The following is a 72,089-nucleotide window of genomic DNA, read 5'->3' as shown; positions in this document are numbered from 1 at the left end:
TAGTAGTAGCAGTAGAAGTAGTAGTAGTGGTAGTAGTGGCAGTAGTAGTAGTAGTAGTAGCAGCAGTAGTATATACAGGGAAGCCATAACAACCTTGTTCATGATAATGAGAGCACGCAAATGGTCCTTCCTCCTGCAAATTGCAACTGACAACTCGACAACATTAAGATTGTTGGAATTTGTTCGATAGATTAAGGTTCATAAATGTTGAATTACGTACAGGAAAATGAGGACGGCCGCAAGCAATAGTCCTTTGCACAGCGAATTAGAATCTGTCATAAAAATGTCAAAATGCCAGGTCAAATTTGTAACAGTCATAACCTTGAAGGATAACATCAATTTGAGGCCAATCTGATTTTGCAAGAAGAGTTGAACGCTCTCATTAGACCTTGATCTGACCTAAGCAATCCATTAGCACCAGCGGGAGTTGATCTCTGACATTGCTAGATAACATTTAGGACCTTCTACCTCTTAATAAAAGATGTGATTTACGATCTATTAATGGCTGTACATATTTCTATCCGTAAGAACAGTTTGATGTTTGATTCTGTGATGTAAAAAGAAGTAAGTGCAGAACAGTTTTCTTTTAATGGTTTGTCATGGAATGAAACTTCCACGTAGATGAAATTACTTGAAGAACAGGAGGAAAGCCATCATCTCGTGAACAGAACGAGGGGGGAGGGGTAAGAATCGAAAATATCCTCATCTCAATTAATTCTCCTATGTGTCAGCAACAAATAACAAAATTCTGTCAAAATAGATGAAACTTGACAATCCCGTACTTTCCGGTCCTGTCTTATGAAGACAGCACCGGAAATAGTAGTTGTAGGCCCATTGTAACAGTAGCCCCACAACTTCTGACTTTAACTTGTGACTTTACTGCATGTACTTTTTAATTCCATTTTGATGCTGTAATAATTTAAGCTACGTACGTTCTTGAATATCTAACATTTTACTTAAACTTTTCAGAACACAGCTTTCCTGACCTTTTTTTTTTCAAAAGCGCAAAGTAGACATAAACTTTGAACCCGCCTTTCGTCGAGATATTTCTGTGTTTCTTTTTGAACCGCATCTGATCTGACTAAAAGGGAAAAAGGTTATTTTCACATTTTCGCTTATCACGTCTCTCACATTGACAAAACAGATGGCCGCGACGCAGAATGACCGTGCGAGATATGGATTATTCGATGCATAAGTGTAAATGAAATCACAAATTTGAAAGAAATAGCGTTGTAAATGATGTAAAAATCTCCGCAATATCAATATCACTAATGATCTATTAACATGTTTGTATTAATGCTCCGACATTAAATTGCAACATTTTCAACCGAAATGCATCGATAACCTCTGCTTGATTTGTCGTCTAATAGTCCAACAATCAGAGAAAATTTAGCGTTAACAAAGTTGGTCATGCAAAGAAAAAAAAAACTCTGTTAAAGATCCTTCAAACCTATTTCCCAAATATTCGTGATGCTGATGTGCACCGCTTTTTCCCCCCTTCTACCTTACCTCTCTTGGTGCTATCCACACATGAAATTTCTTAATCTAGCTGGGTATTCAGTGTGAAAAGTGTATGAAATCCTAGTCTCAGAAACGTAGAATTCAAATGTTGCTCAGTAAGAGAAGGCTTGCTCGGTGTAACATTTTGTTCATCTTTTATTGTATTTCAAAAAGGAGAAGAAGATGAATTTCCGGCTAGATAAGTCATGTTACTTTTTTTTTCTTGTCTTCCTGGTAACAGAATATGTCGCGGAGTTATTCCCAACCAGTCTACAGTGTAGATTCAGTCTCCGATAAAACGCCATCCGGTCGAAATTAAAATGCTAATCCTCGAAGAGACGCGTGGAAACAAGTGGCAATCTTCAACCGCACTGCATTCCGCAACCACCGGGTTTTGCATGTCCCCGAATGAGTCACTTCGGTATCAAGGCAGGCAGCCCAGGTTTGAAAGCCAACCTAATTTTCTGTTTTATTTCGACTGCGCAGTCTTCGTGATATTGGGAATATTGCGTTTCAAATTTCCTCTCAATCTACAAGTGACAAATGCGAAGTTTACTAATGAAGATCCCTTCAACAACCCCGTGCAGATAAGGATGTGTCTAGTAGGTTACAGGGGAAACACGTTATACTTTACCAGGAAAATACATTGATGCACTTTTGCTTTGAATGTGGCATTAATGTCTACCAAAAACGATATCGTCCATATTCAGAATGTACTACCAGCAAAACTTAAAGATATCGTGTACATTATGTACCCAATATTTGCATTGTATTTTCTTAGATAAGGACCATGATATCCAGCTATCTATTTCAGCACTTTCGTTTTTCGTAAACGACCAAACATCAAGAAATTCTCACAGGTATAAAGTTTCCATATCTTTCAAATCTGTGTCTTGAGTAGACAATGGCGATTTTTTAATTTTGGTGTTTTCTAGCAGTAGAATCATTTCTTTTATCTCATTGAATGAAAAGTTTAGAATCATAATATGAAAGGGTATACAGTTTTTCGTAGTCCCCCTTTTTTTTCAGTCTGACATTCGTGTTTCGTCTTTGTCATTCTCCGATCATTAAATGGACATTGAACCTCCCCCCCCCCCCAAAAAAAAGAAATACTGTTCCAAGTATTCAGCACACTAAAACTGAACATTTTTTTTATAATCGTTTCAAAGTGGTTACTGAGGAGTCATAAAACAATTTCTGCGTGGGCACATCGGTAAGTAAATCAGCGCGTTTCTTTCGAACTTTAACTTTAAAGCCCCAATTATTTAAAACAATACCACATTGCCAGTCTTGTTAAAGCAGCGTGAAGTCATTCTAATGCTGTAAATTTCAAATATTCCAAAACGTGATCTAACATGGAACAAAGAAAAAAACATCTTTGTTTGTTATATCAAAAACCAACAAAATAAATATCAAGTAGGTTCACACTCCCTATACAATTTTGGTTGTTTTGGATGCGTTCCAATTTTCCGTAAGTAAGGCGGTAATGCTTTCAACATCCTCAGTGATAATCTTTCGAAATAATAAACTAGTGAATATGAATGTATTTTTTCTGCTATTTATTGCTGGACTTTAAATTTGCTCAAGGACAGTCATCCCTCATCTTTTATTTCCTTCTTTTGTGTTCTACTTAACACAGTGTTGGTTATATTATGCGACACTTACACCAAGTAATGAGGTATCACTCTACGGTAATTTGACCGTAACACCTCAACCTGTATCACATATGCGTAATCACTCATTCATTGCTGGAATACGGTCAAGATTTATTTAGAATGACCCTTTGCTTGGTGTTGACCTTTCGGTGCCCGAGTGCGCAACTACACGTGGCTATCTAACGTAGATGTGAAATACCCTCTACTTCACCACGCCTTGCTTCGAAGGGGAAAGTGAACTTTAAGTGCTGACCCAGACTATGATATGGTATGTGATGAATATGTATATATGCAAATTAACATATTCATACATTCGTGGATGAAAAGCTTCTGGAGAGCTGGATATCCCCCACATGGCGTTCGAGAAGAAGAAAAACAAAATCGGCTCCTGTACGTTCGGTGGTATATTGCAGCTTTATCATTGTTCGGGCGTCGCGGAGATGGCGCTTGTGCTGTTGGCTACCACCTTCTCCTATATTATAACAGGTATAGTTGATTAGATGTTTGAATATTAAAGATTTAAAAAGTAACCTCTTGGCAAAATCTTTAGTGCCCTTCTTACAAACAGGAACTGATCATACAAGTTAACAAAAGCCGGACATGTAATCGTGATTATAATGGTGAAAAAAAATGTCTTTACATGAAGAGAATACTCACACTTCACAAGGCTTGTCTTGAAAACGCATGACTGAAGTCGATCATCTACAGCTTGGAGAGATTTCTTTAAAATGTTTGTCATTGGATGTTTATTATCAGATTTGTGTGTATATGTGTGTTTTATATTCGTAATACGTATTTATTCAACCGTTTATAAACATATTTTGAAAGAGTTTCTCATGAGCTACTGCACATTATTGAAACCAGATTAAAGGACTGACTTATAAGATCTACGATCACAAACCTTTGGCATATAAGAACTGAGTGTAGCAGGAAAAACGATGTGCTGTAAAGGGGATATTATGAAGTATAGCAGTGAGCATGCGGAAAGAGAAGGAAAAAATACCGGAATGAGTTTCACAACAACACTTATATGATATGACCTCATCCATACGTCAGTTTCACAAGAAAGAAAAAAAAAGTGGTACTCTTGAAAATACACACACAAAAAAGATCTTTACGATATTTACTCATCATATATAAATCGAGATCTCGAATCGACTGTTGTTGACAAAGATGCATTCATTCTCATTCACTAAGATAGAAAGTCATTTCTTGTATTGCCCCCATAGTGATGCTCGTAGCAGTGCGGAGTAACTAGTTGTTGACAGTTTGTGGGTCGCCTTTTCAGGAGCGGACTCTAGAACCTACTTTTCTGTGAAGTGATATTAAATTTGAAACTCACAACCATCATTGGGAAAAGTCAATCTGAAGTGTCTCATCTTTCATTGAGGGTTAGAAAGAAGGAATGACTTCATCTTCGTATTCGTTTAGTTTTTTTTTAATACTTTTGCTCTTCTCTTTGTTATTTCTGTGTCGTTTTTTATGTTTCTTTGAGATATCTAAAGTAGTGCCATCTGTTGCAGGATGCTCTTTAGTATAAAATGTCAAGTGGGTGTTTAAAAGATCAAACAAAACAAGCCCCAACTCGCATCGAGAAATATTGAACTGGACTAGGGAGGGAATGGGCATTTATTCGACGAAGTGAAAGTCTTGATTCACCAACAAAACAGCATTTTATTTGTATTTACATATGCAATAAAAACATCATACATACCGTTTGCTGCATGCAAGTAGCATGTATTGCACCAATTCGATGTTTCAAATACTCCTTGTTTCATTTGTTTCTCTGGATATAATAACATCTTTTGCATAAAGACAGTGTATAGTCGGAACCGTATTTTGCATACCATAGAGACTTGTACCCGTTATGCACTGCTGGTGATAACCTGGCGAGTTATGTAGAAGGTAAATAGAGGGATTGTACTGATGGTAGCATCTCGCATGTAACGGGTTAAAAGATAAATTTTGTGCATCTTTGACAAGTCGATTCCCCCGTGCTAGAGGGACTTTTAACTTTTCCTCCATGTCTTCAATATTGACTGCACGGATTCACTTCCCTTTTCAGCTCTGTAGCATCGGAAGCTGGCACTCCTCGGAAACTCTATCTTTCGGCACTTGACATTGTCATCCCCAACATCCGATTTAATTTGCCCGGACACTGGAGTTAAAAACGTGAGGCGCGCGTTCATTGGACATCTAGTCTCCATAATGTCTTTTGTTGCTTTTCTTTTATAGACGAAATATTTTCCTTTTCTTTTTCCTTTGTGATTATTAATTCGCTAAAATTAGAATGATATCTTTTGAAGATTATCTTCAGTGCTTCTTCCATTAATTATTAATACTTCATTCCAACTCACGTAATCAACTTTGCCACATGTTTTGCTGCTTCTGCTGCAATTGTTTTACACAAGGGAAGAATTTCAAAATCATTGCACTCTATAGTAGGCCTATCTTTTCAAGAGAGTAACTGACGATCAAATATCAATTTTCTCTAAAATTAGCTTAATTACATTTCTGTGGAGATGGCACCTGCTAGTTAATTACAACTGTCGAGATTATAGTTTGTGGACTGTGCTGAAAAGAATCAAAGTAACAGCATCAAAAATAAAAGCATGAAATGCAAAGCTGTTGCTGCTGTTTCTTCATGACACGTGATTGTGTGATCTGTATTGGATGTTGGATATGAAGAGAATAGTTATTTGAACGTCTCAAGATAAACAGCAAACAGATCCTTATGTTTGTAAAAGCACCAGCGATAAGAAGGAAGCTATCAAACAGAAATCGTTTTCTTTCACCAGTATGCGCTGCACGACGTTCTCCACAGGTATAACCAAACTCTTGATATCAGATTACACGTAGGAGAGTACACACAAGTGATATCACCTTATAACACCTTTGATATCATCTGAAGTACATTGCATATTATAGTGACGAATTTGCTAATTTGACATACGAAACTTCGCAAATGTTTGCACTTTTGCACAGAAGAGTTACACAACATTTGTCTAACTGCTTTTATTTCATCATCGCCATTGTACAAAATTTGTATGTAACAACGGATTGTACTGCGGGAAAACACCATTCCACTTGACGGCGTCATGTGGTTTACAGTAAGACTATCAGTTTCCACATAACTGCTTTAGAATCGTACATGAATAGTGAGCCTATATGCTTTGTTGTTTTCTTTTATAATGGCACTTTCCCACGTTTGTCTTGTGTCAGAGATGAGAAGAAATATATTTTATTGAATTCTTTTGAAGTCCTACCTCGCGAGAGAAGATGCGAGTGAGATAGTCTGCATTTTTCTCCTGTGCTGACCGGTTGACTGTCCAGTCTTGTTGACCGCTGCAAATCATCCGGTCATTTTAGGATGCGTCTCTTCAGGTCCTTCTCCTCAATAACTCACTTGTGCCTTCCTTTGTTTTTTTATTAACACCGAGAGAATGATTAAATTGCTGTACTCTCGTCTTCCGCTCCGGCCAAGTGGTATTAGAGTGCGAGAGGCGCTTATTGTATCCTCCCTGGCGTTAGTATGTTGACCTGTCAAATGGCTGCTTGCATATCCTTGATGCTCTGGATAAGTTTTGTCCTTTCTTTCTCCTCTATGGGTAAGCGAGCAGAAAGACTTACGCCACGAGTCCATCTTTCCGACACCTCGTGAGAATATTTTCTGCCCTTGGGGATATTTGAAATAGAATAGAACCGATGTCAACATGAAATATGTCTTTAAGCTCTGTTTTCCAAATGGCTTCATATAACATTTTGAAAAAAAAGAGTTTGTAGAAAGGAAGGACGGCATCTCCGAACTGAGTAATTTCAGTATGAAATAATTTTTCATGCATTTTTATAATCTCCAAAGGATGGTTTCCACCTCTTGTAATTTTTCCCCTTAATCTGCATTCTGGATTAGGCACTTCCCTCACCACGTGGTTAAACAATGCTCCGATGCTGCGATGGAGTTATTTACATAGGTGCTTGTCATTCTAGTGAATCGCTCCGTATCATTTCCATGTAAACGGACGCTTTATGACAGCCGAACATGTGGAAGGCATCGCGCCACCCCAATTATTGGCACAGAACCCTGTCATCGACTGACGATGTCTTTCGATACCGTCAAATCAGCACAGGCAAATTACACCGCTGGATGGGGTCATTCACTCTATACACGACATGAAGCTTAGTGTCCACCACTATACGTAGTGCCGACTCTTGTCACATCAATCATTATTCCATGTTTTCCCGCGCTGGGGTATAATTTCCACATTACGTTGCCTGTTGAGGCGAGTATTATACCAGAGTCTAACGGATGCTACGGACCGCATACAACCTCGATGTTTCATGTTTCAAATGGCGATTTTTAATCTGATAGGATTCGAGTTGCATAAGTAGAATCACGTGGAAACGAAATGTGGATCCTTCTCTACCCCTCCCCCCCCCCTCCTTTCTGCTACAGGTTCAACGACCTAGATGCTATAGCGGTACACATTCATTCATTCATTCATTCATTCATTCATTCATTCGTTCGTTCGTTCGTTCGTTCGTTCATTCATTTATTCATTCGTTCTTTCATTCATTCATTCCTGTTTTATTTTAATTTCCAAACAATATACATGGATAACACAACCGTCAAAGCTATGATCTTGTCACATAGTATCACATTGGCAGTAGAATTACATTTTGTTTCATTTAGGACTTGATAAAACTGAAAATGGAGGGTCTGCTAAAAAGCGAACTTGTATAGTGCAGTCCCCTCAATTACTTACGTTATATGGCTACAATACATTTATGCAAACCTTACAAAACTACAATACATGTACCGAACAAATCAAAGGTATTACGACTCGGAAGAGTATGTAATAAAAAAAATACTAATAAGCTGTTATTGAGAGTAAAGTGATCATGGTTGTAATTGGTATTTCTTGCATTTGCACATCAAACAAACGAATGACGGTGACCTTCGTAAAAATTGCGGACCAGCGGCGATATCATCCCGAATGACAAAGGTCTTTTCATTCAAATGTTGTGACTTTAATGCGGATAGAGGTCCGACTTGACACCTTAAAGGGGAAATCCAGTCCAAATTTAAGTTAGTCTGATAAGAAAGAGTAAAATATTGCGAGTTCAACGGTATCATTTTGATTAAAATCGGATGAAAAACAAGGATATTATGACATTTTGAGGTTTCGCTTTTTTCTCAGGTAACAGTTCTTGAACGGTCAATATGAATATGCAAATGGGAAAGTGAGTATGTCATCCCCTCACAACTTGTCACACTTATAGTTTAATTTTGAAATGTCCAGTTTTTCATTCAAACGCAATTATGCCCGACGGGCTCAAATCCTCGTATAACAAACTGATCACTATTCTGAAGTTATTCAACCAGGAATAACATCATGTTTTAGACTTCAATGACAGAAACATTCAATTTTCGTCATTTTTGGTACACGATGAATGGAAAATTGTGAGGTTATGACATGGTTAGCTCACTCATTTGCATATCATATACATTTCATATCCACTGCACAAGAACTGTTTTTGAAAATTAGCAGAAACTTCAAAATGTCAAATATTCCTTATTTTTCCTCCGATTTCAGTCAAATTTTTACCACTGAACTCGTAAGATTTTACTCTTTTTATCAGACTAACCTATATATGGACAGGATATCCCTTTAATAGTGCATGGTTAAGGGTGTGTACCTGTCATTATGCACAATTCCTAAGCTTTAAGGCACCAAGATGTTCACTAAGATAATATTGTGAGAGCTATTTCACATACATTTACACGAAACATGGTTTATCAATGTCGTTATAGTGGTGGGGAGTGTACATGTGATTATACTTAATTAATATTTGAAGAGGAAGAAGTAGCTAACAATCACTCCAAACATCGACTTGCTGCTGACAAAGATTCGGAGTAATGTCAGTTGAAGAACAAAATCTGTGTGCATTTTAAAGTTAAATGTTAAATACAGGGCCAGAGAGCGTTTTCAAAAGTGGGGGTGCACTTCCGGGTTTCATGAGCTAACAAGAAGAAGAAGAAAAAAAAAAAGGCCTTCAGCGCAACTTCTGGTGCCACTTCCGGGTTTCTTCAACTGACAAGCAAAAAACAACAACAACAACAACAACAACAATTTCATTCCACTTCCCGGTTGCTTCAGCGCAAAAACATAACCTATACCGCGCTCACGCTTTCAGGTCTCTATCTATTTTTTCTAGTGCCACTTACTTACGCACTTCCGGGGTAAAAAAAAAGTGTGGGAGGGGGGCAAAGTGGTGACACCTTATGTATTCCTTTGTATGGCCCACCCCCACCCCCCTCCCCCCCCCCCCTCACCGGTTCCGCCGGCCATCACTGACTTGGTAAAATATATACAGTTATTTTGAAAGGAGCAACTACATATCAGTCTTTAACTTTGGAGAATAATTAATTTGACAGGACAAAAATAGGGTACTCTGTTCAATGCCCAAACTGTATTTTAAACATAAACACACACATACACAGCCCCGTACACTATGATAATGTGCACGTACGCACATACACGCATATTGCATGCATAAAGGCCCACAATAACCGAAAGTCAGATGTAAATATTTTAAAGTATTTGTGGGAGCAAAGGTAAAAGATATAAGAAAAGGCGCAGTTTACCTCAATAAAATGAAAATCCCAGTTTTCCCCACAATGATGTAAACATCCATTTTTGTTGAATGAAAATGGAAAAAGAGAGTAACAAAAACAGCAACAAATGATTTCAAGCAAAACAAAAACAACAAACAAACAAACAAACAAACAAACAAAAAGGTAAACCACGCAGTATTTTGTCGACTGATGAAGAGTTTCTTTTTCAATGAAAGTACAATCGAGATAAAAAATAAAGGCACGGAAAAGTCACAAATGATTATTTTGCAGGGTTTTTTGCCTGTCTTTTATGAGATGTTGGTTTTATTTTAGGATGCCTGATAGCAGAAAAACCGTATTCAGCTTCCAGGAAAAAATCCCTCGATAAATGCTATTTTTCTTCTTATGCATGATTTTGTGTTCTTCCCACGACGCATTTCAAGTGTCTGCAAGTTGGTGCATGATGAGGTCTTGTCTAGGGCAGTCGTGAATATCTTTAAAGGGGCATTCCATACGATTTTTATAATTTCACATCATGTAGCACGTAAATCAACAGTTCCATGCATAGATATGTGGAATTTTATTGCAGTCCCTGAGCAGAGAAACCAATTCTCTTCAATCTTAAACAAATTACACTGAACAGTGTTGATGACATAGGAGCCTCACATATTGCAGGAATGTAGCAGTGTAATTCCATTACAAATACCGCTTGCTTAACAAGTTCACCTGTGTAGAATCTGTGTATCCCTTCTCCTTTTCTTCTGCTTCCTTGAGCCCCAACTCATGCATTCTTATGGTGAGGCTGCCATGTCATCATTCTTGTTCATTGCAATTTGTTATACATTTTGAAAACATTCTTATTCCTCTTCCCAATCACTATGAATTCTGAAACTCTGTACTCAGTGTAACTAATCTATTTTTTTTTCACACGTAAAAGTCTGAAAATCATCCGGAGGTCTCCTTTAATACGTGTGTGGATCCCAATGGCCAGGGAGTTTCGCGTACTCCTCCGCGAGGCTTTTGTTCCCGATTTTGCCACGGCAGTGTGGGGCACTGTGGTATAGTGGATAACCCTTGACTTTGAAAAGGATGTCCCGAGTTCGAGTCTTGCCGAGTGCTTACTTCCTTGGGGGAGATGTTTTTACACCCACAATGTCCCTCTTGACCCACCGCGTGTAAAATATGGGTTGGTCTACCTGTCAGTGCCGGAATAATGATAATGACAAGGCTCTCTGGAAGAACAGTGAATATCAACACTAAAAAGGCTACTCTGGTCAAACAAAATCATGCTATATTATCATCATTATTTATTCATGTCTTCTAATAAAGAAATATATACATGGTAGATACATTCAGTTTTCTAACCGCTTAACAATGGCACCACCCTGTATATAAAGAAAAATGGTATGGCAAATAATAATATGATTCACACAAATACAAAACAGCCTAAATAAGAGAAACAAAGTTAACTACATTTCTGTTACATATTGTACTATTTTCACTCTAATTATCATCATAGTTATTATGATTATTGTTATTATAATCATCATCATTATTTACACTTTTGTTATCATTATTATTGTTATTTTCATCATCATTATCATTATCATGAATATTCAAAGTGACCTTCCCATTAGCTTTGCGGATCGCTTCTTGAGAGACGTATGTCTCTGTGACGTATATTGATTCATATTCATGAGGACGCTGTGCACAGTTTTGCGTGGTCTGGTTCTATTTTGTTGATGGCATCTGGGTTATGGAGTTATGTTGGAGGTGGGTGACCCAAAGGTTGATTATTTCCAGCTCAGGCACGTGTAAGGTCAAACAGACCCACACTCGATCACTGATACGGAATAGCAATTAGCACGTGGATATGACATTTCGCCATCCCGTTTTATCGTTGTTGTTGTTGGTAGTCTGTTTTTTTTATGTGTGTGTGACCAAAGCTTTAAGAGTAATGCCCGTAGTCTGTTTTCAAGTCTCAGGGTACATGTCGTTTGTCTTGTTTGTGTTTCCTTGTACCCTATTCTCTTCTCGGTGTGCGTCATAAGAAGCAAGTTCAAAGACGACATTCTATGCTGGAGGAGTTGACCTATTATTTTGTGACATCTATTAAGTGTGACCAGGGAAATAGTATTCATCAGTGAAACAAGATGAAACATGTCCATCACAGCGGAAAGGTCGCGACCTTTCCTATCACAGACTTAACTTACACGGACCTTTGCTCCAATTTGATGTAAAGAAGGCTGTTGCCTTTAACACCGTTTACGGCATGGGGAGTTCTCTGGTGGACTGAGTAATTTCTAGTTCAACTCTTGCATGGAGAAACTCATCACCTTCACTTTAAACTGTTCCTCCGGATTGTTCTTTATTTCTTTCGTTTCCTCCCCCCCCCCCGAGCGCGTACAAACATGGATTATCATGTGGTACATAATCAATGTACAATCAATGTTCATAGTCATTATGATTATGATGAGATATAATTTGCATTATTACATTTATGGCTGTTGATGGTATTGTTATTATAATCATAATATTCATCATCGTCTTAGTATAATTGTAAATACTAGTAGTAGCAGTTGTAGGCCAGGTTGTAATTTGCTCATTTGCACATTTCCGAAACGACTTTTCCTATTTTTTGAATCGATCAGGCGCTTCAATTGTCTTTTAAGCAAGATAATGCATAAGCTTGCCCAATGTACTCCAGTCTATGGAATTCAGGCTCGAACAAAAAATTGATTTGGGCACAGTTTTATGAAAGTCGTCAGCCCTGACAAGTTGTCACTCTCTGACAATTTCAGTAAAATCCTTGGTTTTTATTTGGTGAGAAACTCTTGTTTCCGACTATTACGTACTATGGTAATTGTCAAAGACTGCCAACTTGTCAGGGTTTTCAAATCTCATGAACCGGCGCCCAGGTGACCGAATGGCTCGTCAATTAACAGTTGGGGAAGCATCATTTCACGGCTTCGCATGTATTGTAATCTTCAATGTACTTTTAATTTTCTTTTTTTTTTAGTATCGTAAAGAACGGTAAAGCTTTAGTTTCAAGAACACTTCCTGCTCAGAAGATGATACCATGTAGGCCCTACATAATATTCTGAGCTGTTAACATGTTTACCCGACCAATTTTCCAATTTGATTAAATGTTCAAAGCGCTCCCCTCGTCCTTTAAAGAAGGATGCATTCAGATTTTACCAGCGCAGCGCACACTTTTATTGTAAATAGAGATCATCACTGTGGCACCTCCCAATGAGACAGATGTGTAGTTCATCCCATATAGCTTCTTGGAGAGGGATTACAGTATCACGTATCAAGTGACAAAACAGAAATGATAATAACAATATTATTATTATCCTTATTATTACTATTACGTATATCGTGGTTATCATTATCTTCATTACCATCAATATATTAAACCTTTTTTTGTTATACGTTAATAACCTTTTTTCTTCCTTTTTTTTTGCTGTCAGGTGGTTACAATGGGTAACATCATTTATCAGATATTACTCAAATTATTATTACATCGCCGTTCATTTCTTAGGGAATTTAAAAACCAACATGCATGCTATCACAACAAGCTTTTTTTTTTCATCTGCTAGTAGTCAATGGAAACTACAAACTGGCCTATTGTCCTTTACTTTGTCAAATATTCTCTTATGTTTCTCTTCAGCAGCTTTAAATACCGGGTATCGGAAGAAAAGTATACATAGTTATCTTTAATCCTGAGAAACACCGGGTCATTGGCTGCCCGAAAATTTGCCCAGCTTTCTTTTTAATCTCTTATGACCACACACATTGGTGAACAGCAGACTTCAAAAAGCCTTTCCGCCTCACCCACTATTCGGCTTGTTCTTTAATTAACAACGCGCGCTCTGGCTGCAGGCGCACGCAGCAAGTACATTAATCGCTGGAGCAACCCAACGTGACAATAGTAATTCCTTTAAAATTGCATCTTTTCTTTATTCCTGTCTCCTTCTTCTTCCTCCTTCTCTATTCCTTGACTTCTTGGTTTTTTTTTTCATTTTTAAGATGCATAGCCAGTCGTAAACTTCATATGAATGCAACAAAATAGGAAACATCAATTAAGAATAACATTTTATAATGAAAAAGATCTATTTCTATAATGTGACAGGGAGAGCTACATCAAAATAAGTGCCCTGACACAAACATTTTGATCACTGACTGGAGAGAGTCATGTTTATAAAGCCACAGCATCATTAAACACTTACAAGAAGGAAACTAATGAAAAAAAAAATATATGTTATTTCGGTTCATCAATTTTTTTTAACTCGCTTGAATGAATTACATAAAAATAAACTTTTGTAATTTAAGTCAGTTCAATTTATGGTTTATCAAATTATCTTCGTAGCTCATGGGCTGAATTGTGATAATTGTGCACTACTTTATCTACAGTTGATTAACACATAACCTAATATTGTGAAATATACCGTTTGATTGCTTCTTTATAGATATACATGATATGAATAGAACCTGATATTATGTATATCTATGAAGCAGCAATAAACAGTCGATTAAAACACAAAATATACTGCTTGATTGCTACTTTACATTCCAACATATTTGTTACAGTATTAAGTAATGTAATGGGTTCATCATAAAACTAAAAGTGAGTAGACAAACATGTACTTATTAAACATTTTATCTAAACATCTAATTTAAAAGTACAATTTACCATTGGGAGCAGAGATTATTTCTAAGGCTCGAAATATCACATTTGATGCAAATGTGTTGGTCAGTACTGTTGTATCACAAAAAGTCCTACTATTTGAAAATTTTGCAGTACAGACTAAAATAAAAGGAGATATTACTATTTTAGTCTAGAAACATTTTTATTATAACTTTTGTTTCCATTGTGTATAGTTAGGAACATGTAACATTAATTATACTGATTCGATTTTTTACATTGGTTATTTCTATCCCTAACTCACATTTTAGAATAAATTACTATTTTGAAGCACTAAAGCTGGGTTTTTGTTTTATCTGCAAATGGTAAACTATGCCTTTAATCAACAGTACGTAATATCGTATAACATATGCAAAACTAAATTCACAATTGAAATATGACACAATTAAACTTAAAAAAGATTTTAGGTGTTAATATAATTATAAGATACTGCTCATGTATTTTGTTTCTTATTTCAAATTCAAATGAAATGAAAGCCTAATATGAAAAATTTATATTTCTCGAAAATGATAATAACACTAATGCGCATACACTGTATGTTACTGCCATTCAATTTACATAATTACAAAAAAAAATCCATGTACGTTAAGAAATTATATGCGCTGCGTAAATATAGCACTAAATGACAATTATTTCGAAATGATTATTAAATTTTAATATTCGGTGCACTTTTTTTTTCTGCCGGATCCATTAAAAAAAAATCCTATTAAGTATATACAGTTTTTTTTTTTACAAGCAATATGAATGATATCTATGTACATTCCATTTTACATCATTTATTGTCAGGTGTATTGTACTGATTTGTATAGTATCAATATTTTGTGTTATCATTAATTTGATTTGCATGTTACGCTCTATGTCACAAGCGTCTTTTACCTTTGTCGAATGATGGAGATAAATAAAATGTAATGACATAAATGAAATGAAATAACAAAGCTTAATCATATTCATGTTCTTAACATCAGGAATCATCGTTCAGTCACTAAAAATTACACAATGTCATTACAGCAGTCATTTAACAACTTTTAAAAATTACCGATCCTCTTGATTTGTTTGTGGATCTTTCTGCAGGAAACGAATTGACTCAAGAAACACACATATTGCGTGGTAACACAGGGAGAAAAATAAGGACATATGAATAGAGAGAGAGAGAGAGAGAGAGAGAGCTGAGGTGGGACAAAAAAATAAATAAAAAAAAAAACACAGGCCAATGAAACTTCTACTCCAATAAGACCAGTAAAGTTATCCATGTGTCATTATGCAGCACTGTCAATATAATCTCCATTATGTTCGAATACTTGCATCGTCTATCCATATCTCGCTTCTGCCTTCCTTTGTAGGAATTATCGTGAACAATGGACGAGTCCGTGACGATGGATCTGAACTCCACCTACCAGGAATCAGGTGACTACATGTATTTCATTGATTTCGTGCGGGAAAAGGTCGTTCCCCAGACCCACGAATGGTTCATCATTGCCCTCTATGCGCTGATCCTTCTTCTCGCGCTGGGCGGGAATACGCTGGTGTGCTACGCGGTCCTGCGAAACGAGCACATGCGCACCGTAACGAACTACTACATCGTCAATCTCAGCGTGGCGGACATTCTCGTCTCTCTTCTCTGTCTTGGACCGACCGCAGCTGTTGACGTCACGGAAACTTGGTGGCTGGGCAAAGTTGGGTGTAAAGTTATACCGTTCTTTCAGGTAAGCAATTGGGTGCACGTCACGAGCGCGACACCCACGAGTCATATTGAACATGAGTTATACAACCCACGTGTTATACAGCTCTGGGGCTAATAGCCCACGAGAAAGACACCATTAAAGTGAACAAGGCCCACGAGCTCGACATCAAGTAAAGCAGACCCATCATGAGCTATATAATTGTCCACGAGCTATACACTAGGCAAACAAGGCCCGCGAGTTAGACACTAAGCAAATAAGGCCCACGACCTCGACATTACATCACCGGGCTAATCATGGAGGGTCAAGTTCGTGGACCTTTTTCACCGAGTGTCAACCTCGTTGGCCTTGTATGTCTAGTGTCGAGCTCATGGGCTTTGATCGCCCAGTGACTAGTTTGTGGGCCTCTATGATTCCGTGTATGACTCATGGACTTTTTTTTTCAGTGCCGAGCTCGTCAGCCGTATTACCCGTGGTTGTCTCACTCGTGGGATGATCCTGAGGAGTCGGCTTAGGCTAGATGGTTGTACATGGAATGTTAAAATTATGGACTACTTTTCGGGGATTTTGATTTTATGTTCCCAAAGGATCTCAACCCCATATGCTATGACTCGAGAAGCTTGAGTTGAGATCCTGAGGACAATGATATCAACAACAGTGGCGGATCCAGAGTTGGGCGCATGCGTCCTGGCGCGCGCCTCCTCTTTATTTTTGGCTAAAACAAAAGAAATAAAAAGAAAAAAACGGAGGGGGGGGGGAGGTACATGCGCCCCCTCCTTTGATTTTGCAAAGGCGCCTATCCTTTACGGAATTCCTGGATCCGCCCCTGAACAACGCCCCGAGTAAATGCAGTCTATATCTGTTTTATATACGGAACGAAATTACAGGAGCATTCTGGACACTTTATGTAATTTTCACGTAAACTTAAGATAATAAGGGAAGCACACACACAGGCACACATACGCTCGGGGGAAACAAAGACGTGGACAGGACAAACATCAAAAGGCAATGGAAAGAGGCAGACTTTAAAGGACAAGTTCACCTTCACATACATAAGGATTGAGAGAATGCAGCAATATAAGTAGAACACATCAGTGAAAGTTTGAGGAAAATCAGACAATCCGTTCAAAAGTTATGATTTTTGTAAGTATCTGCGCAGTCACTGCTGGATGAGAAGACTACTACAGTGTATGATGTCACATGCGTACAACGATATAAGGAAAATAAAAAGAGAATTTCACTAAACTTTACTTTTTTTAGTAAAGTGCACATTTCTTCGACTTGTTACTGACGTATGATAAGGGTAATATTATTCCCCCTGCCTTCTGAAATAGAGAAGTTGAGTGTTCTTTTGTTATGCGAGAAAATGGAAATATGTTGATTTTTCTTTATTCTTTCTTTATATAGTTGTACACATGTGACATCACAAGCTATAGTAGTCTTTTCATCCAGCCGTGACTGAGCAGAAACTTCAAAAATTAATAACTTTTGAACGGATTGTCCGATTTTCTTCAAACTCTCAGTGATGTCTTCTACTATTATTGCTACATGCACTCAATCCACATGACAATGAAGGTGAACTTGTCCTTCAAGAAAAAGAAGGAAAGAAGGAAGGTAAGGAGGACTATCTGAGAGGAAGATTAGTAGGGATCCGCTGCACACAGGGAGCTATTGCTAGACATTATCAATTGGCATGGCACAGCAATTTACATCAAGCAAATCATGCAAATAAGATTTAATTTTTGTTCGAATACAGCAAGACTTGGTACTACGACGGCGGTCGTTTGACATGTAAGGGCAGTTTGGCTGTATATAGTGTACTATGAATTAAGCTGCGGCGCGAGCAATTTCTTAATTATGCCCGTGATTTCAACTAATCAAAATCGAGGATTCATCAAAATGTGATGTGTGGATATTATCAGTTATTGGCAAGATCCAAAGTTTGGAAATTGTCGTAAGGGAGAGAGAGACCACTTTTTGAGAGTATTGTAATGTTGGACAATACCGCTCGAGGATTGATTTAGATATACACTGCATCTATTTTTTTTGAAGCGCCATGAACACCGAAAGGTGGACCTGTGTGTTATACAAATAGCCACGATGATGATGATGATGATGATGATAATAATGTTAACAATAAGCGTCATCATGATAATAATAATAATGATGATGATAATAATAATAGTAATAATGATAATAATAATAATAAGCATCATCGTCATCATCATCATCATTACAAGGACTCCTTTTTTTACGGGGGGGGGGGGGAGACAAATACAATATTATGCATACTCGACTCAAATTCAACTTTTCCTTGGGTATTGGAATTGTATATGATTGATTGCTTTACCAAGTTGATAAGGAGAGCATAGCAAGCTCTTCAAGTCTAGTTTCAATTACTCATTAGATAAGTGTATACATAATACACATGAAGAATAAATAAGTTCACTTACTAACAATTCAACTAACAAGTCTTTTTGACACTTAATCACTAGCTGAACCACATACTGTAAAACATGACATATTCGCGGCATGAAATTTTCGCGAATTGGCGCCGATGACCTGTTTCGCTGCATGAAATTTTCGCGAATTGCCACTGGCATTCAATGTACGTAGTGGATAGACAAGAACTTTCGTGTGCATTTTAATTTCGCGAATCTTGGCTCTCGCGAAATTCGTGAAATTAAAATGCATGTGAACATTCTTCGTTTCTTAACGACACGGAGCTGTTTATTTCAAGTGGCGTATATACACACTTTCATGATACGAGCGTCACGTGAAAATGGTGACATGACTTCTGGCTCTTGCCCAGTTTAATATACTGTACTCTAATTCGTGTGCGCCCTAAAACGCAGTGCTAGGGTGCGCTTGCAACTTGTTCGCTGTGTGTGGTATAAGCATGTGTGTTGTTGGGGCATTGACAAAACTGCTTCTCTTGCTCTATTGCTAAACACGTTAGTAATCATGGTTACGGATCACTTGACTTTTGCTGGTGTTCTATCGAGGCTCATTGATGCCCCAAAGACAATTCTGCAACGCACGTCACAACTTATGTGATTGTGTTGTATGTCGATAATGGGAGACAAGAACAAATATTAGATTCCAGCTTTAGCAGTAATCAGCCAGCAAAATTGGCATACCTTGCACACAGCTCGTGTCACGTGTTGTCTGGGCGTCGCGGGTCGCTTGACTTTACACATCGCGCTTCTAGATGTTGACGCATTTGCATCAGCACAGCAAAGCGCGGTGGAATATTTAACACAGAGTATTAAAGCCACAAAAACCAGCTTGGTGAAATCTGCCCTGCGATCGAGTTCCATCACGCATCACAGAGAACAATAGGGAGAAATCCTCACTTAAAAGCAAAGGTGTACCATAATCTCTTTCCTACATCTCCTCAGTATTTGCCAGTTCTTTAACGTTTGTATAAGAAAAATAAAAGGACATTTAAGGGCAGAAACGTCATATACAGTGAGTTCTGGTTTGAATTTTTCAATGTTTTGGCTTAATGGATAGCTTGGCTTATTTCCGTGTTTTCATACTATTTTTTTTTTCCTTTTAGCACAATCCAGTCACCATTATGGGTATGTAGGCAAACCTTGGCCCAAATTCACGAAGGTGGTACAAATGAAACCATGGTTTGAACCATGGACAAAAACCATGGAGTGCCAAGTGCCACAAGGAATATTTCGTTACGAAATTGGTCATCTCGTCGACAAAATGACCGTTTCGTTAACGAAATTATCATTTCGTGGACGAAATGTTCATGTAGTTACAAAATGCTGTCATTTCGTTACAAAATAATCATTTCATCGACGAAATGACTGATTCCGTAAAAAAATATTCCATGCGACACTTGGCGCTCCATGGTTTGTACCACCTTCGTGAATTCGGGCCAATGAGTTGAAATCTACAGGGGATATTGGACTATTGGAAATTCAGTCAACATACACGGTATCTTGGTCGGAAACTATATTCTTATTTTACTGTCATTCTTTTTTTGCATAAAAAGTAAATACGCACACAACACCATGATTTCTGATATTTAGGCCTACATGTACATACATACACACAAACGTATACGTACGTATAATGTGTGTGTGCGTTTGTTCACGTGTTTGTGTGTGTATTGTGCTCGTGCAGGAAGAGAGAGAGGGTGAGAGAGAGAGAGAGAGAGAGAGAGAGAGAGACATAGCGCTTCCTGAAAACCATTAAGCCGTCTATAAAACAATATCAAATATTTTCGCTGCCGTAAAGCTGTCACTGTGAATACAAGTGGCGTCTTTATGAGATTGGTCCATTTGAAACTCCCATGAACCCGCGTCCTCAAACCGAAGCAATGTATAGAGGTTAGCAGTCTCCCCCACCCCCTCCCCATCCTTTCTACCGCCAATAATGTCCTCGGAATATTACGTAAGAAAGTGGACGCGTGCCCGCAACTAGTTGGTCGTAAAGCGCATTCACCGAAGAAATTAGTCCCCCGCATTAGTGAACATGGTGAACGGCATCACGAAGGATTAGTATGTCTGGAATTTTTTACATTGATAAATGATGTTACAGTGAGCCGCATGTACTGCGGAATTATTCTTGAGATTGTGACAAGACGAGGTCGCCATTGCAAACAATGTGTGCAAAGAATCACGACCGGGGTGGAAAAAAAATATTGTAAGATTATATCGCATAAAAGGGCAATAAGTTTGCAGTGCAGTGACGTAACAATGCGAAAGAAGTCTGAAAACTGTACATGCGCAATGCTTGATAGATTCTTATCATATCAAGCATTTTTTTGTTTGACTTTTTGTTTGTTTGTTTTTTCATTTAATTTGACTTGTGTTCAGCGTACTTTTCTTTGTTTTGAAGGACAAAATGACGTGAGTGAAAAAAATCAAATAAATTCATACAATAACACGATATGCCGTGTTGAAATTTTACGACGTAAAATGATTTCTATACATACAAAATATTTACTAGAATCATTTTTGAATATACCTTTAAAGGGATGGTATAGTTTTGATTGAGATGGGGTTTCAGGTTTCCAACTTTTTGTGAGATAAAACGAAACTTCATGATGTTAATATGAAAGAGCAGAGGAATTCAGAGTTCATTTGATGAAAATTCTTTTTGAAATGGCTGAGATATCAAAGAACAAATTGGTACTAGTGAAAGGTAGGTCACTTAATTTTACTTTGCTTTTGATATCTCGGCCATTTCAAAACCGACTTTCATCAAGTAAACGTTTAATTCCTCTTAGAATCCTACGCTCTTTAACATTTCAGGTGTAATTTCTAATTATCTCGCAAAAAAGTTAAATTGTGAAGTTCCTTTCTGAACCAAAACTAAAACATCCCTTTCAGATTGGGGGTTCCTTTTTTGTCAGACAGGAGACATTGAACTTATCTACAGGATTTTGAAGTAACTCTTTGGGATAGGGATAAGCGCACTGTTATAATACAGAAACTTTAGTGCCATTATATGTCACGAGCTTTTAACATGACAAAAATCAATTCATTATGACTTTGTTTGGAGTATCAACACCTTCATCTGCGCAGTTGTTGGAGTCCTAATAGCATATATACATATAGATAGGGAGAGAGAGAGGGAGAAAGAAAGAGAGGGGGAGGTAGTGTGGTGGGGTGGGACTTAGGAATGCGAGTGTTAGCTTGGCTAACGGCTCTGAAAGTCCGCTGACCATTTATCATTTCGTCGACACCTCAATAGACGCGCCTCCGTAAAACCGTAGCCTCCGACCAGTCTTCCAGTATTATGATACTGGAGCGATATAAAAATGATGACGCCCCATAGTGCATTGTGTCTCTATTCAGGCCACGGCCGCGCAATTGCATTGCAGGGCACAGTCTGCTGGCAGACAACAAAATGTGAAAAGAAAGCGCGGTACATATTTTCGTCTTCAGAAGATATCAACTCATTATTTTTTATGTTGTTTGTGCTGTGCTTTATTTCATTGCTTTTATGAGCAAAAGGCAGTGAAACTTAATTTACCATTTTATTTCAACACATTGTTACATATTCACATTGATACACACACACACACACACACACACACACACACACATATATATATATATATATATATATATATATAGTAATAGATATGTATACACTATTTGCACGCAGTGTGTTTATGAATACAGATACATAATAATGTACAAGGGTGTATATGTGTGTGTGTGTTTGTGTTCTGATTTTCTTTTTTTTTTTGTTTCAAACTACCATATTAGCAGTTTGATTAACAGTGTTGCTGGTTGCAATAGGGGATCGCTGGCTTCACGATCCAGAACCCCGTAGACCATATAGGATGTGCATGAGTTCAGTGATCAATTATTGGTCGTAAATCCGTTCCACCGCGCTGATATTTTGAAAGTGAAACGCGAAGATCATAAATCCCATCGCGAAGCAGAGCAATTTCTGGAATTGTCACCATGGCTTAAATCAAAACGATCTCCGGGGAGAAGAGGGGGAAGGGGAGGGGTGGATGGAGGGTTAGGTGGGATGTCACAACAAGAAGAAAAGAGTCAAAGTTTGTAATCAAATACTTCTACTTAGATGATACAATGACCGGTTTCATTCGCACGCCAATTAACCAGAGCTCAATATATGATTGTATATAGTTCCAGGATAACGACCATGCTGATAATTATGATTTTCTTACACATCCTGCTTTGTATCGTCACATGTAAATGGATTGATTAAAAACATTTCGGCATGCATAAAATCACGTGATGAAACATTCGTTCTGGATTTGTTTACCCACTATCAACACAGCGGTGACATACAAAGTAAATATTGCACGCTGCGACACAGGAAACAGACGGAAATGCGGATGATAAATAATTACCTGGGAGGCACCTATATAGAGTGGGAAAAGATATATTGACTCAGGTAGACAGGATCGGACAAGAATTAGAACGAGATAGAAAGAAAGAAAGAAAGAAAGAAAGAAAGAAAGAAAGAAAGAAAGAAAGAAAGAAAGAAAGAGGGGAGGAGTGAGAGAAGGCCAGAATGAAAGACAGGGGGTTAGAATAGGGGTGATTTAGCAAACCATGCAACGTTATGAGAGTGGGGAATTCCCTTTTTTTCTGAAGAAATTAGATTTGTTTCTACACTTTTAATTGTTAGTCAAATTAGAGCGAACAAACAAACAAATAAACATACAAAAATACGATGTACAACCTCTAACGAACGCGACAAAAATATGATATGAATTATGCAATCTTTTATATCCTTAAAGAAAAAAGAGGTTCATGCTGATAGCTCCAAGAAATCAATAGATTTACCCCTACTCTACCGCAATAGAATAAAAACATTAAGTTGTGTCAGAAATAAAAGGATCGTGATTACTAATTAAAGTGATATGTGTCTCTTGAAGGGGTACATAAATAACAAAGACTCAGGATATATATAAGGTCTTTTACACAAGTTTTAATGTGTACGGAAGTGACGACCGGATTTCCCCGAAATGCAATTGAAGGGATAGAATTTTAACTGGAGAAAAGTGAAATCATGTGCATGTGGTAGAAGCGAGACCTCGCGAGAATTAGGATGTAGGGAGGTAGTTTTAAAGTGGGCGGTAGAAGTCATTTAAAGTTAGAACGCTTCATTATGTCTCACCTGTCACGCATTCTTTCTGCACCAATAAGAAAAAAACTCCCTTTCTGCACTAGCTGTCACCCTGTAGAAGCGGCTTTAGGGTAACATACTTCCCCCTCTTCCCATCTCCCTCCCTGTCTCACATGTTCCATGCACTGATTTAGTTTCCGCCTTAAAGCCCCCTGCGCTGTGTTGACCTACGCGTAATGATACTTCCAGCCTTGCTTTAAAGCCCAAGTCATCCATTTTTCGGCAAAGACCATCAGGGATTAGAGTAATATTGAACACAGGGCCCATTGGTACAAATTGTGGATAATTCTTGATTTATTCAAACAACTTTTAGTCTTGAGTTAGAACTCTACTTGGTATCTGCACCCTTGTAGTTCCGTATTAAACCTCCCATACTAATAGACAAGGTTACTGTGAAAATAGCAATGGGATTTTAGATGCAGTGGTACTGAAATATTTAAATCAAGTTTAAGCAAATCGTGCTTATATCCTATTACTTTGATGGATGTTGATAATGGGAAAGCATTGATTACACAGAAGAAGCTACCCAGGTTAGATTACAGTGGATCGTTGTGTTGACTTCAAGATCTATGCAATCGTACATTGAATTCTATTTACATTTTGTAGACACATACAACGTCTACTCCACTTGCTGTGTGTGTATATTATGTATAAGTATTTACAAGCCCCTCAAAGTACGTTCTGCAATATCAAAGCCTGATATATCGTATTTCTCATTATCGTCATTGAATATAACATCGTGAGAAAGTGTGATTAATTACCTTTAAAGATAACATCTAACTTGCTATTATTGGGTGTTTCTGGAATATGAGCAAAACAGCTGAGTATGGGCACAGATCAAAAGTGAAAAGTAGCAAAAATATTTTTGCTATTGATAATGGACTTTTTCGATGAAAAGAAAGACCAACTGGAATAGGTAATGCTGAAATGTGTGCACTTTCAAAAACTCCTTTTTCATAAAATTAGATGATTGTTTGATCAACCTTTATATTTAATTTCAATCTTCAGATACTACTGCAGTTTTTAATTTGTGGATGAAGCCTGGAATCCAATGATAACTTCACAATGCATTCTTTTCAATCACATGCCTTCCCTCAAAAGACAAACCAAATGGGCATTATACTGCTTGACATATTTAACACAGTTGCTTTTATTTCTAATTCGACTCTTCTTCATACTTCCTGTTTTATTGTGCATTCCAGGAATGCGTAATATGAACAAGTGAGTTGTCATTTGTAAAAAAAAAAAAAAAATAGTCGGGCTTTCTTATGACGTCACATTTGAATGAAATTATATATTCCTGAGAAAATGTGATAAATCAAATTGAAATTACAGGACTTTTTGAGGGGTTTCTTTACCTATGAATATTGACATCATATATTTAGATTCATAATACATTTGCGTATACTTATATATCAGGGGGTTGCATTTGACATTTTGATGACCCGAAGTAAAAGGAAATGATATAAAAATTCCTTTTGAATCAAAGCTGCTCAATCAGGCCACTACACGATAACCTTTTAGGAAAGTTGGGGGCCCAGCATCAATTTTTAGTGGCCTCGGGCCACCGGGCCACCGCTAACGTGGAGCCTGTGTATGTGGGTGCACGTCACGAGACCGACATCCACGAGTCATACAGCCCACGAGTCATATACAGCCCATTAGATCGATACCAGTGGCGGATCCAGAGGGGGGCGCAACCGGCGCACGCCCCCCTTTATTTTTCGTTAAAGACAAAAGAAATAAAGAGAAAAAAATGAAACGAAACCCGGAAGTGGCACCAGAAATATTAGTCACGCCCCCCCCCCCTTTACAGATTTTCTGGATCCGCCCATGGATACTAAGCTAACAAGGCCCACGAGACCGACACATTAAGCCCCGTGTTGTATATCAGTCGAGCTCGTGGCCTTTTTTTACCTAGTGTCGAACTCATGGGCTTTATTTGCCTAATGTCGAACTCCTGGGCTGTATGACTCGTGAGCTGTATGACTCATGGACCTGTTTTCAATGTCGAACTCTTGGGCTGTATGACTCGTGGGTGGCTGTCTAGTGGGATGACCTCGTAATGTATGCATGATTATATAAGTATTGTCCCATACTCAAGAGCTTAATTAGACAGATTGTTACAGGGTTAATTGAGTGAAGTAATGAGAGGCTCGAACCGAAAGCCTTCTCAATGAAAGCGCAGTACAGCACAATAAGAACAATCTGAAACTAAAGGATCCGTTAGAGATAAAAATCAGCCTTTTTTTCCTTTCTTTCTTGAAGCTCTCAGGAATATGTGATATTTCGTCGTCCGGTCATTCTCCAATTGACACATTATAATCCAGAGCGATGTTTTGCTTCACGCCTTTACATTCGGATGTTCAATCGTTGAAGCCGGAGAATGGGTCGCACGGGACTTTTCCGGGGGCATCTTAAGGTGGGGAAACTCGAGTGAAGATGGAAGGTCTACCTCTTTAGTTGCATCCTTCCTGGCGAAAAGAAAGAAAGGCAGAAAAAGAAAGAAAATGAAAGAAAGAAAGAAAGAAAGAAAGAAAAAAAAAAAGAGATGTTGGGAGTCTTTCGCCTATACGGTTAATCCAACCAGGGTAGCCACCTCCCTGACCCTACAAGTAGGGCCTAGTACATGGATACGGGGGAAACAGGATGTTGGTTGGATGAGAGATCGCGGAAAGAAACTAATTTGGGATGAAAAATATGAAGTCTTTTTAGGAAAGGTAATTGCTCCCATCGGTAAAATCTAGAGGCATTGTTTTTGTCTTCCCTTCCATAATTCGTTCTGACGTGTTGAAAAAAGGGAAGAAAAAAACGAACAAGCAGAATATGTAGATTTTGATACATCAAATGTACATATTTTCGGAATTATAAAGTATCTTCCGTGTAAGGTTTTCAAGACTTCAAAACGGAGAAAGAAAAAGGACAGTATAATGAGAGAGAAATAGAGTCTGAAAGATAGACAGATTAAAAGAAACAAAATATGATTGATTGATACAGAAGAAACGAATAAATTTTGATTTTGTCTTGCTTGTCGAACGAAGGCGGTAGGGGACCTACTAGCAGGCTCCTCCACCTTGGTCGAACTCGTAAAAGTATTTCTATGCCTATATATAAGTCTACGTAGTTTTTCTTCGTGCATCCATATAATTCCCAAGTAAAGAAAGAAAAAAAGAAGGTATCAGACAAATTTACTATGACTACTATGACTAAAATTAGATTGTGAAGAAATGCACACAAAAACCCAAACACATGTATACATACTTGTGTATTCAATTTCATTATCAAAGTTACATTTCTTTGATAGTTGTGATTTCGGAGTTATTAACGATCCAGCGTGGTATAATGTTTGTTTGTTTGTTGTTGTTTGTTTTTTTTTGCAAGGTATCGTTGCCTTTATCATCTAGCAGACATCTGGATTCAAATTTCCCTCAACTTTAACCTGATTTTAGTATTTTGTATTTTATTCTTCATTTTTCCTGTAAACTTTAACGAGTTATTCCGCCGAATGTAGTGAAGTACACGATTCAGTTGATCTGTTATCTGGTTATAAGAAGTAAGAAAAAAATTGAAAATACAAAGAATAGAGAAAATATATCGGCAGGAACCAACTTTTACAAGAATGCCTGGATACGTGTAGTTTATATTAAGAAGAGCCCAGTTTTGTCTGACGTGTTTGTGCCAAGGAACGTGCTGCCCTTGTACTTTTCGCTCTCGTACGTGATCACTATAGCGTAAAGCGGCTGCGAGGCGAGGTTGCCGCAGGCGCAGCCTCGTGCCCAGGTCGGGGCTAAGTGAATTATATGACGTTAACTGCCCGTGCTAACATGTGGTATTGCGGCGGTCAACATGTATGAATGGAGACGAAAGCTTACCACTGGTTTGCTGCAATTCAATAGTGCGAATTACAGTTACATTTCATGTAAGGAGAAGAATAAGAAAAAAACAAAATAAAACCAAAACAATAGCAAAAACCAAAACAAAACAAAATAAAACTCCCCTCTAGTTCTCTAATTTTTAGTTTCTAGCTTTTAAAGGGCTCTTTCTTGAATTGTAGGTAATCTAAGAGCTTAATTTATAAAAACATGGATTTTAACCTGTCTTAAATCTTAAACTAAAATCTTGTTCCAAACGCCACTGTGTTCAATTGTATCAAAGATTTATATAATTTTACAACAGAATACAAAATAACACGGAATGTCAATGAAACGATATATTGCAATGATTATTGTTTTTTTCTCAAAATATAGATATACCTCCCATAATAACGAATATTAAGTTTAAGAAATGTTCAGCAGAAAAGTGGTCGTGGACCCAATGATAGTCAGTGCCTGAAATGTACGTGACCGCCAAAGAAAATGGTTGAGAAATCATTTAGATTCACAAATAGATACAACTCAGATGTATATTATTGTTTTGATATATTATATTCAGTGATGTGAATCTGCCTAAAAACCGATAAAGCAAATGCATGAAGTAAGAAAAAGTGAGAGAATGGTATTTCTCTGTAACTAAAGGGAAATTCTTCTCCAATGGAATCGATGAGCACATAAACACCAGAAGAATACATCAGTAAAGCATGATGTAAATCGGACAATTCGTTTAAAAGTCTGACAGTTTTATCCAATGCATGTGTGTTCCAATAAGCTGGATGATAATACTGCGCCATAAGTATTGTCACAGTAGTGTGACGATATGAAAATGCAGAGAATTCCAGAAAATTTCACATTTCATGTGGAGTACACACACCTCAAATTCAATACTGAAAAGAAAGTGTGACAAGAATTCAAGAAACGTTGGTATTTTATATGAAGTACACATGCCTTAGATTCATAACCGACATACAATAAGGGATATTTTATTATACCCACCTGCCTCTATAAAAAGAGGTAAGTCAAGCTGTCTTTCATTATGCTGAAAAATGAAAAAAATGCGGAATTCTCTCTATATTTACTTCGTATATCAGTCCAGTGACATGATAGGATGATCTGTTGTAGTTTTCTTATCTAGCTATGGCGGTCAACTGGCGGTAACATTACAAAATTTCTTTAAGCAGAAAGGAACTTTGGTTCTTTCTGCTTGAGCATGATCTTGTTTTCGCCGGTGCTCTTTCTGTTTTGCACGTTATTTCTACACCTTTTCCGAGCCTTTCTTTGAAATCTCACGAGACGCCATCAAACCAATTGGTAACAATCCATCTCTTTTTTTTCCTCCTAAAATACGACTCAGTGGTGCTACTCTTCCAAGCCAATCTCGACATAAAAAAGCGGGAAAAGCGAGTTGAGGACTCGACTGAGGTGGCAATGAGATGGATGCGATAAACCCTTGGGATGATTTCTCGGGGATGGCGTATACTGAGATTGTCTTACATCATTCTTGTATTTCGCTACCTGACTCCCCTCCGCCCCGGTCCTTTGATTCCCCCTCCCTTCCTACCACAACTTGCAAATAGCTCCCTTTACGTCATTCCCGGGTCACCTATGCCTCATTATTTGGGTAACAGCAAATATTCTTCTTTGTTTTTACATTGTCTTGAGGTCATGACTATATTATATATTATATATTACTTATCATATAATATATATTACGTATTATATAATATATATTACATAATATGATGTACCATGTGTTATATATTATATGATGTAATATAACTATTCGATGCACGCGTCTCTAATCACTGCACACAGACAAAATTATACAACAATTGCACAATCGTTAACCAACCATCGCTTAAACTTCTCACTTCATCTTACTTGGCCATTGCAACGAGTTTGTAGATGATTTGTTTGCTCGTTTTTGTTTTTGATTTTGTCTACATCGAATCGCTGCATCGATTACATGAAATTAGTGTCTGTTATATAGACGAGTCTATGTAATCAATAAATGGTCAATCGTTTCACCTAATAGCAAACCGTTTGAGTTATATCATCTTCTCTTATAGTCGTCCTATAAGGAATAAGAAAAACTTATAAGCTCGATGAACTGTCAGCGTATTGTTGTTTAAGAGTATCGCTCATCCTATTTCATGTTTTGGCTCAATAATTCGATGACAAAGAATTATAAAAACGTATTTGTAATCACTCGTCCTCCTTTCTCTTCATTTTTTTTTTTTGTTGCAACAAGTATTACGAGCAGACAGGTGAGAAATTGGGAGAGATAGCTAAGCGAAGCGACGTACTCGTCGCTCCTTAATTTGACGAGAATCCGAATAGAGTTCACAGGAATTCGCTTTCAGAAGTCATTAGAGTTTCTGATGTTTGGCCCCGGATGGAAAAGGGAGGGATGAAGAGGTAACAAAATAGATGTTTTTGGTCTCGCACTGTGGCATCGGGGATAACGCTTTCCGCATCTTTCGTGGCAACACATCCGGAGAAACAATCGAGTGGCATCCTTGTGTCGCGTGAAATCTATTAGCAATGTCATGACATGCTGATCGCTATTATGTCTTCAAAATGATATCGGGTAAGACACTTGAGACACGGAGACAACTATACCAACACGGTACACCATGCATGGTTCTTGAACCCCTAAAGGAAAACCTTCTCTGACAGTGTTGCAACTGCTCTACCTTTAATGACCTTGCAGATGCACTATACCTCAGCGTTTCCACGTACCCGATCTAGAGGGATCAGCCCACAGCTTGACACCCACGAGTCATGCAGCCCACGAGCTGGTCATTAAAAGAAGAAAAAAAAAACCAAGTCATTCTTCATACACCTACGATTCATACAGCCCGCGAGTCATGCAGTCCATGAGCTAGACATTAAGTATATAGACCCACTAGCTAAACACTTAGTAAAGCAGGCCCACGAGTTATAGACAAAAGGGAAAATAGGCCCACGAGCTCAGGGCTTGGCAATGAAGGACTACGAGCTCGACATTACGTAAATTAAGCCCCGGGATTTGGATGTTGAGCTCATGGGCCTTTTTAAAATTTATTTATTTATCCCTTTTGGGGGGTCTGGCGTTGAGCTCGTGGGCCTTATTTGCCTAGTGTCTAGCCCTTGGACCGTTTAGCTCGTAGACCCATTTTACTTGATGTCGAGTTCGTGGGCCTTGTTCAATTTGTTTCTCGCTCGTGGGCGGTATGATTCGTGAGCTCCATAAGTCTTGGGCTGTATGATTCCTGGACAGTATGACTCGTGGACTGTATATTCTTTAGGCTGTATTACTCGCAGGTGTAGAGCTTGTGGCTTACATCAAATATACTCACCTCCACGTAAAGAGGGACACAGCCAACATACCGTTCAAGAACGAGAGTTGTTACGGTAAAATTCGAACTCGTTACCTCCATGTTCAAGTGTAAAGTATCTTATCTATTATGCCATAGTGTCCCATGAGGTATAGGAGTTTTCTTTTTGAACATAAATTATGGTGAAAGGTACCTCACTTTTTCGCAATATAAAAACCATAATGTTTTCATCAACTTTACTCATTGAGTTAAACATAGTAACGGACTTAAGTAATCAAGAAAATCCAATGAAATAGCTAGATATGAGTGTGTGATCATGGTGAGTACTTCTAATTTTTCCAGACAAGGAGATTCAGGATGAAGGCTTGTCTATTCTAAATATTGATATGAATCTTGAATATCATGTATAAGTGTGTTGGGTATGTTCATGTGTCATGTCTGTCTGTCTGTCTCTCTGTATCTCCCTCTCTGTTTCTCTTTTAAGCGTGCCTATCAAAAAATGTGTTGGTTTTTTTTGCGTGTATGCGTGTCTTTTTGTGTGTATGTGTGTGTGTGCGTGTTGGCTTTTAAATGGGAATGCCTCTGTATGCAACACAATGTCTCATTTTCCTATAAGAATTTCATGTCATTCTTTCGTCTTACCATACAGCACGTGGCAGCCTGTGTATCGATCTACACCCTCACTGCGATAGCTGCCGATCGATACCTGGTAATATGTCATCCCCTCAAATTCCGTATCAGAGCCTCCCGAACGGTCATCATCATCTGTCTAATATGGATCTGGTCCGTCATTGCAATTTTGCCTCAGGTGATGTGTAACAATGATCATTAATTTTTGTCTCATTTGCATGTCAAAACACGGCAATGATGAATCGAAATGGAGATGTTGTTTCAATTTTCATGGGAAAAAGAGGGAATGGATGGATAATATGTTGATTCTTTTGTCTAATGGAGGCATCGTGATTTAGAGTGCTTTTCTTATTCAGTAAGCTTTTTTTCACTAATGGTAGATCATTTCTGTTTGTGACATCACAAATCCAACAAAAGGTCGCACACCCTGATTCTACATGAGGACTCAAAAAGGTGAAACGGGTCAACCTATGTAGGCAATCTTGAGTATTTCACATTTTTCTGAAAGAGCAATTATTCTTTTTTTCATTATTTTAAAGTTTGGTATCATACAACCATAGAGAGATTATGTCTTAGAATTTTTTTCTAGAAAATGATTTTTTAGAATAGTGTGATTAGGTTTATCTTACATTCCCCATTTCATTTCTTAAAAACGCTGTACACACTCTTCACTTTCAATGCTTATAAAAATGAAAAGATGATTCTACTGTTTTGAAAGTTGGTATGAATTATGATCAGGAAATGTATGAATAGAGTATGCTCAATATCAGTCTAGCGTGATAATCTTTCATTGTTGCTGCTTAAGAGTTTTACATCTTTTTTTGTGTCTCATTCAATGCAAAGAGCACTGTGTAGAAGGATTGAGCGCTTAAATGGACTCTATACACCTCTGAGCCTCCTTTTTCAGTATACAGTTTTCTAGACAGTGTGCTTACCCCCCCCCCCCCCCGATATTTTGACTGGTTTAATAGGAGAGTCCATTTGAATTGAGTTAAACTTGAAGTCTGCTCTTTCAGTATCTGCCCTATACGCTTAAATTCCATATCTGTCGACTTTTTGTTGGTTTGTGGCGCAGAGTCACATTTATACATTAACAGCCCCAAAATCAAAATGCTAGGAATATCTAACTGTACATATTTTGCCTTTCGAAAGGAAGGGAACCGTGTGAGCTCAGTAATTGCGACCATGAATTTTGCTCGAAATTCTTCTCAAGCAAGATAATATGGTCAAATACATCACTACAAACGATATATTTGTGAAGAAATACATTGAGTCTGTAAGTAACAGTTACTCTTACAATCCTTGACACACGTTTATTTTATACATAGTTTTGATGAGTTGTATAATTTCGACGCTCTTATACATAGAGTCCTAAAACGGACTAATCTATAGTACTATTCGCAGTAAAATGTATTATCACACCAGCAAGGTTTTCAATCAGAATGTCGAATTACTTAAATTTTTTTGTTTCGTTTTCTTTTTTCTGTTTTTTAGGGGGGGGGGCAAGTTTAGGGAGAATGGGATCCAATTGTTTAAGAGGAAGAGTTCATTATGGATAATGGAACTGAGGAGTATATTATATTGGACTTTCTGTGAGTAAAAAAAGCTAGAGTCGTCAGCGAATGTAATGAACTGTGAAACTTGCGATAAGCAAGAAATGTCATTGAAAAAGCATGCCGCATGGGATCCTAATAGAAAAGCTTGTTGAATGCCACATTCGATAGACTTCAAGAAAGAAGCACCGTCATTCACAATGACTGGTGACTAACATACTGGTGTATATGGTTACTATCATACCACTTCAAGCCTTTCCCGCAGACCCTAAATATCCTACATTAATACAGTTTATGTAAGAGTACTTCGTGATTAATTATTTCTAAGTCCTTGGAGAATTCTATAGAAACATATATCAGCGGTATGACCGTGCTGATCAATGGGGGATACATATTGTGGACAGGATATTATAGCTGATGCGTAGATGTATGTTTCTCACGAGAGCCAAATTGTGCATGCGTCAGCTAACACAATTTTTCATCTTTGGACATATATATATATATATATATATATATATATATATGTATAAATATTTGGTTTTTTTAACATGAAAAATGGTGTTTGTCCTGATATACAAGTTTTAATCAAGATTTTTTTGAAAATGGCGAAAATAAAGCATAGGTCTGAGTTGGAAAGGGATGCGGGGTCGTCTTTTTCAACACCGGGACAACATAAGCTTTTTCACAGTAAATTGATGATGTGCTCTAGTGGTATTTGAATAGAGCAACGCTTTTAAGTAAATTGTTTGATATGTTTTTGATACCCTTAACCACTTTATGTTTTCAATTTTGTCATTGTCATTTTATATCATCTTAAATTACAGGCAGTGGTTATGGAATTCCAAAATCAAGAATACATCCTCGAATTCAACCTGGAACCGTGGCTTGCGAAATGCTATGAGGTACATACAAAAAAAGAGAGAAAAGTTTTCAAGCTGTTGTTTCATGATTACATCCTAACTATTCTCATTGTTGTAATTATCAGTAATAAGCTATTTCCATCAATATAATAGTTATCACCAACACAGACAATTTACCTTCTTTGTGATTAGCATCGATTTTGATAAATGATATCGTAAGCTTGTCAGGGCAAATTTCATTGGCTAAATAGTGGTATCTGTCACCTCTTAGTTCGCGCGTGTGTCCTCTGTGTACAAAGTCGACTGAGATGAATAGCGTTTACCTGCAATGACAAAGTGAAAGGCACAGTGAATGGTGACAGATATTCATATGTATATCCACACGAAGATAACAAGAAATGTGATTAGGAAACACTAAAAAATTAACGCACAAACTAAATATTCTAATTGTTGCGTGATTTTCTCATTGACTGGTCAAAAAGTCTAAAAGAATTCTGCGGGGGAAACAGTCTCCCTGCCCCGTTTGGTACAGGCATAATGATCACAATTGATCGTCATAATCACCGTGACATGCTGAAGAGTATAGAACTAGGATCATAAGTAAAACAAAATAATATTTGCGTCTGGACAAAGTCTTAATTGTATTATCTTTTATCTTCCTTGAACAGATGAAGTGGCAGGGCTCTATGCTGCAAAAAGTCTACTACGTTGGGATTGTCATATTCACCTATCTCGCTCCTCTTTGCATCATAACTGTGGCTTATGCTAAGGTGAGTGAATTAATGCATGACTGAATGCATGAATGAATGCATGAATGAATGCATGAAGGATTGATTGCATGGATGATTGCATAAATGAATGAATGAATCAATCAATAAATCAATGCATGAATGGATTAATGAATGAATCAATGGGTTAATAGTGTATGAATGAATAAATGAATCAATCAATCAATTAATGAATGAATGGATTAATAAATGAATTAATGGCTTAAATAAGTCATGTAAGTGTATGGATGAATAAATGAATGAATAGTCGAATGAAAACTCATAGGATGAACGAAAAGGGAACACCTTATTGACTGATTGAGTGAATTAGAGACTCACCTAATGAATCATTATGAATAAATCAGTTGAGTGAAGGAAAGACTGATGATGGACGATTCGGTGAATGAGTGAGTGAGTAAATGAATGAATAGCTGACTTAATGAATGGATGAAACAGGAAAATGAATGACCCAGCGAATAACGAAGTAATGATGTTTTAACTCTTCTAATCACACTAGAAACAGCATCGTTTATTAACTCAAAATCACTGATCCGAATGACATTTCCATAATGGCCCGAATTCCCAAAGGTGATACCAATGAAACCATATGGTTTAAACCATGGACAAAAACCATGGAGCGCCAATTGTCGCAAGGAATATTTCCTTACGAAATTAGTCATTTCGTCGATGAAATGATTATTTTGGAACGGAATGACAACATTTTGTCACTAAATGAACATTTCGTCCACGAAATGATAATTTCGTTAACGAAACGGTCATTTTGTCGACGATATGACCAATTTCGTAACGAAATATTCCGTGCGACACTTGGCGCTCCATGGTTTTTGTCCATGGTTTAAACCATGGTTTCATTTGTACCACCTTCGTGAATTCGGGCCCTTATGTCCTGTAATAATAATCGATTTATTGTGTAAAGATGTAAGCTGCAAAGCACTATATCAATTTATTGAAATGCGAATAGGTAAAACAGGATTTGGCGTATTCGGTGATTTGAAAACGAAAACCGTAGATGAAGCTTAGTGGGCGCATTGAATGAAAAGTCTTGTTACATATGGGTTGATGTTATACAAGAGCAGTATCTGATTATGCCAATTCTAAAACATTGAGGTGAGGGTAAACAACGTGCTGCGAAGGTATCGTTGTGGCAGCTAACCTCAAAGAGGTGAGTAGTAATGGACAAATAAAAAAAAAGATTCTTGCCAAAGGAAAAAAAAAATGTATGATCCACAAGATCAAAGCAGCCGGTTGTTTTTCTATCTAGCTCAAACCGCTCTGCACTAGATATGTGTGACCACAAAGAAGGGCATTGGGTATTGGTGTGAGCCACCAAAACTTGACCAACGTCAACGATGACCGTGTCGGAGCGACTCGTCGCTTCGTTACGCATCTTGTTAAGCAGACCAACTTTACCCAAAATTCGGGTAGAACATGGGGGGGGGGGGGGAAGGTGACGAATAGAACTGATCAGAATGGTAAATTACGCCTTTTATCGATTTTATTGCACACTGCGTATCAAGTAATTACATACAATGTACCCTCACCAAAGGTTTCCTGACAGTTAATAAAATGAACTGGCCTAGCCCCATCACTTTTTTTTTCGTACCAAAAAGACAGTAAACTGACATGGAAATGAAGCCTTACAAGCCTGTTACAGAATAACTGTGTGTGAGTAATTTGGGGGAGAGGGGCGGGCAGATGTCTTTGAAGGCATTTACCGATTATCGTCAATTTCTGCAGTCTCTCAGTGAACATAATACATATTTGGGTTTCATTTCCTCTTAAAGATTTTCACTTTATTTTACTGGTTTTATTTCGTACGCGCGCATAGTGTAGAGTTTTAGAATGTTTTACAATGTTAAAAGCCATGAAGGGTTCTTTGCTATAAGGCCAGGGCCCTGTTGCATAAAAGTTATGATCCCACGCATGTCAAGAAAATCATACGCAACTTGATTTTCAACCAATCAGAATGGAGCATTTGGGACTTACGTTTGATCTTCTTGACTTGCGTTTGATCGTAACTTTTATGCAACGGGGCCCAGATGTATTCCGGACCGATTTTGACCAATCAACAGGTGTGCATCCGTCTTTGGTCGGCGATCCCTACGGAAGAAACAAGTCGCACGAAGCCCAGCGAGTCAGGCGGCAACCAGTCAGCCAACTGGGCCGCCTCCGAGGGCGGCGCCACTAAGCCGGGAGCGGTGAAGACGGGTACCGAGACCCAGATCGCATCTCGCCGCAAAGTGGCCCGTATGCTAATCGTCGTAGCTTTCATCTTTGCAGTGTGCTACCTGCCCATTAATGTCACAAATACTATCAGGTACAGTACAAGCCGAGTTATTAATTTTTCTTTTTTCCCCTGCTTTCTTTTTTTTTTCTTCGTGATTGTTCTTAGTTTGCTTTATTTCCTCTCTTTTTTTCTCTACCTTTCCCTTAAATTCCATTTTTCATATTTCTTCTTATTCAAATTCATGAAATTCTTCCGTAAAGATTGTTTTCATTGCAACTGATTGACAAATTGCCCTATACATCGACGTAAATAAGCACTGAATTGATCAGTGTTTTAGTAGTAGCCGTGATAAAAAGTACCCCCGGCCTGCATGCTTTAAGGATTAGAACATGAAATTGCTAACGGGCGGAAGCTCGGTGGTCTAGCGGAGATGACGCCTCTCCGGAGATCAGGAGGTCGTAGGTTCGAATCCTGCTCGCGTATTTCTTCTTCGTCTTCTCCTCCTCCTCCTCCTCCTCCTCCTCCTTCTTCTTCTTCTTCTTCTTCTTCTTCTTCTTCTTCTCCCCCCTCTCACTTTTTCTCTCTTTTTTAAAGGAATATGTTAAACATAATTATTACCGTTCAGGAGGCGATTAGCAGTATGTTTTACGAAATCGTAGTACTGACACATCGTTTCCCCATGACAAAAAGAAATGGTGGAAATGTTATTCTGAAACACTACGACAGCATATTATGCTGTATCAGGGGCAATAAATCATTGATGTTTTAGTTGTTGCTCAAGACGATGATATACTAACTACAGCAATATCTGTTAAGCTCTAAACATTTCCAGTCGTTGCTCATTCATCTCATACGTTCAATTATGCTTATGTAGAAATCATAATCATGGTTATTCATCGTTTGTCTGACTTTAGTTTGCCAAACTCGATTGCAAAGTTTTCGCTTTTGTTTCTGTATTGCGTTCAGTTAATTTGCGTAACACTCCGCTGGTACACATTTCGCACTCGCGGTATAGTTTACATCTTTTGGACATGACCAATGCATTCGGAAAGTACTTTGTAATTACTCAATACATTTTGTTTTTTTTTGTTTTTTCTTTATTCTAAAGTCTATTTATCGAACACTCATACAAGGCTTCTTTAAAAAGCAGGTTTGCTTGGTATCAGCAAATGATGAATGAAAGGAACATACCTTTTAAGAGATGTTGTGAATAAATAGATTAATAGAAAAAAAAAAGATTCTATGCGTCCTTACCCTTCACTTTGGCTCTTTAGATAGCTAAAGCCTTGGAAATTTCGTCTCTAGCTTGTTTGGTAATACTAGGTATGATAATGACATAAAGTTCAGAGAACTATAAGTTCAGAGAACTATTTATCAAACCTAACACGAATACAAAGGATTGAATAATAAATTCAGAAAACGGGTAACTGGAATTGATGTAATGACCGAGCTTAGAGCGCCACAAATTTGTTCCAGTAGTAATAAAATGGGACAAGTTTTTTTTTCATAATACATGATTTTACTCTTGAGGAGTCAATTTTTAAATGGAAAACTGCAATGTTACTTCAATAATCGATTATAATCTTGAAGTGGTTACTGTGAAAACCCACTTTTCATTTCCATCCACCAAACTGTAATAAAACATTTACGAATCTGCCTGTCATATCTATAACACCCCATTAGGAATAATGATATTACCCATGGATGCGTTTGACTGACTGGGTTTTGATTTTGTTCCTTGGGCACATATCGTACAGATATCTCCCATCAGCTGCCAGGAAAGTATTGAATGATATTCAATATGATTAGATATATGATATGATATGATATATGTAAATCTGATAATGTAAATATATTACGCACAAGTACAATTACCATATTTCTGCGATAAAATCGAAACTTTCTCTGTGTAAATGTATGGAGATGATTAGTTTTGTGTGCTGTCTCCATTTTATCATTAAATTTTAGGCACTTTGGTCTGATGGATACAAATACCCACGATGTTGCGCATAGAACGCGGGTTCACTTGAGCTTTCTCGCCTCGCACCTCCTCTTATACATCAACAGCGCCATCAACCCTTTTATCTACAACTTCCTCAGTGGTAAGTATAGGGCTGACACCTGTAAATATAATGGAATTTCTAAAATAATTGAAGAAAAACATAGTTAAAAATCAGAAGTGCAATTTGGCAAAAAAATTGAATAGCTGCAGATATTGAGCATGAATTCCTCTCTACAAACTGCATTTTGGTTGGAAGATAAAAGTTTTTCTCATATAATTTGAAGGGACTATTTTGATTGGGTACATGTACAGAAAATAGGTGATTTAGTGAAAAGAACTCGTAGTCTGGCTTTGCGAACCCTTGGACAGAGTTTGAGCTAAAGAACCCCCTTGGAAATTTGATGGGTGAAAGGGTATAGCTGACTTATCGAGGTTAGTGAAGATGAAACACCTCATTTCTCCCAGCTGTTTTACAGAATTTGTTGAATTTTTAATTTTAACACACTTCTCTATGGGGAAATATTTACCCCTATGAGCCCTCTAATGGCGCGTTTACACCGAGCACGGCACGGGCGATGGGCCGTGTTTTGTTTGTCTGTTATGTTTTTTTTTTATGGTACGCCGAGAGAATTCACTGTGTTGTTCGGTTAAAAAGAATCAGTAATTCGGTACAAAATCCCCCAAAATGTTATTCTTATGTCGAAATCAACGGCAAAAAAAAAAAAAAAAAAAATCACTGGTAGAAGATTAATTTTGTAGCAACATTTTCTGCGGGGAAGTGATATTGTAACAGAAGCAGACATGGTTCCTTTTTGGTGCACCATTTTTACCAAAACCCCTTTCCGTGACCCGTGCCTGACTTGGTGTAAACACAGCTTAAAGAAGTTCGCCATACGGGCGTAAATGTCGATTTGTAAACACTGTAACTTATAATAATATCGGCCATTATAGAGGACTTCTTGAATAGAAGAACAACTGATCCAGTGTGTTATGCAATGAGTCAGATGCTTGATATGTCAGTGCATAAACCACAACATTGTAGCTACTGGTATCGTTAGATATGCCCCTCCCCTTCCCCCCCCCCCCTCCCCCGTTAATGCTGAATGTAATAGAGGCCTACTAGTATATTCATATTCATAGTTTTTTTTCGTATGATGGGTCAAAATAATAAGTTTATCCAGACATTTGTACATACTCTATAAATTTTGTTATTTTGAATGCACTCTGTGCATTGATAAGTTGTTGAAATATACATGTATAGGTCGAACAACTCCTGGCAAACCTTAGGCAAGCTATATGGTTTTCTGGAAATGTCTTTGTTATAAAGGTGTAGAAAAATTTGGTTATAGTAAACTGGTATATTCTCATTTAGGGAGTTTTGTAGAGCACCCACATGAAATGCACAACCAGAATTGGAAAATATGCTTGAAATTACTAGAAAGCATGTGTTGCTATTTCGTACTATGCGCAATAGCTAACAGATGTAAATCATAATTAATGGATTAAGGATTAACCATATTTGTCATGAAACAAAGACGACAACAACAACAACAACAAAAGCAAAAGAGAATAGACCAGTCCACTTACATAAAATTCACATTTTCTTATAAACCTTTTACAAGAGGGACAGTTTTCTGATAACATAGGACAGTTTCTGATAAGCAAATATAAACGAATTTTGTTGTATTTTGCAGCTGGCTGCTTTGAAATAGTTATGCATGGAGTTGCGAACAATAATTAAAAAGCGTGTGGTTAAAACGGACACTACTATTCTACGTTTAGACAAAAAAAGTAAAAACGAACAAAAATATCGCTCGGAGTATCGAAGTGGGAGTCTTTTCTCAGTTGATAGTTGATTTTTAATGAACATGGAGAACAGCATAGATTATCTGAGAGAAGATTATAATCGTTTGATAGACGAAACATTACGGTACCAATTTAATCATTACTCTTTATCATGGACATTCATACCAGTATTCATGTATTGTCATTTAAATAATAATTATGACAAGTTGTCTAAAAGCACCACTTAAACCGACGATGATAGTGATAATCATTGACGTAAAAAAACAATTCTTCCTACTTTTGCTGCAAGGTCATTTTGATTTTTGTTGTTGTTGTTGGTAAAAGCTGTCCTAAACATTTTACCCTACGATATCACGGTTTGCGTCTTTCTAATGCCTACCGCAAGCGTCATACACATGGGTGTACTTGGTATACTCGACTGTCGCGTCATTATTGTCCATCATTATTGCACACACAGTCAAATTTCGACGGGAATTCCGCATGGCCTTCTCCACGTGTGTGTGCTGTCGCTCTCGCAAGCGAAGGCCGGACACCATCGGCCTGACGAGCGCCAGCACGACGGCGAGTCGACGGGCTCACCGCACGAACACGACGGGCCGGACAACGAGCACGGAGTACACGCCGATGTGGAAGGTTGCCCTGCGGTCCAATCGACCGCAGTCGAGCTCGTCAGAGTATTGAAAAGAGGTCATCGACGTCGGTTTGACAAGAATCCGGACGGTGTTTCTCATTTTCGACGGAATCGGCCACGCTAGCCCCGTTGGTTTTGTGGATTGCTCCAATTATGACGTAATGAGAGATATTTCCCCCTTGTTGGGACACAACTTTACTCACTGAAAGTAAAGTGCTACTTTCTTTGATCGACTTTAATGAATAAATCAAAGGCAAACAACCAGACAGGAAGACGTTTTGAAATTAGAATCGAAACTTTTGATGATAACATAATTCGTTAAATTTCAGATTGTTAGATTTTACATCTTCTCATGTAGTAGGGCCCTATTTCATTTGTTTGTATCAAATATTTTCAATCGCAGACAGCATAGATATCATGAAGTGGTGATGACATTCCCCTGCAACTTTTATATTTCTATTTTGCGTAAAGACTACAAAATCTGTGTCCAAGTCAAAACGGGTCATCCCACGAGACCGACACCTACGAGTCATACAGCCCACGAGTTCGACATTGAAAACAGGTCCATGAGTCATACAGCTCACTAGTCATACAGCTCATGAGTTCGACACTAGACAAATAAAACCCACGAGTTCGAACCTATAGGCAAAAACAGCCCACGAGTTCGACAGATACAACACGGCGCTTAATGCGTCTGTCTCGTGGGCCTTGTTTGCTTAGTGTTGAACTCATGGGCTATATGACTCCGAGAGCTGTATAACTTGTGGGTTGTATAACTCATGGGCTGTATGACTCGTGAGCTGTATAACTCATGGGCTGCATGACTTGTGAGCTGTATGACTCGTCCTGGGCTGTATGACTCGTGGGTGTTGGTCTCGTGACGTGCACCGGGTCGAAATGGGGGGGGGGGGGGCACTTTCCTTAAGCGAGGTGAGGACAGCACCGTTTCGTTTAGTTTGCAGAATGTGGTTGTCACCAATAATCTCCCTTACTTTTAGTCAGTTTTCACCAATCTTTTTGTCTTGTTGGCTCTACATTTATGAAAGTCTGCTTGAAGATAGGAGTAGAAAGTGCAGGACTTTTGAATTCATTCTCTCTATACACCACGTACGTTTCTGTCGTGATATTGATTTATAAGGTAACTTTAAATAAAGCGAATTAGGGAAAAAACAATGTATATATACATTTCACAAGTCTGTTCGTATTCCAGTGAGCAGGGCTCGACATTGCCGGGGCCCCGGAGGACGTCGGTGCCCACGGGACCACAAAAAAATTGATGTCGGGCCACTATTTTTTTTTCAGTTCCCCGATCGGGTAGCTAAAATTCAATATAAATATTTTGACCACTACATTGCTTTTTTTTTTTTTTTTGGTCACCCAAATTCATATTCAAAGATTTTAGCGGCCGAAACGGACCACTAGAGAAAAAAAAAGTAAGTGTCGAACCTTGCTATGGGTCTTCATTATGTCATATCATCGGCGGCACAACTGTTATTCTTTTAATGAGTATATTAATATAAGTATGAAATAGAATATTGTGGTGGAGGGAATTATTATCAGTAGTTTAAGAAGTACATGTAGTCTGTAAAGCTACTGGAAAATTAACTACTGTTCGCAATGTGGTTATCTTCTTTAAAAAAAGAAAAAAAAAAGAATACTCTCCGTGATCATCGCGACATGAAAATTGGACGCTAATGCGACCTAAAAGAATGGCAAAAGTGTGTGTGACTGTGTGTGCGATTGTGTGTGTTTATGTGTGTGCATGTGTGTGCGTGTGTGGGTGTATGTATGTGTATCTGTGTGTATGTGTGTGTGTAATATTGTAATGATACAAAATATGAACTGACTGAGTTTGTATATAGACACACACAGGGACACATCTCTATGCCTTGTCCGGCCTGTTCTCTGCGCCGTCCGTTGCCTAGGATACCAAGGATGTACTAGTCGAACTCGCCTTGTACTTCCTCGGGATAACCACAGTATGCTAAATCAGTGTACACGTGTATGGTAAATGTGTTCTGCACCTATCACTGGGTTTATTGTAGTCATGATACCAAACAGGAGTTTTGTAGAAATTGTTCTAATTTGCAATTTGAGGGAAAAGACCGTGAAACTTTAACTGCTTGACAGCTCTATATGAGTTAACCATCTTGGGCACGTAACCCTAGTTTATGGTAAATTGCTCAGTGGCTTTAAAATAAAAACAAATCTCTGTATCTGCAAACCGTCCGTTCACAACCACAAAAGGAAACGACCTCTTAACATCTTTTATACCTGAAGCGGGTTTCCTTTTTTGATACATTCAAAGATATCTAATGGAAAACCTCTCACATTATGTAGATTTTTTGTCTTCTTGCGGAGCCACTATAACTACCAGCTCTTGTATTTCAACAAGTTATCAATCATGATTCCGTCAAGGTACCAACGGCGATTTTGTACACAAAATGAGGAACTTTGTGGTAGACATATTTATGTTTCAGCGCATTCAGCAAACTGTATTAATTCTTGTACATAATATATATTTCATGTATATATACTGTATAGGATAAAGAATCGAACAATCAAACATAAATGTGTACATAGTCCAGAAACAGGAGACCTACGGAGAGAAATTGACGAGAAGGAGAGAAAGAGAAAGAAAGTGTGAGAGAGTGAGAGAGAGACTTTTAGCTTAGTTAGGAGATGTACACGTGATACATTGATTTATACGTAAACCATGACATAACCGTCGAATGCATTGCTACAAAGAGATGATAAAATCCAGTCAGTGCCAGTTTATTGATTCTTTGGTAAACGTCATCAATTTAAGGCTTTTAATATTGCTTTCAGTTCATTCGTTCTTCATGGTATTAATAGTGCCACAACCATGTCATGTTTGTGACGGTGACACGTCATTTTGCTCCTGTGACAATTGCTCCGGTCTTATTTTCTCCAAGGATTTATAGTTAGGGTTAGGTTCGTGAAAGGGTTTCAGATGAAGTTTGATATGAGGACTAGGATTCGTAGGTTTAGGTTATGTTTGTGGGTAGATTATGTTTGGCTTAGGGTGCAGATATTTCATGAGAGCAGTTTATTATAGCAGGAGCGAAACCGTTTGTGACAACCTTCACAAAACCCATACTCGATCTCGACTGTCGGTTTAGCATATAAATCAAGGAGGGCCCCTGTGCATAAAACTATGTTGACTTTACAGTAAAAGGTATGGCAACCCTGTAATCAATGCAGTACCATAGCAACACTATTCCACAGCCAATCAAAACCCAGAAATCCCTGATGGTTGCCATAACAATTACCATTATGCAGCGGGGTCAAGATACGAGTCTTGAGGCGCGAAAAAAAAAAATGAGCGAAAAATATGGCGCAATTTCGCATGTTGTTTACGTTTACTGTGCGGAGAATTGTGCAGTGAATCATATGGTATTAAATGTCGTAGCGCGATTCATTCATCTTTCTTTTTTCTCCGAATGTAGATATGTAAACCAGAAGGCGTTCATAAAACAACTGTCATAATTTCGATGCACAGAGTTGATGTTCCCCACACCAATTCGCACATCTGCAATATCACACATAAATCAATTATATGAGTCTGCAACGACACGCTGTGCCCATGTAGACAATGTGCATGATGTCAGCGCACAATGATACTCATAAATCTGTGAACATATTTAGGGATCCGTCTCCACGAACGATTAAAATAAAGTCACTTAACATCGATTCCAACCCTTGGTTTCTTTCAATATCTTGAGATTTAAAGTATTCTAGTGATAAATAACTTCCCACGCCGTATCATCAGAAATGAAAGCGATTGTCAAAAGCATAAGAAACAAAAAGTAACTTCAAAATTGGAACGATAAAATTATGAGAGCCAACCATCAGATAAGCAATTCTGAGACATACTAATTCTCGTGAAGGAGAAAAGGCATCTTAAAAAAACCAAAACAAAAAAACAAAAAACAAACCGGCAACTTCAAACACTATAGCAACGTGCATAACGAGATCCGAATAGCTTTGAATTCCCAAATTCGTGCAGGATTTGGCTTAGATTTCAGGCTCTCATGGGGTAACTGAGCAAAGACATAAATTATCAGGAATACACAATGGTGCAGTTTGAGGAAAAATCTAAATTGGACGATCCGTCTGAAAGTTATGAATATTCAAAGTTTTCATTTGATCCATGTGTCATATCGCTGAAAAAGAAGACTACGATTCGAACTGTCACAGTCGGCAACGATAAAAAGAAACAAAGAACATTTCACAAAATTAAATGACTTAACGAAAATTACACACTCCTTCGGCTTGTTACTGACCTAAAAGTTAATACTGCCTTGTATCATTGCCCTGCTTCCTGAAAGAGGTAAATCGACTGCCCTTTCCATTACATTAGAAAACGAAAAAAAAAAAAAAAGAGGAACTGTTGAATTTTCGTGATATTTACTCATGTCGTTGCCCTACTATGACATCAGAAATTGTCGTAGTCTTCTTATCCAGCGATAATGGCACATAAATTCAATCAGACCTTTAAAGCATATCACTTTGAAATATTGGCATATTCTATAAATTATAGAATATGCCAATATTCTATGATATACCAATCAGTATTTAATACTGATTTGATTTTCCTCAAACTTCACTGATGAGTACTGCTAACTTTTTTGCATTACTGCATCCAAATTATACATAAGGGGTAAATGATACCTTGACAATTTTAAACTTCCCTATTTAAAAAAAAAACATAATAAAATAAAGTTACCTTTATTGAAGTTTTCTCGCTGTTAATGTCTGCGACTTCATCAGGGATATAAATTATAATCACATACTTGCCATTCAATCTAACTTGATTCGTTTGAAACATCATTGTACAGCTATATTATGTAAAAAATGACCAATGTACACTGATAATCTATGAAGATTTGGTCTGGATTCTGTACACTTTTTTTTTCAATTAAATAACGTTTATCTTACTTTGATACATTGTTTTTGATACTTTTGATGTAAATAGAATAATAGTGGCGGTATCTAAAGGTGTTTGATAATTTTCCATACTTGTTTCAGAAATGTGTTTTATTCGTTAGATTTACGTCTTTACTTTCGAACAAATGCTACTGAATGCTACTGTATTAGTCATTTCAATTTAAAAACACACCCAAAAGCTCATCAAAAACTAGTAATGTGGCATGGTCATCTTGTTGATCAGTTTGTAAAGATTGTAGGCGTTTTTAAGCATTTGTATAATTTAGTTTCTGTCGATCAATAAATAAGCTTTATATTAACTGTTACGCTATATTTATTTTCGTTTGTTTGACTGACATATTTCCTATTATGCATTGACGCGGAATTTGCCCGGGGTAAAATGTTTAGAATACTGTTTTTCGGTTTGAGCAGTCGAAAATCATGAAGTCACTGAGCCGGTCTAAATGGTCATGTGTGCCGATACAACAACTTGAAACTGTGATATGTATGTGTGTTCATATGAGTAGTATTATTTATATAAACGTACATACATGTACATTACTGTAACTGTGAATAATATTAAGATTTGCTTGAAATACGACCGCTTAAATTCAAGTCAACAGAACTGATAAATGACATCATAATGACTAAGGATTCAAACAGGAGCGAGGGTCGTCGACCGACATTGTAGATGGCTTTGTATCCGACTTTGTAGAGGCTTTGGCTTCATGACAGTAACACATGCAGTCGCAGTTTGTAATTCTAACTTTTTAAAGACTTTTGCTTACTTGCTTATTTAATTTAGATCTCCTCCTGACATTTATAATCAACCCTTGTTCTTATCCTAAGTTCTTAATTCCAGTGTACATTTCAGGTCGTCAGATTTACCATTTCATTCCCTTTTCTCTTTCGTTGCACTGAATTTTCTTGTGCCACAGTAGTGTGTATACGAATTCTTCTGTATATTGATGATTGTATGCAAATGAGATAATGTGGTGTGGTGTACAAAGTAAAGAAATGTTATTTGTAAGTATCAACAACTGCGTGCACATTCTATAATTGGAAATAAATTATGCACAAAAACTGAAGTGTCGTTATGTGTGCAGCGTTTCTTCAAGAAAGCTTGTCAGTGTGCGTAATTAACAAACCATAATAAAAGTGTAAAATTGCATCTGAATAGACTAAAAATATGTATGCAAGGAGCACATACATATTTTCTGATATTGACAAATGTCTTGACCTTAACAAACAGGGTTTACCCAGTGTATAATAAATCTTAATCCTGACCAATCTCTCATTAAATTCTATGTCAGAAAATCAAAACAATACATTGAGGCAAATTTTGTCTTCCTTTACATTTCATTAATGTAATTTCATTTTTATTTGAAGCAACATTAATATACATGTATGTCTTACATTCTCATGAACAGGTATGTCTGGAATGATACTTGTAACTCAGGCCTTGGTCTCATCCAATGATATTCTTCCCTCTACAAATTCTGCCACGTATAAGTTTCATATTATTTACAGATAAATAATATAAAGTTATAAGTCTTATTTCAACTATCTCAAACAAAATGCATTACATTTTCCAGGAAAATAATGTGAATACATCTTCAGAAAAAAAACAAACAAACAATGCATTTTCTAAAGCTGATAAAAAACAACCTCTCCCCCGAAATACAATCATTTACTAAAGTATGATGTCCATCTCACAATGACTTCATGATTCATACCTTCATAGTGTTGCAAGCATGAGCACAACCTCTTTAAACTTATATCACATTCACGAAAAGGAATCTACTCGCAAACTTTCAAACTTGCTGGGAATGATGCTGCAAAGCTTCCTGGATGAGAAGAGACACTCATAAGAACATCAGATTGTAGCCATGAGTCTGCACTCTTTCCACACTGCATCATGGGTCACCTCGATGCATGAAAAGGCAGTCCTACCTGTATCCTGCTTCATCCAACCCTGATTCAAAGATATTGTTTTCAATCACATCATGGACTTTGAAGGAGCTTTGGAACCATTTATCTTTCGTCGGTTAAGAATGATAGGGGCGTTAAGTTGCCACAAAACCCATAGCGTTCAAGACCACTTAACGCCCTTCTCATTCTCAACAGACGCTTTATGGACCTTCAGTTAACCTGTTCTTGCTGCAATTCTCCTAGAATGTTCAAAGCCCCCAAACAAGATCCTTTTTGAAAGTCGATAAAGAATCGGCAGGTTGGTAACCTGCCTCTGCGGAAGCAGTCAAGCAGTAGATGTAGCTCCTTTCCAGGGTCCACTGTACAACTGTATGTGCCAGTGAACAATGCAAAATATCGATCGGACCTGAAATTATAAATAGAGTGTGAGCTGGGCTCTTGTATTACACACAGTAAGGGCACATGAATGGGGTCAGTAAAAGTCAAAATCTAGTGGGCTCAGCCTTGACTGCTACTTACATCTTCATATAAGTTCTGAAGCAAATTAAGCACGCTACTACGTTGGAAAAGGTAAATTAGACAAAAATACTGTAACACAGTTTTGATGCAGAAAAAGAACACATATTGATAGAAGAAACTCTAATCTTTCAATCAAAGTCATATTTTGTTGTCAGTGTAACACAAATAAACATGAATCTATGCCACAAATGTAGACACTCTTGTCTACCTTTTCGGAACGTGGTATACCAAGTTCCTGTAAGAAATGGGTTGACTCGCCAAATTCTTTCATCAGAAGTGAGTAATCCATCCTATCTTGACCTAGCTGTAAATTTAGCAAGCCCACTCAGGTGTTACGGTGTAGTATTGTATCTCATTTCAAAAGGAAGGCCATGGTGATTTCTTCATCCATCCATCCAATTATTTATTTATTTATTTATTTATTTATTTATTTATTTATTTATTTATTTATTTATCTATCTATTTATTTATTTATTTATTTATTTATTTATTAATTAATTAATTAATTAATTAATTTATTTACTTACTTATTTATTTATCTATTCATTCATTCATTCATTCATTCAAGAGTATGGCGGAATGTGCCTGGTTGATACCATTTGCTGACTGTTACTAGTCACTTGGGGCAAACCACAAGGGGTAGGCATATTTCACCTATTTTCTTGTGTGGGTGGGTAGGGGAACCACTTCACCGGGTTAGTACCCAGCTCTTTGCGATGAATGAATGGAGTGGGATCTTTTATGTGCCTGAGTCATGGCTAACTCACACACGGGACCTCCATTTATGTCCTATCTGAGGGACAGTGTGTTTTGCCTCTTACCTGAGGTACATGTACGGAGTGCTTAGAATAGACACAACATCGCTATTACAGTAAGACTCAGGAATTGAACCTGGGTCCTTTGGATCTGGAGGCAAATGCACTACTGACTGAGCCCAATCCTTGCCCACATTATGGTGATAAAACAAGGATGAGATAATATCTATTCATTGACAATCAGTTTCCACACATCTGTGCCAATCAGGAAAGAAAGCACTCCAGCGTGCGTGTAAATGGAAAAAGTACAGAAACGATTGAACAGAGTTACCACATACATGATTGACCACACTTAGATAATTAGACAGGAGCTTCCACTGTAGCAAATCTTTAGTATGTGGTCAGAGGTTAACTTCCATCCTGTAGTTTAATGAAAATCATCCTCAAGAAGAAAAGATTTTCACTGAAAACACACTGAATGAAAGGTCACAGCTCAGTGTACATTCAGGCAGTGGTATGTATATCTTTGCAACTATTCATGATGGTAGCAGTCCATTCTCCATTATTTCAGACACTTGACAAACTTTGATGAGTTCAGTCCTTTTTCTGCCGTAAAATCTCCGCGCTTGTTTCCGTCCTCTCTTGATGGATATCTCGGACAGGTTCTGCTGGTTCATCTGGCTTGCGTACTTGTGAAGCTACCGCATCTGTACTGGCAGTCCCTTTTAACAGAAAGATCAGAGGGGCAAAAACACAACACAATGATGCACATGATGACAAAAAGAACCTCTCCGATGTCTGATAGTGATATACACATTCAAATTTACAGGAGAATGAAACCCAAATATATTGTATCTGTGGATTGAGGGAATACGGAAATATTAGTGGAACTCATTAGTGAAATTTGAGGAAATTCAGACAGTCCATCCAAAAGATGTGAATTCTTAAAGTTTTAGAGTTTCTTGAAAAAATCTCTTTAAGTTTTAGTACCACAATCACTGGATAAGATGACTGCAACAATTCCATATACATGCATTGAGCAGGAAGCCAATATAAAGAAAATATATAAAGAATTCCACAAAATATTCATTACTTATGAAAAGTATATATTCCTTTCACTTGTTACTGACACAATGTTCCCCTGCCTTCTGAAAGAGATGAGCCAAGTGGTTTTTCATTATGCTAGAAAAATCACAATATGTCGAATTCAACACTGTCATTTCAAAGACTTCAATCGATTGTCCCATGAATATGAAATAAAGAGAAAAATACTGTACCTTCATCAAAGACATGTATGGAAAGTACCAATATAGCAAAAGATGCATTAAGTAAAAATTACACTATTAAGGTCATTATCATCTGCCTGTATGCTATGCCTACCAGCAAGTATCAGCAATAACATTACACAAAAAGAGGATATTCACGTCTTCTTCGGTATGACACTGGTGCTAGTGAGAAAAAAATACAAGTACTTTTTGTTTCAATAAGCTTTGGTTATCCTTTAATGAAATCATTCACAGATGGCCTCAAATTCTTATGAAAGAGAAAAGGAATTCAATTCCTTTCTGTCCTACAGAAGTGTTGGTTAGTCTGCAAATGATACTCTCAGATAATTTGTGACCCTGCACCACAAAACAAACAAAAAGTCGCCAGACATGAAATTTTAGTTAAGGGAATATTCTGAAAGAGCAGACTTTAAGCTTTAAAATGATGTATGACTCAAAACAAATGGACTCTCCTAACCTATCTAAATATTGGAAAGAAGGCACACACTCTGGAAAAGTGTGAGCTGAGAAAAGAGGCTCTGAAGTACAGTGTCTATTCAAGCGCTTAATCTTTACCAAGCCGCGCTGGCTGTGCGATGAATGGGACATAAAACAGGGTGTAAACCACCGGAGTAACAACAATGAAGAGATTATCCGATTACACTGAAATTAAAAACGCCTTATTAACACATTCTGTCCTTAATTAATGCCAACTTTCAAAGTAGTAGCATTATCCTTTCAAAATTTATAGGAGGTAAAAGTGAAGAGTGTGTACAAGGTTTTTAAGACAGGTAAAAGGTACTCCAAAGCCACAATTAGTCACACTATTCTGCCAAAAATGTTCGAGATAAACGGTTAAAAAAACACACTTTCCTATCTGTTTGATGATCCCAAATTTCAGCATAATGTAGAAGAAGACTTGCTCTTTCAGAAAATATGAAAAAGTCAAAATCGGCTCGGTGGACCAACTGCACCTAATTTCAGTCCTCATACAAAATCAGTGTGTGCGACTTTTTGTTCGTTTTGTGATGCACGGTCACATTTATTTGCATTTCAAAAGAGAACCAACTACACAATCATGTCATGCATGTGTTATGCATTGGTAGCAGGTGTGACTTGCATTGTATTTCTTCATTGTTCGTCCTTTTATATTTCATTGAATATCTAACCTGTAGTGTGTTTTAGGGTACACTGACCTGCATATTGGGGTACACTACACTACCTGTTGTCTCAGGGTACACTAACTTTTGTCTTGGGGTAGATTAACTTTTGTCTTGGGGTAGACTACTGTAAAAGTGGTTATTTTCGCATGACTAATTTTTCATGCTCGGCCAGTCAAGAAGAGTTTCACGTGTTTTTAAATCAATGTAGTAAAGACATCAACAACTGGAACATACAGCAAGTAAAAATATTCACATGCTTTTATTTTCGTGCTAATTTCTGGTTGCGCAAAATGCGTGAAAATTTCCACTTTTACAGTAACTGTTGTCTTGGGGTGCCCTTACCTGTATCTTGGGAATACACTAACCCATTTCTCAGAGGTACACTGATCCCTGTATTTGGCTAGACTTACCTGCGTCATGGGGTACTGGCTGAGTTTCTGCTTGCTCCACTCTTCTTTCAGTCTCTGTTGTTTTACTATCAGTCAGTTCAGCCTCCTTCTTCCCCTCCTCTTTTCCCCCTTTCCTTCCATCCTCCCCCGCCACCTGTTCCTCCTCTTCCTCCTCAATATCTTCTGGCACAGCTGGCTGCTCCTTTTCAGGGAGCAAAGGTTGCAGAGGGCTGGTAATTGAGGAGACATCCAGCGATCCCACCTGACCCTTTGAGAACAAAGATAGCATAATGATGTAGCAGTGTTACTATTTTTTTAATCTATCTGTTTGTTTGATATTTCTTTCTTTTTTTCTTTATTTCCTCTTTTCTTTCTTCCTTTCTTTCTACGTATCTATCTTTATTTATTCATTCATTCATTTTTATGCATTTATTTATTGATTTATTGTCCATGAGAAGTACCCATGTAATAGCATAAAGCTGCAAAGTCTTCAAAATTAAGCTTAAAATCTTTCACGCAAAGTCTGGATGCACATTATTCAAAACAACATCTTGTGGGGGGACACTATTCTATAGCTACATGTGTATTTACTGTTTCCCTTACAGAAGTATATGTTGGTTGGAATATGCATCAGAAAATATGAGGTATCTGCTATGAAAAATTGAGATACATTTGCATTCTCTGCTGGCCATCGCCAAGATCAGTACACAAACAAACTACAGAAATCACCAGAATCATTTCAGCAACCATACAATGTGCCAATTAGCTTCAATACTTTTAAAAAGGTACTTCTGTTGCCATAGTAACTACACTTGTACAGTTTCATCTTTCAAATACCACCACAGTTGGTTTGCAAGTGTGTGGTAATATTCTGGGTGCCAGAGGCAGAATCTTGTTTTACTGTCTGCCCAATGTTTTAAGATCAAATAGTTTTACCCGATTTCGATGGTGCTGAATTTGAATGTGGATGATGCATGTCTCTCATCCTTGATAGCTTTGAAATATTCAAGATGGCCACCAAGATGGTTGCCAAAATCTGAAATTCCTTTGCATTTCTTTATCAATGGTTAAGATTGGGGGGGGGGGGGGGGGGAGGGAATGAAGGTATCACTTACAGTGTATCTGTACACAGAAGTTTAGTTTTCTGACATTGTAGGTTATTGTACTGGTAATATCTCTATGAAATATAAGAGTGCAACGTTACTCACATTCAGAGATATAGCAATATATAAAGAGACATAGAGCAATCTCTAAAATGTAAAAATTACATGCGCCTTGATCTAAGAGTAGTCTTCTGGCCTTATTGACTGCATTCAAATGCGTAGTTTGATAATTTTCTGTATGATCAGTGTACTACGATACTCTCAAAACAGGCATATGCAAGCAAAATGTTCACGGCACGTACGCAGCTAGGTTGGTGCTACCGCGCCACGCCGGGCCATTGACCAGGCAGCCATGGCAGCCTCTACTCATGCGGATGCATATGGCTCGATGAGGCGATAACGATAGACAGTATTCGATATAGCTGTGTGCAGACGGAGACGAACAAAGGAAACGTGCACACACCCATGGTCTATGCACGGCTACTATTTTCAGATTTGGCTACTATTGCAGCGCGCACTAGTGCGTGCTGATTATCAGAATTAATATTTCACAGTTCGGAACATTTTTTGTGATGGGATAGAATTTTCTCAGGAGTTCTTAGGACATGCTCTCACACCTCTCAAATTTAAATTTTAGAGGAGAGATTCCCTTTCAATTTGAGGGTGCTGAATTGGTATGCGGATGATGCAACTACGGAGATACTGAAATATTCAAAATGGCCACCAAAACGGCCCCCAAAATCTTGAATCATCTCAATATTTGATTATTCAAGATTTTTTGGTGGCCATTTTGATTATCTCAAGACTCTCAAGGATAGAAGAGCTTCATCATCTGAGATTCAGCACCTTTGAAATAAGATAAAATTACAATTATGTACCTATGAAGACTGGGTGGACGGTAAAACAAGTTCAGGCTCAAAATATAACCCATTGAAGATGGCCTGATTTTCCTATAACACACGTTTGCTATTTAGCCCAGCCTAAAAATCCTTGGGACTAGTCTTCAACAAGTTGATTTTGGGACAGACTAGAAGCTCAGACAATGAGAAGCCCAAGTCCTACCAGTTTCTGGAGCTCTGTGAGGGAGATGCCCAGGGTCTGTGTGATGATGGCCGGCGGGAAGAGAGCCAGCAGGCAGCGGTTGAGGAAAGGAACCATCTGGGCACTGGCGCACTCGCACAGGGACTGGAACTGGTCCCGTTCCCGCTGGTTGAACGTGCTCTCTTCAGCCCTGATGGAGGCATGAGGGGGGAAAAAACATAATCACAGAATATGATTCTCGTGCAGAACCATGTCACACCCACATTTGTATAGGTAATGGATGTGTTATGGTATACTGTCCTTGGCGTGACAAGACCTTGTATCTCAACAATCATGAATTTTCAGGAGAGGACAAAAACTTTAAAAAAAGAATGTTAAATAATATCATTAAAGGAAACCAAAACCCAAAGAAAAATGCAAATTGAGTGAAAGAAGTAACATTAGAAGAACACATCAGTGAAAGTTTGAGGAAAATCGGACAATTTTCATGAAAATTACACAATCTATCAACTTGATACTGACATAATATATTAAGGGCAGCAATTTTTCCCCCTGCTTTCTGAAACCAGTTAGTAAAGTGCTCTTTCATTACGCTAGAAAAATGAATATTTTTGGAATTCCCTTTATATTTTCTTTATGTTGTCCACACATGACGTCATAACCTCTAGTAGTCTCCTCATCCAGCGATTCCAACACCAAAACTTTAAAATTCGATTGTTCGGTTTTCCTCAAACTTTCACTGATGTGTTCTACTAATGTTGCTGCTTTCACTCAATCCACATTTCTCTTTGGGTTTTGGTTTCCTTGAATAGTGATATGTTAATGTTAGTATTACATATCACAGAAATACTTTGGACTGCATAGATTATTGTTCTGTTTTAAAGTTCAAATCAATATTTTTTTCTATCATGAGGATGGAAGAACATAATGCAGGTTATACGGGTAGGTAAAGATCTGCGGCAATGCATTTGATCTGGCGTAGACATTTGTGAAACATCCATAATTGCAAAAGAAAAGCAAACACACACACAGTAATTGAAGGAAAAAATCAATGTGTTAAATATCCTCCAGTGAGAGACACATTAACTCCAGGAGTACAACGAAATGACTCCTGCGGATTCATAAAGTTTCCTAACAAAATAAGGATTGGGGCAGCTTTCTTATCCCTACTAAATTACATTGATGTCAGCACCTTTGGAAAAATAAACAACAACAAAAATAGAATTAAAACAATACCACCAACAACAATGGTGACAGGGCCCACCTGTGGAAAGCAACAATGGAATGGACCACTTTCTGAAGTGACTGCTGCAGGGCATCGGAGACATGCTGGGCCACTGCCACTGGGGCACACAGCCTGAGGTCGTTGAACCCAGCCAGGACGCTGTTGGTGTAGGTCGCCAGTGGGGGGTGCTCCATTAGGGACTGGGGTGGGCTGGTGACACTGTCCCCCTAGGAACGATGCAAGCACAATCAAATGCACCTTGGTAAACTACTTAATACGCCTCTTTGCACACTACAGGAGTACCTCATTATAAGGAGGTTAAAAACCATGATAATTTTGCAAATCACTGTTAGACCATAGATTTAACAATGCCCTAGGGAAATAGTGCACTTGTGATAGCCTCAGTGTCAGTTCATGAAAACAACATCTTTCAAAAATGCTTGTGACCTCCTCATAAACAACAACAACAACAACAACATCAACAACAACAACAACAACAAATCTGTATGCGAATATAACAGCTTATACATTAGTTCAGGCTATAATAAGGTATCAAAAGCAAGATACCAACAAACTCTATGATGGAGATAGGAAGAGGCAAAGGCAACATGTTTAAAGTAGAATTTTAAATTTGTCACAGGGATCAGATTTGCCACGAATGAATGAAGTAAAGTGCAAAGCTCTCAACGTACAATGTAGCAGGTACACTTGAAAAGCCGCGTGACATTGTCTAAATAAAATAATCAGATACATATTAAGTATTGCATTTACCTGCTACTTTAATATGATTGCAGGAATATACCACCCTGATGCAATATTTTCTGAATTAACGTAGCAACTTTGAAATAACTTGGAGGTATTTCACATAAAGATAACTTTAGAATGGATGCTGCTGCTGCAACTTTAAGTACAGTATGCATTATTATCGATACCTTTGAAATACACATACATTTAGAATAAAGCACAATTTTAAGTGCATTTTACATGTTCTTAGGAAAAGGGTTCACAAATCCCTGAAAGATGTAGGCCTAAAAGGTAACATTAGAGAAGATATCTGGCGAAGGCTACCATCCCAAAATCAGCCAGCTCTCCTTCTTTTTACCTGGATACTTGGAAGAGAAACTGATGACATGGCAAGAAATGCCTGGGAAGCCACGGGTGTATATGACTGCATTGCCCCCTCAAACCTGGAAAGCAAGGAAGATGTATCAAATTAAGGACTAAAGGGTATCGCATGTAAAGGATTTTCTTCCTGTTATTCTATAGATACCACAACTCAAAAACATAATTGTGGCCTGCATTCATCACAAAATCCTCCTACTGACTTCAGTTAAAGGGCAACATTGGTGCATTCTTTTGCCATGTTGACCCACTCTTAGTGACAATGCATCACTTTATGAAATGAAAGTAATGTGGTGCAAAATATATTTCCAGTTCTACATTTCAAGAAAGCGAAAAAGCTGAGGACATGATAAACCTTCTCTCGACAATATCATACAACAACAGCAAACCAAAGATGTCATCTAATAATCAGGGATGAGCTGTTATCATCTGGCCTTTGTTACATGTACGTTGCAATTCCACAAACAATCTACACCACTTCATTTTGGGTTTTGTCAAAATATTTCCAGTTCTACATCTCAAACAAGCGCAAAGCTGAGACATAACACAACTTCTCTCGACAATATGCAACTGACGTAAGCTAGCATCAAGCCTGCATAATGATCCCATCACATGTCATTTGCATACAATACAAGCCACAGTCAGTGTACTCTTCTTTCAAGTACAACATTTGTACTTTTAACCCGTTGAGGACGAGTCCAGAGTATACATAATGATCCCATCACATGTCATTTGCATACAATACAAGCCACAGTCAGTGTACTCTTCTTTCAAGTACAACATTTGTACTTTTAACCCGTTGAGGACGAGTCCAGAGTATACTCGGGCAGGTGTCTATGGGAAATGCGTGTTGTAGCAAAATCAGTCCGTCCTCAATGGGTTAAAAGACAACCGAAACCTATTATTGCCCCTACGCATTATATGAATTGAGAGAATGCAGATGATAAAGTAGAACATATCAGTAGTCCCAAAGTTTGGGAAAAATTGGATGATCCATACAAAAATAACACATTCTAAAGTCTCGTTTCTGCCATTACTAGATAAGAAGACTATAATAATTTGTGATGTCACAAAACAACAAAGAATAGGAAAAGATCTTAAGGGAATTCCTTCATTTTCAACAAAACGACACCATCAATGGAAGCAAACCATACAAATAATACCACTTGGATCTATTGACCGATTCTGTGACGCGCTTTGTGTATTATCGGCATGGGCAGCGCCATTACTGCGGTGTCCCAGCTGACCCCCCCTCCCCTCTCTCCCACCCCCTCCCTTCATTAGCACCCGCACGGAATGAAAAACTGATGCATGGTTGTTTTAGCCAATAGGCGTCTCGTACTGAGTGCGCGAATGCTTGCTAAATGCGCAAACCTTTGTTACAAGTGCTTGATAAACATGTTGCCCGTGGGGTGGGGGAGAGGAGGGGAGGTCGGCTGGGACACCGCAATTTGAGCTAATGGCTGCGCCCAGTGCCACAAATTGTCTGCTGCCCTCAACGAACCCAAATCGATCAATAGCTTCCCGCAACCCTTTTGCAAGCACAGAGGCAAAATTTTCAAATTGAATACTGAATGTCTTTATTTCAATGTCTTCATCTTTAAAATTCTCCCTGGAAAAAAATTATCAGCACTCCATGGCTTCACAAAAAAAGAGGAGAGTACGGAATAGATATAGACACATGACCATGCCAACCAGGACTTACAGCTAAGACCAAAGTGAACCAATCAAACATTCAAATGCCTCCAGTATGACATGTATCGCCCCTTCAGATTCCGTCATAATTTGGGGAGGGGCATGAAAAATACAGAACGCAAAGGGTAATTTTTTGTTGATGGGGTGGGGGGGGGGGGGGGGTAGGGGAACCGACATAAAACAGCAAGTCATAACACAGCATAACAGCACCAAGCAGGGGCGGATCCAGGAATTCTGTACTTCAGGGTATCATCTCATTTTGTTCTTTTTATTTCTTTTGGTTTTTTTTTTGTTTAACCAACAAATAAAGAGCAGGTGCTCACCTGGTTCCCCCCCCCCCCCCCCCCAATCCCCCACTGCCAAGGTATCTGGACACAGTGTATTTAGGCAGGAAGGACACTCACTTTTCCGTAGCAGACTTGATCATGGCCAGAAAGCTGTGCAGGGCTGCTCGCTGGAAGATAGGAGCCAGGAGGCCCCGGAAGTCTGCCCCCACACGGCTGAAGGAGAGACCAAAGTACATGCACTGGCCAAGCAGGGAGTCGAGTCGATTGCCAATCCCTCTCTCCAGGTCCTGCTCCAGTGTGTGCAGGAACTGAGACACCTGGAAGATAGGGGAGAAAGAGATGTGTATAGACATATGTGACCGTGCATCACAAAACAAACAAAAAGTCGCAAACCTTGATTTTTTGTGCAGACTCAAAAAAGGTGAAATGGGTCAAGTGAGTCAAGCTTGAATTCTTAATATTTTCTGAAATACCTATCGTTGTACATTATTCTTTAGTTTGGGATCATACCATGAATGGGAAAGTATGCTTTTAGCAGTTTTTCGATAACCCTTTTTCGGGGGAGAGTAGAATGATCAGGTATGTCTTAGAGGCCCCTTTTCATTTCTTGAAATCCTTTGCACACTCTTCACTTTCAAGTCTAATAACTTTTGAAGGGATAACGCTACTGCTTTGAAAGTTGGCATTCATCATCGACAATATGTGTTAATAGAACATTGTTGTTGCTCCGGTGGTTTACATCCTGTGCTTTGTCCCTTTCATCGCACAGCTAGCACAGCTTGGTACAGATTAAGTGCTTGAACAGACCCTGTACTTCAGAGCCTCTTTTCTCAGTTCACACTTTTCCAGAGTGTGTGCTTCCTATTCAGTATTTAGATATGTTACACATAATTTTAAAGCTTACATTCTGCTTTTTCAGAATTTGTTCTAAACTAAAAATCCATGTCTGGCAACTTTTTGTTGGTTATGTAATGCAGGGACAAATGTATAATCAGTAGAATTTGCAACCTTAATATTTGCTTATTTTTGTTTTGTCCTTTCTCATTGTGCAATATTTACGATAAATATTATTGATATAGATTGTTTGATCATTTTTCTTTGTTTTGTATACATTTCAATGTACTCAAACTGGTTTCAAGTAAAAATGTCGACAACTCAACTTGCAGGCTGCCATGGATAACTTTGATAATACCTTTAAATCAATCAGCCCTGGAAGAACAGACTACAGTGCAGGCAAATAGATTGCTGCTTGGTCAAAATAGTGATAGTCATATTGCTCCTTATCATTTCAAATAAAGACGAGTCAAAAACCTTCTCTTCTTTCGGAGATCACCAGGGTAAAAACATGTCTCCTACATAGGATGTTCTGATGCTGGCAAACAATTTTGGTATTGTAATGAGTTCTCAAATCAATAGATAAGAAAGAATAAATAAAGACAGAAATTAACATCTTATCTTACTCACTTTGCTAAAGTGACACCATGCATATCAAGACTGTACACATCAATAAACAATAATGTCATGTGGAAAACGTCACTGAACTTCTGCTATCGGGAAAACAATTGACTTTTAAAAACATTACACTAATTGTTATCAGCCAACTATAAACACTGTATGTGCGATTGGTTAAGTTGCATTCTGTATTTCATTTGATGAATCCTCAATACTGGGCATAGATTAAACAAGTGCTATGACTTCTGGAGCAGGCTCCTTGGGTCATAGCACAGAGTTGAGATCACGTGGAGCAATAATATCAACAATGCCCTGAAAAGCAGTCCATATCTGTAAACTTAATCTTGCCAATGGACCCAGACATGGTGTTCGAATGAGCTTTCATGAAGATAAACCGGTCACAATTCTTCCTTTGTTTTATAATCTTGGCTCAAAACAGTGGTTACTCTGGCAAAAAAACAAAACAATGCTTCATCAAAAGGGTTCCTGTTATCAAACATTGTACTGAATGTGCATCATGTGCTCAATGTCTTGAGAGTTGAACAGATCAGCAGAAATGAATAGTGCATCAAAAGTGCTGATGCCCTTTCCTCATATACAAGATGGACTCTGCACAAGCCTAACAAAGGCCAATGCAAATGATATCAATATTTTTCAAACAACTTTCTACAGAACAATGTAAGGCTTCATCATGTGGCTTTTTTTTTTCAACTTTCCGTGCATCCGTCATGCATAGGAAGCCATAGAAAATTATCCTCACTACTGAAAAAATTTGCCTTCTATATATAACCTAATACTTTCTGCTGCACATCAAACCAAGTGTACATTTGTACCTTTCAAAGAAAAAGTACTGCAGTGATTCAAGGGAATGAAACATGTCTTATTTACCTTAATATCAGTCTCAGATGTCCCTCCTTAGAGGCTTTCTAAGTTAGCAGACATTACTAGCGAAAGCGATCATAGTTTCTGAACTTTCGTACATCCGAATCAGAAGAACAGTGTTCAAAATCAACCTTACAGAAATTTGTTGAAAGCAAAAATCAGAAGCGCTGAGGAAAAAAAAAAGTAAACGCATCCTGTTCATTGCATGTTTCCAAATATCTGATATGCAAATAATGTACTTGAAACTATCATGGCATCCACAACGATACTATTTGAAAATGCAAGAACCAATCCATCCGATAATACACATATTATGGATTCTAGAATTTTGCCTTAATCTGTTGCTAGGTTCCAGGGAGCAATATTACTTGTCATTTGAGACATGCTGCCTCCCATAATGCTGAAGTTCCTGTATATTCAAGAGAGGGGCATACATGCATCACCTGCATGCTGCACCTAAGATGTAGCACACTATACAATTGTATAGGACACTGATGATGCCACCACAAGTCACCACAGTTCCATGACATTTGCTCCTGCAACAATGCTCCCATGAAATATTTGCATGCTCAAGCCGAACATAAATCCTACTCTCACACATAGCCCTAACCTAAATCCTAATCCTCACATCAAACTAAACATAAACCCTATCACAACCCTGACCCTAACCCAGGGTTGCACACTAACCTATTTTTTTCTCCGGGTCCGACCTGTCTGCCAGACCCGTAGGATCCAAGTTTTTCCATTTTGTACTAGTTCATTCCTGAAAAAATTATAGTGGTCTGACAGTGATTCTTACTGGTTCTGGACCATTGGACCAGTGCCAGTATACAACGTTGCTTAACTCTTAACGTGCCATGGTCGCCGAACGGCGACCTTAGTCCTGACGTGCCATGGTCGCCGATCGGCGACTAAGAAGAGCGTGAAAAACATTGGTCATTTAAGTTCTTATGGTACCATAATACGTTACACCAAGAAACTGCCACTGATATGTACTGGTAGCTGATTAGCATAGCCATCGTTTGCACTAAAAATATGAGTATACTTGCATAGGAAAATTTTGAGTAAATACATGTTTTTTCAGCAAGATGTATTTTTTCGCGTCGGGAAAATCCGCAGAGAGCGCACCCTCTGCGAGCTGTGTATAGATCAAAATTCTCATTGATAAACCGTGCGTGTGTATGCTACTGAATTTGCGTGTGTTGTCTATGCATTTTCACTCGCATTGTTCTGCTTGGGTGCTCTCCTGCGGGAGCGACTTTCATTTTGTCCCTCAAAGAGGGTCAAGCTTTCGTTCGTCGGTCAAGTCTTTCATCCTTTTGTCTTGGTGAACTTCACTAATCATCCCCACGCTAGCACCTATACAAAGGAAGAACACGCTTTTGTTCTTGTCTATGCACATGTACAGTGGACGGAAAGTAGACCTGTAAACAAAGCATGCCGATTTCAATAGAGTGCGCCCGCCTGCAGTCTGCATAAACAAAAGAAGGATTAGTAGGTGCTTCCTTCTCAAGTGGACAAAAGACACTATTCCAGGACCCGGGATTTACTTTAGTTTCAAATACAAGATCTGGGACTACAGGACTCAGATTTAGGAATGAATTACCGAGGCAGAAAAAGAAATTGAAAAGACAAATTGAACTGCCAATATCTTTGGAATTATACAACTCTAGAAGACAAATCTGTTATCATTTTAAAGAGGAAATGTAGCTCTAAAACTTTCTCACAGAGTCAAGGGAGCGTTCTATTGAAGAAAAATCATGACTGACTCTTTCTTTACATACTACACAAAAATTTATATTAACTTTTTAATGATATCGATTATTTCTGCAATATTTCAGGTTCAGATAGATATTACAGCAAAGTGACTACATGACACGAAAGACCAATTATTTCTTGATATTTGTTGTGTAGAACTCAGTTCAAAACAGTCAATAGTTTCAAAGATATGACAGTTTGAAATTACATTGTCAATCCAGTTCGCAAACTTTCTGGCGTTGGGTAAAAACGTCTGGCACGTTAGGGGTTTCGGGTCTGGCACATTAAGAGTTAATAATCCTAAGTCTTTGTAGAAAAGAAGACCGAAGCAATTGTCACAGGAGCAAATGTTGTGTCACCGTCACAACATCACTGGAACATCAGCAGCACTTGAGACGGCACAACCTTCTCCAGGACAGCATCTATGCTTTTAGGGAGACAACACTGTACGCCTTCAAGGTTGAAGGCTGGAGGTTCAAGGTTCAAGGTTCAAGGTAGAAATGAAGCAGCACTCCTTACCTTCTGCACTACCCACCCCTGGAACAGCGCAGCCTCGTTGGTCACGGAGTCATGACTGGTGGCGAGGATGGGGTCGTCGTCTGAGAAGATAGCCCTGTACTGGGTCACTATGTCAAACAGGTGGACCCGGCTTGCCTCTATGACCTTGGTGATGTGTGTATATGCTGCAGAATGCATGAAAAGTGAAAAGAAACAGTCATTAGTTATCACGACAAACACAAATACACACAAGCACTACGAGCAACATTTTAGGGTTAAGGAGCCAGTCTGATTGTATAAAACATCTTCTGGTTCTTTGCTTTTCTTTTTTTTTTCAGTGTTTGTCTTTGTTTCATGTTTTATTTTTGTTTGTTTCTTGTTTTCCATATTTTGCTATTTTTTTGTGTGTTTTTGTTCATTCCCCACTGATGCTCTTACTTCTCCCTTGCTACTTTGGTGAATGATTTCCAATTGTATTGATGTTCACACGTTCTACTGTGTTATCAGGCTAAATGAATCAGATGCTTTTATTTCTGCTGATATCAAGAATTACTGATTCTGTAATGTAGGTTTACTGAGAAGTGTTAAAATGAGAATGCCTTTGTTCTTCTGATCAATAAAGATCCACAAGCAACATGAAAAACAACAAAAAATCATTTCTCCCTCATCTCACCGTCGTCCGTCTGGATGGCCGCCAAGATGCCCTGGAACCAGGCGTCCCTGGCCTGCAGGAACTTGATCCGAAGCTCCGCCTCCGTGAAGAGGTCCATGCGGCGCAGGTAGCCAATCAGACGGAGGCAGGCCGGCAGCTGGATGGCGGAGCGAAGCTGCTGGATGAGTTGGTTCAGCATGAGCTGGCTGGATGAGTGTACCTCTGTCACTATGTCCTGTGGGTTAACAGTAATAAAAGGAGTTATGCAATGATAGGATTGATTGTGATGATGATTTTGATAAGGATGAGGATGATTATAATGATGATGATGATGATGATGATGATGATGATGATGATGATGATGATGAGGATAATGATGATGATGATGGTGGTGGTGGTGTTGGGTGGTGGTGATACAGATGGAGGTGCCATTGGTAGTCACTGCAGCAGCAATGAATATAATGGTAATCACCATTATATCAATTGAAGTATTTCTAGCAGTATCACTAATATTTTTCGAAATCTGCTATAAAGGTGGTGACAAAAATAACACTATTCTTTGAACACAATTACTGCTCTTTACCTCTGGTAATTGGAAGTGGAACTGAAAGGAATTTTCACTTGAGATGAGACAGGTATTCATTTGATTTTGTCCGAATGGAGTACATCAATGACCACTAATTTGTTGGCATGAAAAAAAAAAAGTGTAAATAGGGCTACTGTGTCCTGTTATGTTTTTTTTTTTCTTTTGAATAAGAAAGAAAGACAGTCATGTACCATTTTGCAGCCAAATGGGTAAACAATACAATGATAAGAAAAAAAAAACACACAAGAAGCTAAAATCAATGAAAACAGAAACAGACCTTGATGACAGGTATGCCGGAATGTTTCTTCTCAAGCCTCTTCACGTACGCCGCAAGCTCCAGCGCTTCGTCGTAGTAACCATTTCGCACGCAGGTGTCCATGAGCTGAGGTATCTCTAGAATCTCCAGGAGCTGGGTGTGCTTCGACAGCGTCAGCGAGTTCATCCGCCGGCTAGTGAGGGGAAGATGACCAACTGCCCTTATTAGTGGTTTGTATGAAGCACTGATGCAGAATCAGCAATAAATATCAACTCGTTGAGGACGGACTGATTTTGCTACAAAACGCATTTCCCATAGACACCTTCCTGAGTATACTCCCGACTCGCCCTCAACAGGTTAACGCGACGCAAACAAAACAAAAATACAATTGTAATGGGAGTGTACAGACAGGGTTATTGACAGGGTCATTAACCTGACAGATAGAAAGATGTGTCAAGGCTTATATAGCTTATTTGCCAGCTAGTTTGAAAAGTTGTGGATTGACGCAGGTTCAGTGTAAAATGAAGGCAATCCTATCAGCTAAAAGACATTAATAAATTACAGGGCATATCAATGTAACATGAAAGCATTCACACACAATGATTTAGAATGGTCTTGTGACTTAACACTGATCCTCATTTTCCTATACTTATTTACCCATTATTTACCTATATATACCTATATAAATACTAACCTATTTCAGTACTTTATATCAATAGTTTTAACTGTAAAACGAGGAATGTTCGCGTGCATTTTAATTTCGTGAATTTCGCGAGCGCAAAGATTCACAAAAATAAAATGCAGGCGAAAGTTTTTGTCTACACTGTATGCATTGCACACCAGTGGCAATTTGCAAAAATTTCATGCCACAAAAGAGGCTGTCAGCTCCAATTCGCAAAAATTTCATGCCATGAATATATCATGTTTCACATTAGTTGAATCTAAATCAATACAAGAAAAACAAAACATGAAGCAATCTATTCTTGGTTGCAGAAAAAACCGAATGACTGCCAAGAGAGATATTTACTGCAATACTTCAGATTTTTCTCATTTCAACTTTGAAAGAAAGAGAGCTGCCTGAAACCAGACTAGCAAGTGGACTGATTAGCTCACTCACCTCGTACTGATCTGCTGTGCCTCTTTCAGGAACTGGTTGCATCTTTCACCAAAATCAGGCAGCTTGTCAAGAAGATTGTTGAGGTGCTGCTCCACATCTGTGAACTGCAGGCAAAAAAGGTTAAATTACAGTAGATGCAAAATGACCATTGCATATGACATAGCTTTAATAGATTTGATTGTTTCTGAAGATACATTTGCACATCAATACTTTGCATGAAGATAGTGACTACTGCATTCCTTTTCCTGTGAATACAATGCACATTCTTGTTTTTGGCCAAGGTTTATTATAATAATTCTTGTTTATTTTTTTCTTTCTCTGGCTTGTACATAATGTTTACACATGTTAAAATGACATGTTTACCGGACAAAGGAATGTTTGTACATGTATACTACAAAATCTTCTTACAAGTTTCTAATAGACTCCCATTATAATTTGATCCTGTTTTTCTGGGCATACATGCTAGTGAAATGAACAATATAGAAGATGATAAACAAGTATTTAACATAATAATGTCGGCATACTTGGGGAATTTGAATCACAAAGTACAACCAACGGAAGATGAAATATAACACACTTACATGTAGATCACTCTTCATACAAAAAAAGAGGATATGAACATCTTGCACTCATCTTATAGTCTAAACTGTCTATCACCAAGAGACACAAGGGACAAATCTAGCTTTTTGCCAAGGAGGATGAGGTATTGACACAATGGGTCATTAAAAGCACAAAAGAAATCTTTCACATTTTTTGCTGGAACTTCTCTCCCAAAATCCACTGATAAGCAAAAAAAGCAAACAAGCAAACTAACTAAAATTAGGTTTTAAACCCCCTAAGGCCCCCAAAAGAAAACAAAACAGTAATGAAACCCAAGGAGGGTTTAAACCACCTGACCCACCCATCCTGCCCCCCTCCCCCAATCTGTCACTGAGGCACTCACATCTTCCACAATCTCTCTAGAGCAGTCTGCTGTCTCGATGAAGGTCTTGTAGTTGTCAAAGGCCAGCTCCTGGGTCTGCTGCAGCACTTGAGCTCTCTCATCTGCCAACCTTTCAGGTTCCCTGGCTGCGCCACAAACACATCCACCATGATTAACGACACCAGATTGCATTTCATAGCAAAACATGTCAATACTTAAAGTTTCTCTGAATCCATTCTTGACGACATTGTGAAACAGCCAAAGGCTTCCTACAGGACCCACAAGGTTCTGATAGGAGATGGACTGAGCCAAACAACGTCTAATAATTATATCATCCAAGCTACTCGTACAAGGTGTCTACCTGGATTTTGGAATACGGTCAACATTACTTTTAAGTCCATCCCGCATAAAGGGCTCTGTAAGTCGAATAATCACCTATAAAGCTGAAGGTATTTTCAAGTCCTCTTCTCTTTTTATTTTATCGATTTCAATTCCCATAAATGTTAAATTTTCTCTATAAAGTAGAGCTATTTCTTCAGTCCAAATAGATTTGACTTTGGCAAGATTGAATGTACTTATTCCTTATGTTGAAATAATTGTAAAGGTAAACATACAATCATAATATTTGTTCAGCAAAAACACTGTACAGGTTTGTACATGCATGTATATGGTACTCTACTTTATGTACCTAAAAGTGTACCTGTAGACAAAGACAAAAACATTCAGGAGATACATACCATTATCAAATGTGGTACAGACTAATCCAGCAAATCACTTTTAAAAGGTAGCCTGAAGTCTGTTGATACAAGGGTTGATTCTAGTGAATCTCAATAAAGTCAATAACAGAAGGGGAATCAGCAAACTACACATATCACTACACTACTGTATGAACATAATGAAATGACAAACTTACATAACTTATCGACTCCACATGAGCTCAATTCAGCTAGATAGATCGCGAAATCTGGATTTTCCCGCCATGATTCTGTGGATGAATGAAGGGGGGGGGGGGGAATCGAGAAAGATTATGCCATAGAGAAGTCAGAGAAGTGAAAAGGTATTAGCATATGAATAAATATCTGAATAATATAGTCTGAATGATTTTCTCCAGCAGCATTATATATACTACAATTATATCAAAAAGCTTTAGATTTCAGTATTAAAGGGATACTACAGTATTGGCGGAGATGAGAATTGAGCTTTTAACTTTTTGCGAGATACCAAGAAAACACTTATGATATAGTACAGAGCATACCATTTGAAGAGGAATTCAGAGTTTATTTGATGAAATCGGGTTTGGAATGACTGAAACATCCAAAAACAAAGTAAAACAAAGCGATCGTAATAAAGTGTGGGTCCCACACTTTATTAGAATCGCTCTTTTTTGGATATCTCAGCCATTTCAAAACCAATTTTCATCAAATAAACGTTGGATTCCTTACAGAATTACATGCTCTTTCATATTTCATAAGAGGTTTCTCATTATATCACCAAAAAATGTTAGAAACCTGAAATTAGGTCTCAACCAAAACTGTACGATCCCTTTAATAGAGCCAATCAAATACCATCTATTAAGTGTTATCACACTTGGGGGAAAAGAGAGAGAGAGAGAGACTGAGAGAGGGCAAGAGATTTTGTTGTGTAAATCCCTTGTGTGTGACTAGGATACTCCTCAAAAGAAAGGGGGATCGGAGGACAAGATGATACATACAGAAAACATACATTGTGCATCATTGGTTCCTTGTTGCACCTAACTAACTTCATTATTGACTCAGATTGGCCTTGAAAACAATGACATGTCACAGAACCTCAACCGAGGGCCAGCGGAGCGTTTCCAAAGTAAGGGGCCCGCTTCCTGGTTTCATGAGCTATTATACAAGCGAAAAAGAATAAAAACAAAAACAAAAACAAAAACCTTCAGTGCCTATCTTTTTCATTCAAGTTTCTTCAGGGTTTCTTCAGCTGACAAGCAAAAACATCTATTAGAAACCTTACTGCGCTCACAACACTTCAAGGTCTCTCAGTGCCACTTAAGCACTTCTGGGATAAAAAAAAGTGTGTGTGGGTGGGGGAGGGCCCAAAGTGGTGACACTATAGTATGTATTCCTTTGTATGGTGCAAAAAGAGTGGGGGGGGGGGGGGGGCTGATAAATACAGTTTTTTAAACGCCATGATGCACAATGCATCGTCCACACGCGCTACCGTGGCTACGTGGTATAGAGTAAAATATCCCGTTTGCGGCAGTTTAAGCATTGTTAAGAGTTTTTCCAACTTGTAAACAAATCAGGCAAATTATTTTCAACCATTTCATATATCATAGACAAGATTATTCATTAACGCAATTGTTTTCATGAAAGAAATTTACCATTGACCAACGCAGTTTTCATGATTTACCAGGGCAAAACCCGGCACAATTTTCGCCGATAACGGCGATATGCGACGTAGTATTTCTGCTTGCGGCACGATGTACAATCCCTATGCAATACGCGCGTGCCCCGCGATCTTTGGCTGAACGCCTTCACATGTCTCGCGAACATTGCGTAAGCGCCAATTCCCATTGCGAAAGCACGTGAAAATAGCGTGCGCACATGCATTGGCCGCAAACAAGATCGCAATTCTGGCGGTGTTGTTGATGTCTTTCTCGTGTTTTTCTCATTTTTTTTCGATGGTAACATCCACTTTCCGGAAAAAATGGCGGCCCGCATCGGCTCGCGAAAATTCTATTTTACGTGAGGATATGTTTTCAAAATCCAGGAACATCGAGAAAACAACAAAAAATCCAGTTTCTTGGACCATTGTTTCTTAACTGTAATGCTAAGAAGTACCGAAAATTTCATTTTGGATGCGATATGTTGTCATTTAGGTGAGAAAATTTCACTTTCGTCAGAGATCGTGCCCATTTTATCGGTTGGTTTTTGTTGATTGCTAGTGTGTTAGTATATGTGTAGTATGCATGTAACAGTGCAATGCTGTGTTTAGCTGTATATTACCGTGTATGTTGTACCTGCCGCGAACGGCTGCACGGCCGCTTACTGACGCAGTTACTCTAGATCTAATGTGGCACGCTACAATTTTATATACCCGCTGTGGGCGGCAAACTAATTCCGTGCCCATCGTGTATCGTTTTTTGCCAACCTGAAAGTGTAAATTTATTGGAAATAGGCCCTACAGAGACTCCAACCCAAGCGCCTTCTGATCTGGAGATTCTCCCGCCTGAAACCCCTAGCAAACGGGAGACTCCAAGTTGATGTGTGAGAAGCGCGAAGTTCCTAGGATTCTAGATGTTCTCTGGTGCTATCAAAGGCTTGTTTTTTCAACATACGATAGAAATAAGTAAGAAATCCTTTCCACCGGGAGACACAGAGCCAGGGCGGGAGAAATCAAATCTCAAACGGGAGAACGGGAGATTGTGCAAAAATGGGCTTTCGGCGGGAGATCTCCCGTCGAAAACGGGAGAGTTGGAGTCTCTGGAAATACACACAAGTGGCAACTAGGGGTTCTATATCTATGGTAAATCAATTGCCATTCACATGCATTTTTGGACATACATATTTCTGCTCTGTGCTGTGAGTGTTGCATGTGCGATGAGAAGCAGGTTACCGACACTGCTGGGGCCTGGGCAGTATTCTCGAGATCAACAATAAAGTCTCGTCACGTAAATAACACTGAGTTGCCCACTGAGCCATCTAAGGAGTTTCGTGCAGCAGGCATTCTCTTTGACATACCGGTAGTCAATCTGCATATTTGCGCAGAGTTGAGTGCAGAAGACTCAAGTCGAACTCTGTGTGTGCAGAGCAGGGTCTAGATAGTACTACACAAAAAACAACAAATGGGACTACACAATACCCACAAAGGCGATGATCAATGGATGGAACTTACTAGTACTAAACCAGCCACAAATGGCAATGATATCAAGAATTACTACAAATGAATATGTACAAGCATTGGTAGCCGAAATATTTCATATCTTTATCTTACCTGGAAAGGAATCACGAAAAACAGCGGTCAATATCGTCTCATCTTCCACGTCCACAAAGTTTGCCATTCTCGATTTTGGTCATCAAATCGCGAATCGGTTATCCGGTCAATTCCCCGTCATCAGTATCCGGATGGATTACACCTGACGCGACGGTCCAGAGCAAAGAGCGTACGCCTAGATACGTCATACCAAGGTATCTTTTTCTTCTTCTTTTCCTTCCCTCCTTCCTTCCTTCCTTCCTTTCTTTCTTTCTTTCTTTCTTTCTTTCTTTCTTTCTTTTTTTTCTTTCTTTCTTTCTTTCTTTCTTTCTTTCTTTCTTTCTTTCTTTCTTTATTTCTTTCTTTCTTCCTTTCTTTCTTTTTTTCTTTCTTTCTTTCTTCCTTTCTTTCTTTATTTCTTTCTTTCTTTCTTTCTTTCTTCCTTTCTTTCTTTCTTTCTTTCTTTCTTTCTTTCTTTCTTTCTTTCTTCTTCCTTCCTTCCTTCTTTCTTTCTTTCTTTCTTCCTTTCTTTCTTTATTTCTTTCTTTCTTTCTTTCTTTCTTCCTTTCTTTCTTTCTTTCTTTCTTTCTTCCTTCCTTCTTTCTTTCTTTCTTTCTTCCTTCCTTCCTTAGAATTCTACTTTTCTTTCTTTCTTTCTTCCTGTCTTTCTTTCTTTCTTTCTTTCTTCTTTTCTTTCTTTCTTTCTTTCTTTCTTTTTTTTCCTTTTTTCTTTCTTTCTTTCCTTCCTTCCTTCTTTCTTTTTATCTTTTCTTCCTTCTTTCTTTCTTTCTTTCTTTCTTTCTTCCTTCCTTCCTTCCTTCCTTAGAATTCTATTTTCTTTCTTTCTTTCTTTCTTTCTTTCTATCTTTTCTTCCTTCCTTCTTTCTTTCTGTCTTTTCTTCCTTCCTTCTTTCTTTCTTACTTTCTTCCTTCCTTCCTTCCTTAGCTATAAGATTCTACTTTTCTTTCTTTCTTTCTTTCTTTCTATCTTTCTTTCTTTCTTTCTTTCTTTCTTTCTTTCTCTCTTTCTTTATTGATATTCTTTCTTTCCTTTCTTTCATCAAACCAACGCGACAAA

General features: G+C 38.2%; 2 protein-coding genes across 2 annotated transcripts; one reads left to right on the top strand and one right to left on the bottom strand.

Annotated features, from left to right (window-relative positions):
* The first annotated feature begins 15,834 nt into the window (after positions 1-15,834).
* On the top strand, positions 15,835-41,535 carry LOC139709288 (orexin receptor type 2-like). Its single transcript, XM_071621237.1, has 6 exons — positions 15,835-16,182; positions 31,638-31,796; positions 34,700-34,801; positions 36,892-37,136; positions 39,015-39,148; positions 41,312-41,535. Exons 1-6 carry the CDS (start codon positions 15,835-15,837, stop codon positions 41,533-41,535), a joined length of 1,212 nt encoding a protein of 403 aa, XP_071477338.1.
* A 6,871-nt stretch (positions 41,536-48,406) lies between these two features.
* LOC139709284 (conserved oligomeric Golgi complex subunit 8-like) lies at positions 48,407-71,099 on the bottom strand. The gene is made up of 13 exons (XM_071621236.1): positions 71,033-71,099; positions 67,076-67,200; positions 66,133-66,236; positions 65,037-65,208; positions 64,195-64,408; positions 63,543-63,706; positions 59,049-59,248; positions 56,930-57,014; positions 55,867-56,054; positions 54,624-54,792; positions 52,480-52,726; positions 49,410-50,363; positions 48,407-49,341 (listed from the first exon to the last, which is right to left on the bottom strand). The coding sequence occupies exons 1-12, from the start codon at positions 71,097-71,099 to the stop codon at positions 50,236-50,238; spliced, it is 1,863 nt and encodes a 620-aa protein (XP_071477337.1). The 3' UTR covers positions 48,407-49,341; positions 49,410-50,235.
* Between the last annotated feature and the right edge of the window lie 990 nt (positions 71,100-72,089).

This window comes from Diadema antillarum, unplaced genomic scaffold (assembly GCF_040938485.1).
Source record: "Diadema antillarum isolate AM-2024a unplaced genomic scaffold, OU_Dant_1.0 seq00001425_RagTag, whole genome shotgun sequence".
Lineage (NCBI taxonomy): Eukaryota > Metazoa > Echinodermata > Echinoidea > Diadematoida > Diadematidae > Diadema > Diadema antillarum.
Note: the sequence above shows the minus strand (reverse complement) of the source record. Positions and strands in the feature narration are given on the sequence as shown.

Coding starts and splice junctions, on each gene's coding strand:
- LOC139709288 (XM_071621237.1), top strand. CDS start 15,835: ATGGACGAGTCCGTGACGATGGATCTGAACTCCACCTACCAGGAATCA. Junction 31,797..34,699: donor TCATTGCAATTTTGCCTCAG/GTGATGTGTAAC, acceptor TTCCTTGAACAG/ATGAAGTGGCAGGGCTCTAT. Junction 37,137..39,014: donor AATGTCACAAATACTATCAG/GTACAGTACAAG, acceptor ATTAAATTTTAG/GCACTTTGGTCTGATGGATA.
- LOC139709284 (XM_071621236.1), bottom strand. CDS start 71,099: ATGGCAAACTTTGTGGACGTGGAAGATGAGACGATATTGACCGCTGTT. Junction 64,409..65,036: donor CCGGCATACCTGTCATCAAG/GTCTGTTTCTGT, acceptor GTTAACCCACAG/GACATAGTGACAGAGGTACA. Junction 56,055..56,929: donor TTTCTCTTCCAAGTATCCAG/GTAAAAAGAAGG, acceptor CATCGTTCCTAG/GGGGACAGTGTCACCAGCCC.